At 38.2% G+C, this 72,089-nt stretch overlaps 3 protein-coding genes across 7 annotated transcripts; 1 reads left to right on the top strand and 2 right to left on the bottom strand.

Annotated features, from left to right (window-relative positions):
• Positions 1 to 38,973: 38,973 nt before the first annotated feature.
• On the bottom strand, positions 38,974 to 41,363 carry LOC104090764 (uncharacterized protein At2g39795, mitochondrial-like). Its single transcript, XM_009595939.4, has 3 exons — positions 40,886 to 41,363; positions 39,446 to 39,786; positions 38,974 to 39,313 (listed from the first exon to the last, which is right to left on the bottom strand). The coding sequence occupies exons 1-3, from the start codon at positions 41,150 to 41,152 to the stop codon at positions 39,154 to 39,156; spliced, it is 768 nt and encodes a 255-aa protein (XP_009594234.1). The 5' UTR covers positions 41,153 to 41,363; the 3' UTR covers positions 38,974 to 39,153.
• A 1,017-nt stretch (positions 41,364 to 42,380) lies between these two features.
• LOC104090763 (CASP-like protein 5B1) lies at positions 42,381 to 46,764 on the top strand. The gene is made up of 3 exons (XM_009595937.4): positions 42,381 to 43,131; positions 44,266 to 44,398; positions 46,416 to 46,764. Exons 1-3 carry the CDS (start codon positions 43,001 to 43,003, stop codon positions 46,614 to 46,616), a joined length of 465 nt encoding a protein of 154 aa, XP_009594232.1. The 5' UTR covers positions 42,381 to 43,000; the 3' UTR covers positions 46,617 to 46,764.
• Positions 46,765 to 53,173: 6,409 nt separating this feature from the next.
• LOC104090762 (mannose-1-phosphate guanylyltransferase 1) lies at positions 53,174 to 57,258 on the bottom strand. 5 transcript variants are annotated; one of them, XM_033654680.2, is made up of 5 exons: positions 57,141 to 57,258; positions 55,068 to 55,196; positions 54,524 to 54,586; positions 54,199 to 54,438; positions 53,174 to 54,092 (listed from the first exon to the last, which is right to left on the bottom strand). In XM_033654680.2, the coding sequence occupies exons 1-5, from the start codon at positions 57,198 to 57,200 to the stop codon at positions 53,421 to 53,423; spliced, it is 1,164 nt and encodes a 387-aa protein (XP_033510571.2). In that variant the 5' UTR covers positions 57,201 to 57,258; the 3' UTR covers positions 53,174 to 53,420. The 5 variants fall into 5 exon arrangements, with proteins under 5 accessions (XP_033510571.2, XP_009594231.1, XP_009594230.1 ...); XM_009595936.4 differs by lacking the exon at positions 57,141 to 57,258 and adding an exon at positions 56,894 to 57,079 and having other exon boundaries at positions 55,068 to 55,199; XM_009595935.4 differs by lacking the exon at positions 57,141 to 57,258 and adding an exon at positions 56,894 to 57,079.
• Between the last annotated feature and the right edge of the window lie 14,831 nt (positions 57,259 to 72,089).

Here is a 72,089-nt window from a genome sequence, read left to right as displayed (position 1 = left end):
AGCATAGAGATAACATAAAGGAAGCAATTAAAGAGAACCAAAATAGTCATACACGGGAAAAACTGATAAGACAAGGAAGAATAAAAGTAACAAGAAGAGTTCCGCCAATAACTCTCTATACAACATGAGATAAACAACAAGAATCACAAATGAGGTACCGCTTCGTATGCAACAAGAATCACAACCGAGGTACCGCCTTGTATTCACCTTTCATAATTTCAATCACATTCTTTCCTTATATCACCGTGGGAGCCTTACTTATTATTTTAAAAATTATTTTTTTCCGAAATGGCTACTCGTGTTTTAGCCCACCTTATCTAGTAGTTTCCCTACCAGCAACACGCATATCAAGACCACCTTATCTCACCGCATGCGTATCAACCCCAAACCTTATACCACTGCATGCGTATCAATATCACAACATAACCACAAATCACACCACAAGTGCCCATATGCCACAACTTGCCAAAAGAATCAACAATATCAATGTTCCCACAACAAATAGCACATGGCTTAACAACAATGTGTACAAGAATCTTAGCAATGTTACACCCCATGTTTTCATATGTAAAAGTACATCGTAAGTCAATTGATGTAAGCTCAGAAATGAGATCGTCTTTGAAAGTACATAAAGTAAGTTAACCATGTTACCTTTGAGGCTACAAATCCTTAAGATCATGGATAACAAGTACCAAGAGGTTTGGAAGGCCTAGAAGCTAAACAAATTGAGGAAAGTAAGTTTTGTCGAAAGTCGGCAAGTTAGGAATTTTATAACATGCACTTTTGCGGTGAGACTAGGGTACTTAAAATGATAAGAAGGTTATTCTATGAGTTATTTTAGTCGTATGATATTCATGTGTTATGTTTTGAAGTCAAACGAGTTGTGGAACAAATATTGGCAAAGGTCATCACAAGTTACATTCATAAATGTGCTGAACATTAGGTCAAAGGTAGCTGAGATTTTCTCCCAATATACTTAGAATTACGGGATGATCCACCTACTAAATTGAATATCTATGAGTCTAGTGTCTAACTCACTAAACCTTTTGTCGATACGACATCGGAGTAGAGAGATATACGCATTTTTGCGAGATCACGCTAGCAGCTCTTAATGGGACCCACTTAGGCGGTGGACGACCCTTGAACATTTTAAAGGGGTTGGACGGCTCATTTTGTCATTTTCGACCAAGGACAGTTCCCTAGCTCTCTCAAAACCTCTCTAATAGTTCTCCAAGGTTCCACATCAAATCCAAGGTGGTTTTACCTAAACCTAACCTCAAATGTTAGCCTTAGTGAAGAAGAGAGTCTCTATGGTGCTGTGATGTCGTTAAGGGTGCTTGTAAGCTAAGGGAAGCTTTAATTAGAGCTTTTTCTTCTTATTTAAGGTATGTATAAAACCTATTGCTTGTGCTTAATCTTATATATGTGTTGGTTAAGTTATTTGGATGAAGAATTACAAGATAGCATTTGAAATGGCATAAGAAGTTGTTGTCTCTTATTGGACTATTTTAGAGTTATATATATGACTTCATATAGCTAGAAATCATGGGGAATATATTTGTTATAATGTTTTTATACTTTTCAATATGTTTAGTATGTTACTGATGTTGTAATTAGGAGAAGAAGCGGCCACACAATACCTTGAAGTTGTTCATGTCGTTGTTATATCTTGTGGGGCTGTTTGATGTTACTTTTATAATGGATATAAGGTTCGAATGTCATGTAAATATATATATATATATATATATATATATATATGATGGTGCTGTAAGTACAGGGGAGATGGGAAAAAGAGTTGGGGTTTGGTTCCAATTCAAGCTTGTTGCTTTCGTTTGTGACGTTTGTGCACTTGTTGTTGTGTGATTGATTTTTTTTTTATGGGATGTTGGGTGTGTTGTGGTGCTAAAGGTATATAGTTGAAGGTTATATGTTCTTGTTGTTTTTATGGACTTGGAGAAAGCAAGGAAAATAGGGGAGATGCTGTCTGTTTTAATATAAAATAAGCTTGTCATTCATTGTACGAAAATTGCATCATTCGTAGGTTAATTATAGTATTATTATCATTGTTGTAGATTAAAGTGCGACGAGACGAGTTCAATGTGGTCATTGGACAGGTAGTGATAAGGTATGTTAAGGCATCCCTTATTTCCTTTTGGCATGATCCATATGATAAAAGTGAAACGAGCAAACGCGCAACTTTCATAAATGACTTTATTCATAGAAGTACTAGGGTGCCTATGTTCTTGATTCTCCATGTGTCCTATTATTATATCATTTGTTCATGGGTCTCAGAAAATACGTAAGTTGATAAAGTTTATCCGAAGGCATAATGATCTTTTGAAATTCCGAGAGATCTTATTGACTTACTTCATTATGCATTGCATTCATTCATACATGTACATTGACCTATGACCAGATGGAATTATATACGCGTATATTATATGTATATGGGGTATGGGAAAAGGTTACGACATTAGATATACACCACCACCTGATCAGCTGGTATACGTTGATGATTTCGCCCACAGAGGCCAAGATGATATGATGGGATGACCTCAGAGGTTTGATGATGTTATGTACGCATATACCTATGCATGATATGATATTTATATGCATATGCATGGCATTATAAATGTTTCATGATTCACGGAGCTATTCAAACTTGCAAGTTGAGTTCTTTACTCCATGTTTCTTTCATGTCTTTTATATGCTACTTTTCATGCCTTACATACTTGGTGCTTTATTCATATTCACGTCCTTTTTACCTGGGGATGCTGTATTTTATGCCCGCAGGTCCCGATAGACAGGTTGACAGTCCTCCTAGTAGGCTATCAGCTTAGCGGAAGGTGTTGGTGCACTCCACTTACTCCGGAGTTGCCTATTTGTTTAGTATGCTATGGGCATGTATTGATTGGTATGGCGGGGCCCTGTCCCGGCCTTTAGAAAGTTTATGTACTCTTAAAGGCTTGTAGACAGATGTCATATATATGGTTGATTGTATGGCCTTGTCACCCAATGTTTTGAGTGTATAAATTATAATTTCGGCCTTATAGGCTCGTATGTCACATGTATAACTTTGTATATCAAGTTGGGTCGTCCTATGTCGAGTATTCCCTTGTATTTTATTCTGGTTATCTCATAACGGTCTTTCTGGCTCATTTACCCATGACTTTATGATAAGAAAGATATGTTACGTTGGTACTCAGTTGAGTAAGGCACCGGGTGCCCATTGCGGCCCATCGGTTTCGGTCGTGACAAACAAAATAAAAGTGAATAGCTCAATAAAAAAGATATCTCAACAATTAACAACTTCGCCTCAGTAGGCTAACGACTTTCTCAACTTCAACACCAATAATTAAACAATAAGATATTTCACGAAATAACAACTTCAATTACAAGTAATTCAACAATTTAAAGATGTAACGAAACACAAGGAAGGCAATAACTTCAACTAAGCACATAAGAGCAATTAGCAAGTAGGACGTGAAACAAGTGTTAACAATGTCAATAAAGCATGTAAAGGTAGATTAGCACATGAAAGGGTGGATTAACAATGATGATATAACATATTAAGACAATTCAAATAAAGGTATGAAAAGAGTCTAAATAGCCTAAATTGGGAAACTACCAAATATAGCTAGTGTACCTACTCGTCACTTTGCGTACGCGAATTTCACATAACACAATTAGCACAAACAAATCAATTCCTAAGGGATAGTTTCACCACACAAATTTAGGCAAGATACTTACCTCAACTCGGCCAACTCAACCATCGAAAATAGCTTTTCCCCTAAAATTCGCCTCCTCACAACTCAAATCTAACCAAAATTGACTAAATATCATCAAACAGTGCAAGGAAAAACAATTACAATAGATAAAGCTATGATCTTTACACTTACCCAAAAGGTCATAAAAGTCAACCCGGGGCTCGCCCTGTTAAAACCCGGGTCCGGGGGTATATTCTGACTTCCCATAACCCCATCAGTCCATCTATATGGTTTGTTTCAAAATCGAAGTCCAAATCAACTCTCAAAACTCGATTTCTCATTTTTCAAAAATATGACAAAATTTCCCAATTTTTCCTCTTTGATTCACATGATATTGATGTTAAATCTAAAACATATTGATAAAATATAGTTGGAAATTGATTAGAATCACCCACCCAATGTTTGTAGATGAAAATCCCCTCTCCAAATCGCCTCTTACCGAGTCAGGGTTCTAAAATGTGTAAATGAGGTGAAATATCGACTTCCCAGCCCCTATGACCAGCTGCAAATGTCGTATTACCGACACAGGGTTCGAATTTGCGAACCTTCACAATTGCAAATCAGGGGTCGCATTTGCGAACCATGACAGCCTCAACAAAAGTCGCAATTTCTATAAAGGCTTCACAATTACGAAGCTCGCCACTATCGCAAATGCGACCAAAAGATCGCAATTGCGAACTAGTCCTCAGGCCTGCTGACTTCGTAAATGCAAAGGGGAAGTCGCATTTGCAACCTCTAACCAACTCTGCCACCTTCGCAATTGTGAGAATGGCGCTCGCAATTGCGATAACAGAGCACCAGCACACCAGCAAATTCCATTTTCAGTTCAAACCATTCTGAAACATGTCTGAAACTTATTTGATCTCTCAGGGCTCCAAACCAAACATCCGCACAAATCTAAAAATATCATACGAACTCTCACAAGTGATCAAAACACAAAAATAACATCTAGAACTACGAATCGAACACTAAAACGCATGAATTTCAAAGTAAATTTCAAGAACCTCTAGAATTGCAACTACACATTTGAATCCAAACGAAACCAAATTTAGCAAACAAGTTCTAAATAGCATAATGGACCCATTCCAAGTCCCAAAATCAAATTCCGGACCCAATAGCTACGGTCAAACTTTTCAACTTCAAATTGCCAAATTTTGGCAAAACCACACAAATCAACTTCGAACTTCCGAATTCGACTCCAGGAATATGCTCAAGTCCAAAATCGGAGTCATCAAAACACTGTTCTGGGGTCGTTTTTACAAAAGTCAAAGTTTGGTCAATATTTCTAACATATGCTTCTAAGCCAAGAATCAAAGGGTCCAAATCAACTCAAAATCTTCCTGAACGAAACTAATCAATCTTGTAAGTCATAAAATCATAAACATACTTGTGTGACATCAAAAGGGGGAAACAGGGTGCAATTACACAAAACGACTGGTCGGGTCATCATATTCTCCCTCTCTTAAAACAAATATCCATCGAACGTTCATAAGGACATACCTGAAGTGATGAATAGATGAGGATAATGACTTTGGATGTCGTGCTCGATTTCCTAGGTCGCCTCCTCAACTGAATGAACCCTCCGGTGAACCTTCACCAAAGCAATGTTCTTTGATCTCAATTTTTCGACCTGTCTGTCCAAGATAGCCACCGACTCCTCAATATATATAAGTCAAATCCTTGTCCAATTGGACTGAGTTAAAGTCTAAAACATGAGTCAGATCACCATAATACTTCCGTAACATACAAACATGGAACACCGTATGAACTGCCAATAATCTAGGTGGCAATGCAAGCTTGTAGGCCACCTCACCAATCCTTTCAAGGATCTCAAAAGGTCTGATATAACTAGGGCTCAACTTGACCTTCTTGTCGAACCTCATCACACACTTCATGGGTGAAACCCAGAGCAAAACTCGCTCTCCAACCATGAAGGCAACATCACGAATTCCCCGATCGGCATAACTCTTCTGTCTAGAGTGGGCTATAAGAAACCGATCCTGAATCAACTTGACCTTCTCCAAGGCATCTCGAACCAAATTCGTGCCTAATAACTTATCCTCTCCCGGCTCAAACCACCCAACTGGAGAACGACATTGTCTCCCATATAGGGCCTCATAAGGGGCCATCTGAATGCTTGGTTAGTAGTTGTTGTTGTAGGAAAACTCCGCAAGTGGCAAGACCTGATCCCAAGAACCCCACGAAATCCATAACACAGGCACGAAGAAAATTCTCTAATATCTTAATGGTATGCTCGGACTGTCTGTCCGTCTGGGGTGAAATGTTGTACTCAACTCAACCCGTGTGCCTAACTCTCACTGCACAGCTCTCTAGAAATGCGATATAAACTGCGTGCCTCGGTCAGACATGAAGGATACTGGAATGCCATGCTGTCGGACAATCTCACGGATATAGATCTGAGCCAGCTGCTCAGAAGAATAGATAGTCACCACCGGAATGAATCGAGCCGAATTAGTCAACATGTTTACAATCACCCACACCGCATCAAATTTCTTCTGAGTCTGTGGGAGTCCAACAAAGAAGTTCATAGTAACATGCTCCCACTTCCGCTCAGGAATCTCAAGTCCTTGAAGCAAGCCGCCTGGCCTCTGATGATCATACTTCACTTGTTGACAATTTAGGCATCGAGCTACATACTCCAATATGCCTTTCTTCATTCTCCTCCACTAATAGTGTTGCCTAAAATCCTGATACATATTAGCGGCACCCAAATAAATGGAGTACCGCGAACTATGGGCCTCCTCAAGGATCATCTCACGCAACCCATCCACATTGGGCACACATAATCGTCCATGCATCTACAACACATCGTCATCTACAATAGAAACCTCCTTGGCATCGCCGTGTTGTACCGTGTCCTTAAGGACAAGCAAATGGAGGTCGTCATACTGACGCTCTCTGATGCCATCATATAAATAAGAGCGGGAAACCATGCAAGCAAGAACTCGACCAGGCTCTAAAACATCTAATCTAACAAACTGGTTGGCCAAGGCCTGAACATCCATGGCTAGTGGCCTCTTTGCTGTCGGTAGATATGCTAAACTTCCCAAGCTCTCCACCTTTTAACTCAATGCATCGGCCACCACATTGGCCTTCCAGGGATGATATAAAATAGTGATATAGTAGTCTATAAGCAACTCTAACCATATCTGTTGCCGCAAGTTAAGATCCTTCTGTTTGAACAGATGCTGAAGGCTCCGGTGGTCAGTATAGGCCTCACAAGGGACACCATACAAATAGTGCCGGAAAATCTTCAATACATGAACAATAGCTGCTAATATTAAGTCGTGGACAGGATAAATCTTCTCATCGACCATCAACTGCCAAGACGCGTAGGGATCACCCTGCCATCTTACATCAACATCGCGCCAAGCCCAACACGTGATGCATCACAGTACATAGTGTAAGACCTCAAACCCGTAAGTAACACCAACACTGGGGCTGTAGTCAAAGAAGTCTTGAGCTTTTGAAAGCTCACCTCACACTCCTCGGATCATCTGAAAAGAGCACCCTTTTGGGTTAATCTATTCATAGGTGCAGCAATGGATGAGAAACCCTATACAAAATGGCGATAATACCCAGCCAAACCAAGGAAATCCTGAATCTCAGTAGCTGAAGACGGTATGGACCAATTCTGAACCGCTTCAATCTTTTTCGAATCTACCTTGATCCCCTCACTCAACACCACATGACTCAAAAATGCCACTGAATCAAGCCAGAATTCATACTTTGAGAATTTTGCATACAACTTCTTCTCTCTCAAGGTCTAGAGCATGATCCTCAGATGTTGCTCATGATCTTCCCGACTGCAAAAGTACACCAAGATGTCGTCAATAAACACAATGATGAATGAATCAAGATGTGGCTGGAATACACTGTTCATCGGGTGCATAAATGTTGTTGGGCCATTGGTTAGCCCAAATGACATCACAAGGAACTCGTAGTGACCATACCGAGTCCTAAAGGCAGTCTTTAGATTATACGGATCCTGAATCTTCAGATGATGATACCCTAATCGAAAATCAATCTAAAAAACACTCTAGCACCCTGTGGCTGATCAAATAAGTCATCAATGCGCGACAATGGATATCTGTTCTTCACTATAACCTTGTCCAACTGCCGATAATCAATACGTATGCGCATAGAACCATCCTTCTTCTTCACAAACAAAACTGGTGTACCCCAAGGCGATACACTAGGCCGAATTAAACCCTTATCAAGCAAATTTTTCAACTCCTCCTTCAACTCTGTTGGGGCCACACGATATGGTGGAATAGAAATGGGCTAAGTTCCCTACAACAAGTCAATACCAAAATCGATATCCCTATTGGGCGGCATGCTCGGAAGATCTACTGGAAAGTCTCTCACTACTGAAACTGACTCAACGGTAGGAGAATCAGCACTAACATCTCTCATGAAAATTAAATAAGCATTACACCTCTTCTCAACCATCCTCTGAGCCTTCAGAAATGACACAACCCTGCTAGAAACATAATTCAATGTACCCCTCCACTCCAACCGTGGTAAACCTGGCATAGCCAATGTCACGGTCTTGGCGTGAAAATCTAGAATAGCATGATAGGGCAACAACCAGTCCATGCCCAAGATCACATACAAGTCTACCATACTGAGCAATAATAGATCAACTCGGGTCTCAAAACCACCTATACAACTAAACACGACCGATACACACGGTCCACAATAATAGAATCTCTCATAGGCGTGGATACATAAATATGAGAACTCAAGGAATCATAAGATATATCCAAATACAGAGCAAAGTAAGATGATACATATGAATAAGTGTATCCCGAATCAAATAAGACTGATGCATCTCTATGACAAATCGGAACCATACCTGTGATGACTGCGTCTGAAGTGACTACCTCCGTCCTACATAGAAAACATAGAATCTGGCCTGCCATCCCCCTCTAGGGCGACCTCTACCCACCCGTCCCCTACCCCTAGCTGGTTGTATGGGTAGAGCGACAACTAGAGCAGCAACTATGGGATGTGAAGCCTGTGGACCTGGATGAATTCATGGAGCCTGAGTAATCTATGGAGGTACACCCCTCCTGAGTCTGGGGCAGTCCCTCACCATATGACAGGTATCACCAGACTCAAAGCAAGCTTTCGGTGGGAGTGGCTATTAAGACTGGCTCGGGCCTGGTCAGCTAGACTGACCGTCAAAGGCACCCCGTGCAGAAGGTGCACTAGAAAGTGGCTGAGCAAAGTGTGCAACCTGAGACCTCAGAATAAACAAAGCACCACTAAAAGCTGGAAGTTCTAAATGAACTAGACGACTCACATAGCTTCTACCATGACGGGCTACAACTGGGGTGCGGGCACCACTATATCTACCAGAATCTTGAGGCCTCTTAGCCTCCCTGTCTTCTCCCTTACAGCCCTGCATACCCTCCAATCTTTGTTCGATCTCTACCATCTGCTGATACGGAGTATCTATCTCCAACTCTTGAGCCATGCTGAATCTAATGACATAGTTAAACCCCTTGATGAATCAACGGACTCGCTCTCTGACTATGAAAACAAAGGCAAGTGCATGTCTGGACAAATCACTGAATCGGATAGCATACTCTAACACTGTCATAGTACCCTTGCGCAGCTGCTCAAACTCCCCGCGCCATGCATCCCGAAGGGTCTGGGAACAAACTCTCTCAAGAACATCTCTAAAAATTGAGTCCATGTAAGTGAAGCAACATCGGCTGGGCTACTGTAAGGCCCCATAAAATTTCACCTAAAATTCTGGGTTTCGTGGTGCCGAGGTAGAATAAAGTGTTGAACAGTGCGTAGGGGAGTTAAAGAAAAGTTTTGGTAGTGCAGGGCATTTTCTGCAGTACATTCTGCGATCACTGAACTGATCTGCGGACCGCAGATCTACCACAGAATGAAGCAGAAACATGAGTTAATATTAGGACCACTATGGCGAGCCGTACAATCCATCGCAGATCCAACATAAATATTTCTGGAGGGAAGTTTTGCGGCGCATTATGCGACCACAGAATTGGTTTGCGGACCGCAGACCTGTTGCAGAGTGATGCCAAAATGCCCAGTTCCTGAGGGCCATTATGCGGTCCATTCTGCGGGCCGCAGAAGCGTTATGCTGATGCGACTGCAGATCTGCATCGGGGCTTCATTTTTCTAATTTTTTTAACCCGACCCTATTTCGATATATAGTCATTGAAGACTATTTGTAAGGTAAAAACCTAATAGTTTTAGAGAGAGGAAGTGCCATAGAGTGTGAGGGAAAGTTCCTAAGATTACTGTCCATCAATATTTGCTCAAAGTTGGAGAATTCACAAGGAGAAACTCACAAGTTCTTCATCCAAGAGGTAAGGTTCCATGTCCTAGTCTCAATTTCGAATTTGGGGTAGAAGATGGTTAATGAGGGGTGTGATTCTTGGGTGTGAGAGTGTATCTATATATGCATGTACAATCATGAGTTGTGAGAGGGTGGTTGAGCTCAAATGGGTAGACCTTGGGTTGTGGGGTGAAAGAAATCCACCATAGGAGAAGGTAGAAATCATAATGTCCACCTAGTGTTTGATAAAATGCTCAAATGTTCTGAAAACATGAACTCCTCCCTAATTTGTGTTCAATCTTGTTATATCTCTAAATAGATCAAAGTTGCTAGGACTTCCCGAACTATGTAGTGAATTAAGGAAAGCTCAAAGCGAGGTATGTTGGCTAAATCCTCTTTTAGAATTGAATCCCACAATGGCCTTGTAAGTCCTGTGTTGCTCATTATAAATTGACTATTCTGAATAAGCCTTGTGTCAAAAGATATATGCGTTCAATATGTATTCCTAATGCTCTTGTTATGTTGAGTTACTATTTGAGAATGTGATTTAAGCATGTGATGTGTGTTAATATGTTATAACTTCAAGTCGTGATTCAAATGAAAGCTATTATGCCAAATTATGTAAGAAATCTCTATGTGCTTAACATTCTTATTTGCTCACATGTGGAATTAAAGTCTTGAATATAAATGCTTTGTTATTGATGATCCGTGATGATGTTTGAAAGTGAAAGAGATGAACGTGAAATATGAAATACGGCCAACGTTCCAAGAGTGACATTGTGTTATTGCCATTGGTGACAATGAAATGAATGATATATAAAAGATAATGAAATGAGTTTTCAATCCTTTAAATAAATAAACACCCTAGGAGTATCGTTAGTCATCGAGCAAGGGTAGGTTGAAATAACCTAACCCTAAAACTATACGTGCCGGTGTAGGGGTGAATTGTGATTGTACCCATTTATTGGGATGAGATTTATGTGATGAGAATATTCCACTTTATTGGTATGAGATGATTGCTAGAAAAGGGTGATATCGATCCACACGGCATTGTGTTGAGATGGCCTAGCCGGTCGGGTCGTGATCGGACGCCATGTCGCACACATGGTGGTGATTGTGCTTGCGATTATGATTGAAACAATGATTGATATTAAGGTAATGTTTGTGATTGTGGTTGATGTCTTTGGGTGAGACGGCCTAGCCGATCGGGCCGTGATCGGACTCTGTGCAAAAATCACGATGGTATATTGGTGATAAGATCTCCCAACCAAAAATATGGAAATTTACCTGAAAACTTGTCTTGCTCCTAACTTGATGTTTTTGTATTGTTTGAGGCTCTCATTGATTTTATGATTGTCCTTCCTTGTGTTATCATTCGTTCTATTGGGAGGGTGTTTAGTCGTTCATACTAGTACTATTCCAAATATACTAACGTCACCTTTGTCGGGGGGCTGTATCTTTAATGGATGCAAGTGGTTCCACGGTAGGTGGCTTTAATCAATGATAGCGGTACACCCTCTTTCCAGCTGACTTGGTGATCCCCACTTTATATCGGGGTCGTATATCTTTTGTTCCTTGTGTATTATGTTTTGAAGTATAGCCGAGGCCTTGTTTCCGGCACTATCATCGTACTCTTTTGTGTCTATTATAGGCTCCGTAGACATAGTGTGGGTGGTATGTTGGTGTTGGGGAAGTCAAACTAGCAATGTTTTATTTGTATCACACGTTCCATTTCAAACTATGAAAGTGTATGTATTTTGAACTTTATAAATGATATAACTAATGATAAGGAATCGGTGTTGTTCACATGATCCTCCCTATTGTCTAATTAATGAAATGGATCTTTCCTTTATTTGTGAGTGAGTTCGGGTAGGAGGTATTGTACTGGCTTGCTCGGCCAGGTTATCTCGGTTGAGCGTTGGTCGTGCTCCCCGAGGTCGGGGCATGATATCTACCCTCCTTGTAAGCCCGCCACCACTGATACGCTGCTCCTGGTAGCTGGAATATAGCAAAAGCAACTCCGCTCATCTCTATAATACCCATGGTGCGGAGAATACGGTGGCACTTCTCTAGAAAATCATGTGCATCCTCTAAAGCTAAGAAACTGAAAGTAGGAGGATGATACTTTTTGAACCTCTCAAGTCTAAGCTGCTCCTCCTCAGATGCCACTGCCCAAACCTCGGGCTCAACCGGAATAATAGTTTGTGCTAGCATAACCTCTGGGACCTAATCAACATGGACCCGTTGCTGTGGAGTACGGGCCACGGGAGTCTGAGCTCTTCCCTCAGCCTGGGATGTGGTTGGTGCAAGTGGAATTAACCCTACCTGAGATAGAGTACCGAACATGCCCAAGAATTGTGCGAGGGTCTCCTGAAGTGCACGGGTGCCAACATGCGCCTCAGGTGACTGTCCCCCAATCGAAGCTACTGGTGGCTCCGCTGTCGCAGCTCGGGCAGGTGCTCTAGCCGCACCATGTGCCCCTCCTCGGCCTTTGCCCCGGCCCCGGCCTCTCGCAGCTTTAGCAGGGGGTGCGGGTGTCTGATCGTTGGATCTAGCAATACGTGTCCTCACCAGCTGTGAGAGAATAAAAAGTCAAAATTTAGTTTTCGAAGTCAACTAATTTGCACGATAAGGAATAAATGAAGTGGAGTTTTCCTAACAGTTCCGTAGCCTCTCGAAGATAAGTACAGACGTCTCCGTACTGATCCGCAAGACTCTACTAAACCTTCTTAAGACTCGTAACACCAATGAATCTAGAGCTCTGATACCAACTTGTTACGATCCCAGTTTCCTACCTTAGGATGTCGTGATGGTACCTAGTCTATAAGACTAGGTAAACCAAACATTAATAATAACTTAACAAAAATAATCAAACAGAAATACTAAAGCAAGTCTGATAAACTCAAATAAACTCCCAAAATAAGATCTCAACAACATATTTTCCAAAACCGATGGAACCGAGTCATAAGCTCTACAGATCTAGAATGTCCACTACAACATTGTCTGAATGAGAAATACAATGAAAGATAAGGGAAGGTGACTCTGAGGCCTGTGGACGCCGAGCAGGTATACCTTGAAGTCTCATCATGACAGCTACAACCAAATACTAACGTCCAGGACGGACAAATGTACCTAGATCTGCACAAAAAAATGTGCAGAAGCATAGTATAAGTACACAACAACGATATTAGGTAAGTATCAATCCTAACCTTGGTAGAGTAGTGGCGTGACCAGGTCAAGACACCTACTAGGACATAATAATAAAATGAAAACATAATAACGTGCAGTAATAGAAGACGGAGGAATAAATGATATGAAACAAGTTAATAGCATAGACTACTGACAGAATTGTAAGCATAGAGTAACATAAAGGAAACAATTAAAGGGAACCAAAAAAGTCAAATGCGGACAAAACTGATAAGACCAGCCAGAATAAAAGCAACAAGAAGTGTTCCGCCAATAACTCTTTATACAACATGAGATAAACAACAAGAATTACAAATGAGGTACCGCCTCGTATACAACAAGAATCACAACCGCGGTACCGCCTCGTACACAACAAGAATCACAACTGAGGTACCGCCTCGTATTCAACTTCCACAATTTCAATTACAATCTTTCCTTATATCACGCCGCATATGCAAATAGCAATAATAACAATAGCACGGACAACTCACGTGCAATCACCCCGACAATCCTCTCAACAATCCCACATGTGCCAAGAACATAACAACACAATATATTAACTCGCACCACATGTGCCCATATACCACAATGTTTCCATAACAACAATTCCAATAACATAACCACACATAGCCCACGGCTCAACAACATCGAGTACAACAAGAACGACAATAACATGAGGGTGCGATAAGTAAATCAACACAAGAATTATGACAATACAATGAAACGGAAGAATAAGCTCAATAATGAAAGACATAACAAGTAATGACTTCAAGTAAGAGTAGTTCAACAATAAAAGAGATAACATGTAACAACGACTTCAAATAAGAATAAATCAACAATGGATGAGATAACATGTAACAACGACTTCAAATAAGAATAAATCAACAATGGACGAGATAACATATAACAACGACTTCAAATAAGAATAATCAACTATGGAAAAGATAACATGTAACAATGTCCTCAAATAAGAATAAATCAACTATGAAAGATATAACATGACAATAAAAGAGGAAATAACTCCAATTAAAGCATATATGAGTATATTTGGCAACAAAAGATAGAACATGAACCAACAACTTCAAATAAAGCATATAAGAGTAAATTTAACAATAGAAGATATAACATGATATGGCAACTTCAATTTAATGTATATAAGAAACCTAAGAATCTAAACCAGTCAAATTTTCACATATAAGTTTGTGTACACACTCGTCACCATGTGTACGCATCTTTCACGTAATTCAATTAGTGCAATCAAACCAATTCCTACGGGGTAGTTCCCTACACAAAGTTAGGCAAGATACTTACCTCAATTAGGCCAATTCAACACTCAAAAATAGCTTTTCTTTTAAAATTTTGCTCGGCTCAAATCTAGCCAAAAACGACTTAATAATATCAAACAATGCAAGAGAAACCAATTCCCATTAACAAAGCTATGATCTTTGTACAATTTCCCAAAAGTCAACAAAAGTCAACCTCAGGCCCACCCGGTCAAAACTCGAGTCCAAGGATAGATTCCGACTACCCATAATCCTACGAGTTCATATATATATTTTGTTTTCAAATTGGAGTCCAAATCGGCTCTTAAAACTCAAATTTTCATTTTTAAAAACTTTAATAAAAATCCCCAAATTTCCTCTTTGATTCTCATACATTTGATGTTCAATCTAGTATATAATCATGAAATATAGTTCGAAGTTGATTAGAATCACTTACTATCACGAACCCAGTTTCCTATCTTAGGATGTCGTGATGGCACCTAGTCTCTAAGACTAGGTAAGCCTAATATTAATAATAACTTAATAGAAATAATCAAACAGAAATACCAAAGCAAGACTAATAAACTCAAAAAACTCCCAAAATAAGATATCAACAACATCTCTCCCAAAATCGGTGGAACCGAGTCATAAGCTCTATAGAATAATCTAGAATGTCTACTATAACACAGTCTGAATGAGAAATATAACATAAATGGAAGATAAGGGAAGGTGACTCTGAGGTCTGCGGATGCCGAGCAGTATACCTTGAAGTCTCTGAATGACAACTACTACCAAACACTAACGTCCGGCACGGGAAGACGTACCTGGATCTGCACAAAACGATGTGGAGAAGCGTAGTATGGGTATACCACAATGGTACCGAGTAAGTATCAAGTCTAGCCTCGGTAGAGTAGTGACGAGGCCAGGTCAGGCACCTACTAGGACATAATAAACATAATGAAAATATAATAACGAGAAGTAATAGAAGGCGGAGGAATAAATAATATGAAACAAGTTAATAACATAGACTAATGACAGAATTGTAAGCATAGAGATAACATAAAGGAAGCAATTAAAGAGAACCAAAATAGTCATATGCGGGCAAAACTGATAAGACAAGGAAGAATAAAAGTAAAAAGAAGAGTTCCGCCAATAACTCTCTATACAACATGAGATAAACAACAAGAATCACAAACGATGTACCGCTTCGTATACAACAAGAATCACAACCAAGGTACCGCCTTGTATTCACCTTTCATAATTTCAATCACATTCTTTCCTTAAATCACCGCGGGAGCCTTACATATTGTTTTAAAAATCATTTTTCCCGAAATGGCTACCCGCGTTTTAGCCCACCTTATCACACCGCGTGGCTTCAAGTAGTTTCCCTACTAGCAACACGCATATCAACACCACCTTATCTCACCGCATGCGTATCAACCCCAAGCTTTATACCACTGCATGCGTATCAATATCACAACATAATCAAAACTCGCACCACAAGTGCCCATATGCCACAACTTGCCAAAAGAATCAACAATAACAATGTTCCCACAACAAATAGCTCATGGCTCAACCACAATCTGTACAAGAATCTCAACAATAACACAATAAATGTGAATAGCTCAATTAGAAAGATAAATCTCAATAATTAACAACTTCTCTTCAATGGGATAACGGCTTTCTCAACTTCAACACCAATAACTCAACAATAAGATATATCACGAAATAACAATTTCAATTACAAGTAATTCAAAAATTTTAAGATGAAACAAAACACAAGAAAGGCAATAACTTCAACTAAGCATATAAGAGCAATTAGCAAATAGGAGGTGAAACAAGTGTTAATGTCAATAAAGCATGTAAAGGTAGATTAGCACATGAAAGGGTGGATTTAAAATGAAGATATAACATGTTAAGACAATTCAATTAAAAGCATGAAAAGAGTCTAAATAGCCTAAACCGGACAATTACCAAATATAGCCCATATACCCACTCGTCACCTTGCATACACGGCTTTCATATAACACAATTAGCACAAACAAACCAATTCCTAAGGGGTAGTTCCTCCACACAAAGTTATGCAAGATACTTACCTCAACTAGGCCAACTCAACCCTCAGAAATAGCTTTTCCCCGAAAATTCGCCTCCTCACGGCTCAAATCTAACCAAAATTGTCTTAATATCATCAAACAATGCAAGGAAAAATAATTACAATAGATAAAGCTATGATCTTTACACTTTCCCAAAAAGACAACAAAAGTCAATTCGGGGCCCGCCCGATCAAAACCCGTGTCCAAAGGTAGATTCCAACTACCCATAGCTTCACGAGTCCATATATATGATTTGTTTCAATATCCGAGTCCAAATCGACTCTGAAAACTCGATTTCTCATTTTTTTCAAAAACTTGACAAAAGTTTCCAATCTTTCCTCTTTGATTCACATGATTTGATGTTAAATCTAAGATATACTGATGAAATATAGTGGGCAATTGATTAGAATCACTTATCCAATATTAGTAGATGAAAATCCCATCTCCTAATCGCCTCCTACCAAGTGAGAAATAAGGTGAAATCCCGGCTTCCCAGCCCTTATGACCAACTGCAGATGTCGCATTTGCGACACAGGGTTCGCAATTGTGAACCCTTACTCAAACCAATCAAAATCTGATTTCTAGTTCACTATTCTTATGATAAGAATTTATGTCTCATTCATGTGAAAGAAAGACCGTATAGACTCCGGAGGGGCTCCTTCAACCCAAGCGCTATATCAAGCCAATCATGGCATAAAATCAATGAAACTTGTTGCGGCGTATAGCCCGATCCCATAAATATCCTCACAATCAAGCCCTCGGCCTCACTCAGTCATCAACCTCTCCAGTCTTTCGGGCTCTCAATGTCATGAAATATCATCCCAAAATAATTATGTGATGTATCAATATGTAACAACAGAGACTGAGGTATAATATGAAATGAATGAACATGACTGAGTATGAAATTACAATGTAAGAAAATAACTCAACAGCAGTAACGACCTCAATGGGTCCCAACAGAGTAAGCATGTCGCCTAGGCATGGTTTCTAACATAAATCACACTCAATAGTTCTAGTACGTAGATTTATTGGTTACAGATATGACTAGGTAGCTACACAGTACCACAGAAATAACGGAATTACAACTTACACGGTGCACGCTCACACGCCCGTCACCTAGTATGTGCGTCACCTCAACACCAATCATACAACACGTAATGCGGGGTTTCATACCCTCGACACAAAGTTTAGAAGTGTTACTTACCTAGAACAAGCCAATTCTAATACCGAGCAAGCCAAGCGATGCTCCAAAAATGCCATCTACGCATAGCAACCTCCGAACGACTCAAAACTAGCCAAAAGCAACTCAAATACATCAATTAGTGCCCAAGGAAACAATTCCAAATGAAAAAGGTCGAATCTTTAATCAAAAGCCCAAAATCGGCCAAAACGTCCAACCCGGGCCCACACCTCGGAACCTGACAAAATTTATAAAATCCAACAACCCATTCAATTATGAGTCCAACCATAGTAGTTTCACTCAAATCCGACTCCAAATCGATGTTCAAAACTAAAAAAATCACATTATGTAACTTTAGGATAAAACCCCCAAATTTCTCTTTTGGAACCATCAATCAAATGCCGAAAACGCAGATAGATTCATGATATAAAATCAAAAATAGGTAGAGAAAACTTACCCCAGTCCACATGGTGAAAATTGCATCAAGAATCGCCTCAATCCGAGCTCCATAGCTCTAAAAATGCAAAAATGGTCGAAACCCCCGAAATAGAGTACTTTATAGTTCTGCCCAGGCATCCTCTTACGCGAACGCGGGAAGTCCATAACGTTCGCGATGAACAAAAATACACTGCCACCAAAAGCACTACGCGTTCGCGATGCACCCCATGCGAACGCGATGACCACTAATGCAAAGCTTCGCGAACGCGACTCACCTTTCGCGATCGCGTTGAAGAATTATCCAACTCCCAGCTGCCAAACCTCAACACTACGTGAACGCATAGCAATGGATGCGGACGAGAAGACAAAAATCTTCAACTCAGTGCGAACGCGACCGTACGAACGCGAAAAACAAATAGCACCATTGACCAAACACCTTTCGTGATCACGGCTACACCTTCGCGATCGCGAAGAACGCCAGAAGCAACATGTAACTGGAGAAAAACCAGCAATGCAAAGCCATTTGAAATGATCCGAACTACGTCCGAAATTCAACCGAGCCCCTCGGGACCCCGTCCGAACATACCAACAAGTTCCATAACACAATATGGACCTACTCGAGGGCTCAAAACGCACATAACAATATCAAAACGATGAATCACACCTGAAATCGAAATCTATGAACTTTGAACATTTCAACTTCAATAACTCGTGCCGAAACATAGCAAATCAACCCGGAATGAACCCAAATTTTGCACACAAGTCCCAAATGATAAAACGAAGCTATTCAAATTCCCGAAATCACAATCCAAATCCGAGAACAAAAAGTCCACTCCCGGTCAAACTTTCCAAAAATCCAACTTCCGCCATTTCAAGCCAAATTCCACTACGGACCTCCAAATCACAATCCGGACGCGCTCCTAAGTTCGAAATCACCCAACGGGCTTACTGGAATCATCAAAACTCCATTCCGGATTCAAATTCATAAGAAGTAAAACTTGGTCCACTCTCCCAATTTAAAGCTTCAGCAATGAAATCCACTCTTCCAATTCGATTCCGAATAACCTGAAAACCAAAACTGACGATTCACATAAGTCATAATATATCATACGGAGCTACTCGTGCCCATAAACTACCGAGCGAAGTGTAAATGGTCAAACTGACCAGTTGGGTCGTTACATTCTCCCCCACTTAAACATACGTTCGTCCTTGAATGTGTCCAGAGTTGTTCTCAAAGTCATCAAACCGCCGTGTAACCATACCGTGCACATACCCGGGGGTGATCTCACGTCACCCTATCCCATATAGGTCTGATAAAACAACATAACTGAGATTTCCTTAATTCAACTTAGCCCATAAGCCTTAGAATCCAATTTCCAACATCCGAAACTTTTTATAAGATCAGAATCTCGCATCAACACTCTGTATAAGTTTGAACAAGTTGTACCAAGCCATAACCACAACCCAAGATGTAATCACATGATATACCGCATAAGTCAAATACTCATAGCAATGATTTCTAATCACAGCAGCTGTCCAAAACGACTTTATTCCGGTAATAAACCTCATGTCAAACCAAACCTCGTCCTAAAACCTTCGTACACTGTCGATGATGAAAGAAACACGCGGAAACTCATAACCATTCATCAGACCAACAAATCAAGGAGCTCCCTCTACTTCAACAAGAACTATAGCCAATTCCTAAGCCGACTTCTGATATTATCCTTCCAAATATACCGCAATCAAATCCGAAAGCACCCATCCTAGATCTGACGACTTCATCTTATCAAATACCAACTACTCTACTGGCAAGCAACACCAATACTATCCAGATCCACAAATCGTGCAATCCATGCACCATGAAGTAACAATCCAAATGTACTCAATCACGAAAATGATTCAAACAAGAGAATCGTCCCGCAAGCTCAACGGGTACCACCAAAATGCAATGCTAAGAACCCATCACACACCGTAGAACCATAACACACGAATCTAACACAAAGGATCATATCTCAACATAACTCTGCCGCAATACGCGAGCCTATCCAAACATTGACCCATATGAGATACCTCGAGCCACCATGCTCAAAATTAATAACCACGCACAATTCGACATCAAGTACCGAAGGTGCATGACCATAACCACGGAGAAGCAAATGACACAATGTCACACAATCCCGAAAGAACATAACCAATGTGCAATCAATCATGCATCACCCAAGTACGCATCTCGCGTAAATTTCGCTATAAGACCCCAATAGAACTGCACCATGTGTGCATACAACCAACAAATCACAACCCCTCGTAGCATAGAAGAGTAACTCACAGAACGTATCAGAACACGAATAAGCTTAACACCAACCGAATGGCACATCCCTCAATAATGGCAGTACGGAGTCGACCAGTTTGACCCGGTGTAGAATACACATACCTATTGGGCTTACCAATGAACCCCAAAATAAACTCTGACCTCCCACAATAGATAAATAACCCTCCAAAGGTCCACAATAACTGAATCATAGCACTTACTATCATCTGGCTAGCTCTGGCCACAACTTCATAGCCCATAACCACGAAACAATCTGCTCCTGAAAACTCCCGATTTCCAAATCCATAGAACACACGAATCACCATTTCTGATTACATATCCACCTCCCGAATGTATAACACATCTCTCATACACGATCATCCCTCGAGGAATACTTCTAAAATTCTTCCGTGCCACCTACCAAAATTTGAATATCAGTAGTGGATCAACCAGGAGAGTGTCACAGTACCAGTGAAGTATCCATAATTCAAAACACATTGCCCCTTCTGAAATGTATACTCTCATCAAGCCATACCAAATAGTAATATCATTTACCTAGTCATCTAAAACCGTCCATGCTGCCTAATAATTTTACGACCTTCCTTTCAAAACTGAACTGTGATCTTGCTCAGGTAAATCTCAATCCCACACAACACATCGCATATACCATGCCATCATATGAAAAATACGAGAACTTCATAGTCCACTACGATTCATAAGCAACTACATACTCAATTAGCCAAGGACCTTCCATTTGTTTTCAGTGAGGAGAAAATCATTATACACCACATGCTCCTCACGCCAGTAAGAAATATACTCCTCGAACCGTGGTAGAAACCATTGAGAACTCTTCGAAGCCAATTTGCACATAATCAAGATATCATAACTAAATCTCTGTAACTCAACCCATCCACGCAGGTCGCCAAAACCCAAGAGCATTGCCACAAAACACATGTAGAGACTAGCCACATCATAAGTACCTAAATAACCGATTATATCCATTATTGTGCTGATCCAACCTATTACCAAGTTGTCCTAACTCTCCGAGTTCTTTCTGAATTACCTTTAAATTGATAGTTCTCCTCACCATAATACCACGATCCTCAACCAAAACTCACCACACGAGAGACCCTAGTATAAAACCACAATGCCCAATGGCCCATAAGCCGTTGACTTCCCTATTAAGCACCCTAAAGCACCACAAACAGGACACCTTCCTAAATGCTGAAATGTAGAATTCATAATGATATAGAAATGCCACAAGTCTCGACACCATCCAATGTAAATCTCAGTTTCTAGCCATATACAAATCCTGAAAATTCCCAATTGCTACATATAAATCTTGAATCCATTAGAACCATTATCGAGATTCATCTACTCTACTCCAATCTCAATTCAACCGACTAAATGGACCGAATGACTTGTTCCCCCTTAGCACACCAACACCCTAAGAAGTAACCCACACTCCTAAGCAATCGAGAAAATTCCTGCTCCATGCATACTACATCCTTCACAAATAACCACACGCTTATTTTATGATTCCCATATACCCATAGAGTGTATTACAACTTGTATCCAGAAATTCCTTTACACGAGTCATCCTCGATCTCAACATCTGCAAGTCATAACTGATTCACTAGTATACCTCAAACCGGAACCAATACAACACATAACCGTGCAATAAACTCATCGATACTAGACTTTCCCACTTAGCTCAAAGCCATAGAACAAAATAGTCGATAACATCACGATACCCATACTCTATTACTGCCAGAATCCCGCACTGAAGTTAAACTAAATCCTTCGTACGCTCATGTAACACAAACTATATAATACCGCAAATCGTCTGCAAATCTCGCATTCATCCTCGTAATAGTCAGGTCAACTGTTAAAACCGATCCAAACTCAAATCGCACAAATATACCCCACTGGTAGAAAACAAAGCCACCACACAAAGTTATAAAAACCACACATTCGTAGATTACCACACAGGTTATAACCCACCTGCTTAGCCTCAAACTGAAATCTCTTTATACCTTTTCACAGCCACAACTACTAAGCAATCACTTAATCTCCCTGAGTCTGATCTCCACAATAAGACATGAGAACCTATTTCAATCCAGCATTAAGCAACAGAAAGGATCCTTCAATGCACTCATACTCGAGATTATATGTCACATCAAAACGAAAATCAAGCACCCAATGTCCCTTCCTTTACATTTCAAGGAAACACTTCTCGTCACATACAAATCTTCTTAACACATCCCGCAGTCACATCATACTCATCACAAAGCCATTCTGCCGCTCGTTGAGCCACAAATTCAACTCGTAGGGACATTACCGGACATATGGGTCCAAATGTAAAAGTTACAACTGAAGCTACCGAGCTTAAGCTATGGTCTAACCATGGCCTCAAGTCTTCCAAACTGGCCCATCACCAACACAGAATACATATCTCGAACCTCATTCATAGAATCACAAGCTGACGATGCACAGCTGATATAGAGTGCTTATGTGCGCATGCGAATGCGCGAAAGGAATTCAAAGAGTTATGTCTCAAGGTGAATCAATTCCGCACGATAAAGAAAGAACGATTAGAAGAATATGTCCTAAATGCCATGTAGCCTCTCGAAGATAGGTATGGACATCATCATACCGATCTGCAAAATTTTACTAGACACTTGCTCATGACTTATAGAACCTATGAACCTAGAGCTCTGATACCAACTTGTCACGACCCGAAATCCACCTAGTCGCGATGGCACCTAACCCAACCCATCAGGTAAGCCAATTAACCACTAATCAATTCCAATGACAATTAATAAAGCAATTAAGTAAAGAAATATCTGAATCTTATACATTCCCCAAGGTTTGGTAGTACAAATCGTGAGCTTCTAAGAATAGAGTTTACAAAGATGGTATGAAATAAATACATTATCTATTCGAAAAGAACATAAATAGAATTTTATAGATCTAAGGCTACCATGAACAAGAGGCAGCTACAACCGAAACGCAGGTACATCTTCAATTACGGCTACCATCAATCACAGCAATGTCAGTAGTCAATATATGCACGCAACCGACCCCATGTACTCAATAAGTAACAAACCTAACCTTAGGTTAAAAGTAGTGACAAGCTAGAACAAAGGTAGGGTCCAATACCAATATCCCACAACAAATCATAACAGCATAGTATAAGTAATAAAAGGAGTATCTCAGAAATAACATGCTCAGCTCGTTTATAGTTCCAGAAAATAGGCATATTTTTCAAGTATCTCAGTGAAAACCCAAATGTTTTACCTAAATTGCAAAAAATATGAGTAAGTTTGAAAACTGTGATTTTCCCCAAAAATCCTTTCAACAATCAATAAGGTGTTTCATTTTTCCTTTCAGATAGCAAGTGTAAGATGTCTCTCTATGCCCATATGTCAAAATGTATGAGAAGTCATAAACAACATGATACTATACAGCATAAGGAAAAATGCATCTCTATGCCTGTATGTAAAATGTACATACCAAATGCGATGCAAATCAGTGATAAAGACCATATGCATACTCTCAGAGTATCAATTCACTCAGTCCTCTCATTCACTCAGTCCTCCCAATTACTCAGTCCTCATAGTCACTCAGTCCTCCCAATCAATCGGCACTTGGCACTCTCCCTCAGTAGGTATCTGCGCTAACTGGGGATGTGTACAGACTCCGAAGGGGCTCCTTCAGCCCAAGCACTATATTAAGCCAATCATGGCATAAAATCAATGAAACTTGTTGCGGCGTACAGCCCGATCCCATAAATATCCTCCCAATCAAGCCATCGGCCTCACTCAGTCATCAACCTCTCCAATCTCTCGGGCTCTCAATGTCATGAAATATCAGCCCAAAATAATGATGTGATGTATCAATATGTAACAACAGAGACTGAGGTATGATATGAAATGAATGAACATGACTGAGTATGAAATTGCAATGTAAGAAAATAACTTAACAGCAGTAACAACCTCAATGGGTCCCAACCGAGTAAGCATGTAGCCTAGGCATGGTTTCTAACATGAATCACAACTCAATAGCTCTAGTACATAGATTTCGTGGTTACAGATATGACTAGGTAGCTACACAGTACCACAGAAATAATGGAATTACAACTTACATGGTGCACACCCATACGCCCGTCACCTAGTATGTGCGTCACCTCAACACCAATCATATAACACGTAATTCGGGGTTTCATACCCTCAACACAAAGTTTAGAAGTGTTACTTACCTGGAATAAGCCAATTCCAATACCAAGCAAGCCAAGCGATGCTCCAAAAATGCCATCTATGCGTAGCGACCTCCGAAGGGCTCAAAACTAGCCAAAAGCAACTCAAATATATCAATTAAAGCCCGAGGAAACAATTCCAAATGAAAAAGGTCGAATCTTTAATCAAAAGTACAAAATCAGACAAAACGTCCAACCCGGGCCCGCACCTTGAAACCCGAAATAATTTACAAAATCTAACAACCCATTCAATTTCGAGTCCAACCATGCTAGTTTTACTCAAATCCGACTCCAAATCGATGTTCAAAACTCAAAAATTAACATTATGTAACATTAGGCTAAAACCACCCAAATTTCTCTATTGGAACCATCAATCAAATGCCGAAAACGCAGATAAATTCATGATATAAAATCAAAAATAGGTAGAGAACACTTACTCCAGTCCACATGGTGAAAATTGCCTCAAGAATCGCCTCAATCCGAGCTTCATAGCTCCAAAAATGCAAAAATGGCCGAAACCCCCAAAATATAGTACTTTATACTTCTGCCCAGGCATCCTCTCACGCGAACGCGGGAAGTTCATCGCGTTTGCGATGAACAAAAATGCACAGCCACCAAAAGCACTACGTGTTCGCGATACACCCCCACGCGAACGCGATGACCACTGATGCAAAGCTTCGCGAACGCACACTACTAGAAATTCGCCAAAAACCGACCAAGGTCGACCGACCAACTTTGGTCGGTCAAAAAACCAACCAAAAAACCGACCAAAGTTGGTCGGTTTTTCAAAATATTTTATTTTTTAATTTTTTTTTACGAGACCAACCAACTTTGGTCGGTTTTCTTTGGCTCAAAAATGCGGAAAACTATTTTTGAGTCCTGCGAAATTTATTTTTCAACAAACCGACCAACTTTGGTCGATTTTTTAATTAAAATAAATAAAAATTAATATTAAAAAAACCGACCAAAATTGGTCTATTAATTCGGCCGGTCATTTTAAAAAACCGACCAACTTTGGTCAGTAATTTTACTTTTTAATAAAACCGACCAACATTGGTTGGTTATTTTCGTGCGAAAATATAATTAAAGAGTATAAATCAAATAAAAGACAGTCTTAAAACAAAATGCACCAATGGTCTAATGGTAGAATAGTATCCTGCCACAGTACAGACCCCGGTTTGATTCCCAGATGTTGAATCTTTTGATTACATAATTAAAATACCGACCAACATTGGTCGGTTTTTTTTGCAATTTTTGTTTATTGAATTTAATTGACCGACCAACTTTGGTCGGTATGCCTTTCCGACCCCTAAAATATCGTCCACACGTAAATGGTCGCGTTTTGGTCGGTTATTGGCCATTACCGACCAACGTTGATCGGTTTTTACCGGATTTCTAGTAGTGGCAACTCACCTTTCACGATCGCGTTGAAGAATTATCCAACTCCCAGCTGCCAAACCTCAACACTACGCGAACGCCTAGCAATGGACGCGGACGCGATGCGACCTCAGAAGCACGAACGCGAAGAACAAATTGCACCATTGACCAAACACCTTTCGTGATCACGGCTACACCTTCGCGATCGCGAAGAACGCCAGAAGCAACATGTAACTGGAGAAAAACCAGCAATGCAAAGCCATTTGAAATGATCCGAACTACGTCCGAAATTCAACCGAGCCCCTCGGGACCCCGTCCGAACATACCAACAAGTTCCATAACACAATATGGACCTACTCGAGGGCTCAAAACGCACATAACAATATCAAAACGATGAATCACACCTGAAATCGAAATCTATGAACTTTGAACATTTCAACTTCAATAACTCGTGCCGAAACATAGCAAATCAACCCGGAATGAACCCAAATTTTGCACACAAGTCCCAAATGATAAAACGAAGCTATTCAAATTCCCGAAATCACAATCCAAATCCGAGAACAAAAAGTCCACTCCCGGTCAAACTTTCCAAAAATCCAACTTCCGCCATTTCAAGCCAAATTCCACTACGGACCTCCAAATCACAATCCGGACGCGCTCCTAAGTTCGAAATCACCCAACGGGCTTACTGGAATCATCAAAACTCCATTCCGGATTCAAATTCATAAGAAGTAAAACTTGGTCCACTCTCCCAATTTAAAGCTTCAACAATGAAATCCACTCTTCCAATTCGATTATAAATAACCTGAAAATCAAAACTGACGATTCACATAAGTCATAATACATCATACGGAGCTACTCATGCCCGTAAACTACCGAGAGAAGTGCAAATGCTCAAAACGACCGGTTGGGTCGTTACATACTCCCCCACTTAAACATACGTTCGTCCTCGAACGTGTTCAGAGTTGTTCTCAAAGTCATCAAACTGTCGTGTAACCTTACCATACACATAACCGGGGTGATCTCACGTCACCCTATCCCATATAGGTCTGATAACACAACATAACTGAGATTTCCTTAATTCAACTTAGCCCATAAGCCTTAGAATCCAATTTCCAACATCTGAAACTTTCTATAAGATCAGAATCTTGCATCAGCACTCTATATAAGTCTGAACAAGCTATATCAAACCATAATCATAACCTAAGATGTAATCACATGATATACCGTATAACTCAAATACTCATAGCAATGATTTCTAATTACAGCAGTTGTCCAAAATAACCCAATTCCGGTAATAAACCTCATGGCAAACCAAAAATCGTCCTAAAACCTTCGTACACTGCCGATGATGAAAGAAACACGCGGAAACTCATAACCATTCATCAGACCAACAAGTCATGGAGCTCCCTCTACTTCAACAAGAACTATAGCCAATTCCTAAGCCTACTTCTGATATTATCCTTTCAAATATACCGCAATCAAATCCGATAGCACCCATCCTAGATCTGACGACTTCATCTTATCAAATACCAACTACTCTACTGACACGCAACACGAATACTACCCAGAGCCACACACCATGTAATCCATGCACCAACAAGCAACAATCCAAATATACTCAATCACGAAAATGACTCAAACAAGAGAATCATCCCGCAAGCTCAACGGGTACCACCACAACGTAATGCTAAGAACCCATCACACACCGTAGAACCATAACACACGAATCTAACACAAAGGATCATATCTCAACATAACTCTGCCGCAATGCGCGAACCCATCCAAACACTGGCCCATTTGAGATACCTCGAGCCACCATGCTCAAAATTAATAACCACGCACAATTCGACATCAAGTACCAAAGGTGCATGACCATAACCATGGAGAAGCAAATGACACAATGTCACACAAACCCAAAAGAACATAACCAATGTTCAATCAATCATGCATCACCCAAATACCCATCTCGCGCAAATTTCGCTATAAAACCCCAATAGAACTGCACCATGTGTGCATACAACCAACGAATCACAACCCCGCATAGCATAGAAGAGTAACTCACAGAACGTATCAGAACACGAATAAGATTAACACCAACCGAATGGCACATCAAAAAGAAATATCTGAATCGGATACATTTCCCAAGGACTGGTAGTACAAATCGTGAACTTCTAAGAATAGAGTTTACAAAGCTGGTATGAAATAAATACATTATCTATTTGAAAAGTACATAAACAGAGTTTTATAGTTCTAAGGCTACACTGAACAAGAGGCAGCTACGACCGGAATGCATGTACATCTTTAATTCCGGCTCCCGTCGATCACAGCAACGTCAGCAGCCAATATCTACATGCAACTGACCCCATGTACTCAATAAGTATCTAACCTAACCTTAGGTTGAAAGTAGTGACGAGCTAGAATAAAGGTCGGGTCCAATACCAATATCCCACAATAATTCACAACATCATAGTATAAGTAATAAAAGGAGTATATCAGAAATAACATGCTCAACTCGTTTATAGTTCCAGAAAATAAGCATGTTTTTCAAGTATCTTAGTGAAAAACCAAATCTTTTACCGAAATTGTCAAAAATATGAGTAAGTTTGAAAACTGTGATTTTTCCCAAAAATCCTTTCAACAATCAATAAGGTGTTTCATTTTTCCTTTCATATAGCAAGTGTAATATGTCTCTCTATGCCCATATGTCAAAATGTATGAGAAGTCATAAATGACGTGATACTATACGGCATGAGAAAAAATGCATCTTTATGCATGTATGTCAAATGTGCATACCAAATGCGATGCAAATCAGTGATAAAGACCATATGCATACTCTCAGAGTATCAATTCACTCAGTCCTCCCAGTCACTCAGTCATCCCTATCACTCAGTCCACACAGTTACTCAGTCCTCCCAATCACTCGGCACTCGCACTCAGTAGGTACCTGCGCTCACTGGGGATGTGTACAGACTCCAGGGGGCTCCTTCAGCCCAAGCGCTATATCAAGCCAATAATGGCATAAAATCAATGAAACTTGCTGCGGCGTGCAGCCCGATCCCATAAATATCCTCACAATCAGGCCCTCGGCCTCACTCAGTCATCAACCTCTCCAATCGCTCGGGCTCTCAATGTCATGAAATATCAGCCCAAAATAATGATGTGATGTATCAATATGTAACAACAGAGACTGAGGTATGATATGAAATGAATGAATATGGCTGAGTATGAAATTGCAATATAAGCAAATAACTCAACAGCAGTATCGACCTCAATGGGTCCCAACAGAGTAAGCATGTAGCCTAGGCATGGTTTCTAACATGAATCACAACTCAATAGCTCTAGTACGTAGATTTCGTGGTTACAGATATGACCAGGTAGCTACACAGTACCACAGAAATAACGAAATTACAAATTACACGGTGCACGCCCACATGCATGTCACCTAGTATGTACGTCACCTCAACACTAATTATATAACATGTAATTCGGGGTTTCATACCCCCATCACAAAGTTTAGAAGTGTTACTTACCTCGAACAAGCCAAGTCCAATACCGAGCAAGTCAAGCGATGCTCCAAAAATGCCATCTACCACGTAGCGATCTCCGAACGGCTCAAAACTAGCCAAAAGCAACTCAAATACATCAATTAAAGCCCAAGGAAACAATTTCAAATGAAAAAGGTTGAATCTTTAATCAAAATCCCAAATTCGGCCAAAACATCCAACACGGGCCCGCACTTCGGTACCCGACAAAATTTACCAAATCCAATAATCCATTCAATTACGAGTCCAACCATACTAGTTTCACTCAAATCCGAATCCAAATCGATGTTCAAAACTCAAAAATTCACATTATGTAACTTTAGGCTAAAACCCCCAAATTTCTCTTTTGGAACCATCAATCAAATGCCGAAAATGTAGATTGATTCATGATATAAAATCGAAAATAGGTACAGAACACTTACCCCAGCCCACATGGTGAAAATTGCCTCAAGAATCGCCTCAATCCGAGCTCCATAGCTCCAAGAATACAAAAATGGCTGAAACCCCCGAAATAGAGTACTTTATACTTCTGCCCAGGCATCCTCTTACGCGAACGCGGGAAGTCCATCGCGAGTCTATCGCGTTCGCGATGAATAAAAATAAACTGCCACCAAAAGCACTATACGTTTATGATACACCCCTCGAAAACACGATGACCACTGATGCAAAGCTTCGCGAATGCGACTCACCTTTCGCGATCGCGTTGAAGAATGTTCCAACTCCCAGCAGCCAAACCTCAACACTACGCGAACGCATAGCAATGGACGCGGACGCGAAGACAAAAATCTTCAACCCAGTGCGAACGCGACCTCAAAAGCGCGAACGCGAAGAACAAATAGCTCCACTGACCAAACACCTTTCGCGATTGCGGCTACACCTTCGCGATCGCGAAGAACGCCAGAAGCAATAGGTAACAGCAAAAAAACCAACAATGCAAAGCCATTTGAAATGATCTAAACTACATCTGAAATTCAACTGAGCCCCTCGGTACCCCGTCCGAACATACCAACAAGTTCCATAACACAATACGAACCTACTCGAGGCCTCAAAACACACATAACAACATCAAAATGACGAATCACACCTCAAATCGAAATCTATGAACTTTGAACTTTTCAACTTCAATAACTTGTGCCGAAACATAGCAAATCAACTCGGAATGAACCCAAATTTTGCACACAAGTCCCAAATGACAAAATGAAGCTATTCCAATTCCCGGAATCACAATCCGAATCGGATATCAAAAAGTCCACTCCCGGTCAAACTTTTCAAAAATTCAACTTCCGTCATTTCAAGCCAAATTCCACTACGGACCTCCAAATTACAATCCGGACGCACTCCTAAGTCCAAAATCACCCAACGGACTTACCGAAACCATCAAAACTTTGTTCTGGACTCAAATTCACAAAAAGTCAAACTTGGTCCACTCTCGCAATTTAAAGCTTTAACAATGAAATCCATTCTTCCAATTCAATTCCGAATAACCTGAAAACCAAAACCGACGATTCACATAAGTCACAATACATCATACGGAGCTACTCATGCCCGTAAACTACCGAGCGAAGTGTAAATGCTCAAAACGACCGGTTGCGTCGTTACAAAAGTCAACCTACAGTTAAACTTATCAAAATTCTAAGCCTTTAAATTGCCAACCTTCGGTAAAACATGCCAAATCAACCTAGGGACTTCTGAATTCAATTTCGGGCATACGCCTAAGTCCAAAAATATGATACGAACCTACCAGTAATCAAAATACCATTCCGGGGTTGTTTTCACAAAAATCAAACCTTGATCAATATTTCCAACTTAAGCTTCTTAAAAGAGAATCACTCATCAAAATAAATCCCGAAACATCCGAAAATCGAGTCCTACCATGCACGAAAGTCATATTATACAATATGAAGCCACTCAAGACCTCTAACCACATAACGGAACGCTAAAGCTCAAAACGACTGGTCAGGTCATTACATTCACCATTTATTAAACAAATGTTAGTCCTTAAACGTGCCAAGAGTCTTTCTCAAGCCATCATATTACTGCATAAACTCATCATACACATACCCACGGGTGATCCTACATCACCCAAATCCACATAAGCCCGCCAACATCATCTCAACCGAAGATTATTCCTTCCACTCATATCGATAAGCCTTAGAACCAAATTTCAACACCCATTAAGGGCCCTATTATCACACAAACACACTATAAAATCCTCAACTAGCTGCAACAACTCATGCATACATCCACAAGGTATGACCATACGACAAAACACATCACCCATATGGAACCCAGGTACCTTAGAATAACGGTCATAGACATGTATTTGTAATTAGGTATAGTGATGACTAAATTTAGCACATCAATAGTTTCACAAAGAGTCTATCATATTTAATCAAGTTGTAATAGGCTGAGTCATGGTTTCTAGCAATGAAATTTGTGTCCATACTATTATAGAAGTCAAGTAAGACAATAGGTAAGAAACTCACGTAGTCTAATAAGGCACAAAGAATCATACATTCTACCACAAGCATGGATAACATTGTACATGCATATACGATCGTCACCTCACATATATATCACCCCCGAATGTAGCAAACAATATCATTTTATTAGGATAAATTCTCTCAATAAAGTTAGGCAAGTCACTTACCTCTTTTTGGAAACAAGTCAACAATAAACCACTGTTTTCCCTTTTAGAACAGGCCTCTGAACCAATCAAATCTAGCCAAATATCGTCCAAACAATTCAAAACAAGCTTAAAAAACTACCCACGAATAAAAAAAGATTTGATTTTGATCATAATTGAAAAAGTCAACAAAAAGTCAACCCAGACCCATGTGGCCAAAATCCGATACTCAGACCAAATGCCGATTACCCATTCACCCCCGAGCCAGGATATGTGATTTGTTTCGAAATTCAACCTCAAATTGAGGTCTAAATCTCAATTTTATAAAATTCCTAAATTCTACCCAAAATCCACAATTTCTACTTTGAAATTCATAGATTTGATGATACAATTCATGAAAAAGTAATTAAAATTGATTGAAAACAAGATAAAGTATGAATTTGGGAAGAAAATGCTCTTCAACAATCGCCTCTATAGGGTTTAGGGTTGAAAAATGGTGTAAAATGAGCTAAGTCCTGAAATTTCCCACATTTTACCCAGCTGCAGATGTTGAAATTGCGAACTCTTTTTCGCAATTGCGATGTTCGCAAAAGCGAACAACAGGTCACAATTGCGGACCAGTCTCTGAGCCTTTAGCTATCACAAAAGCGATAAGATTATCGCAAATGTGAACCCTGTGCAGCCGCAAATGCAAAGCTGCCCAAAATGCCCATTGTGTCACAAATGCAACAAGCTCTTCGCAAATGCGGAGACCCCCTATCCGCAAATGCAATACAAACTTCGCAAATGTGAAGCGTCCAGCCTAGCCCCCACATCGCAAATGTGAGCTTAGCATCACAAATGCGAAGCTTGCATTTGCGAACAGGTCTTCGCAAATGCGAGACCTGCAGGTCAGTTGCACCATCAATTCTTCTAAGCCAAAAACCAGTCCGTTAAGTATCCAAACCTCACCCGAGACCCTCGGTCGCTATCTCAAATCATCAAAATAACATCGAATGTCAAGAATTGAGCACCAAAACTCAAGCTTTTTCAACTCTGAAACTCAATTTTCTAATTTTTCACATAATGCGCCGAAATGCACTCGGGTCACCAGGGACCCCAATCAAACATACGTACAAATTCAAAATTATCATACGAACCTACCGGAATCGTCAAAATATTGATCCGATGTCGTTTACTAAAAATATTGATTGTGGTCAACTCTAGTCATTCTTAAAGTCAAAAAATCACATTTTCTTTAAAAATCCGCATTTAAGTTTTTTGAAAATCAACATGGACCTCGCATGCAAGTCATAAATCATCAAATAGAACTATGAAAAGTCTCGGATATAGAAAGGAAAGCTATTACTCAAAATGACCGGTCGGGTAGTTACAAAGGTTATTTGTAGTATTGGAAGTTTAAATACAAGTTTAGATACAGATTTCTTGGATACATGTTTATTGGAAGTTAAGCTACGTACAACCATTTTTTTAAATACAGGTTTCTTGGATAAACTGTTTTTATCAGAGGTCTGAAGCCTAAAATCTTTCACAACTTCTTCATCCTACTCTAAGATCTATAGCAAAGTGATTTGCATTCGGTTCAATATATGTAAGTTGTAACTTTACTCACTGCAACAAATGCCGACAACTTAGTTATACCTCTTTTGCTAATATCATTGCAGTCAGCCAGAAGCAGATAAACACTACCTTTCTCTGACCAAATTTCACATCAACAACAAGACTAAAGGTCGTCCCTTATGAATTCTGCTTTTTCTTTCGAACAAGCCTCCAAACCAATGGAATTTAGCCAACAAATATTCAAACAATTCAAAATAAGCTTTAGAAACTACCCACAAATAAAAATGGTTCCATCTTGACCATTATTGAAAAATTCAACAAAAGTCATCCTCGGACTCAGGTGGTCGAAATCCGAGATTCTGACCAAATCCCGATTACCCATTCATCCCCGATCCCGAATATGTAATTTGTTTCGAAATTTGACATCAATTCGAGGTCTATATCTCAATTTTATAAAATTCCTAAATTCTACCCAAAATCCCCAATTTCTACTTTGAAATCCATAGATTTGAAGATTACATTCATGAAAAGTAATTGAAATTGATTGAAAACTAGTTAAAGTTGCTTACCAATGAATTTGCAAAGAAAATCCTCTTCAAAAAGAGCCTATTTGGAGTTTAGGGTAAACAAATGGTGTAAAATGAGCTAAGTCCCAAAATTTCCCACATTTACCTAGTTGGAGGTATTGCATTTGTAATTCCGACGTCCGCAAATGCGAACCACTGATCGCAATTGCGATCAGTACCTGAGCCTAAGAAATATCGCAAATGCGAAAATAACTTGGCATTTGCGAAGGTCTCTTCCCTTGCAAATGCAAACTAAGAGCGAAGCTTTAGCTCTCCAAAGCTGCCCAGTGTCGCAAATGCGACACACCAGTCACAATTGCGATGACCTAGCCCTTTGCCAATGCAGCTCCAACTTTGCAAATGGAAGTGCCCCAATCCCAGCCCCCTTCTCAAATTTGATATATTGACCGCAAAAGCTATGCTCGAAAATATGAGCTGGACCTTGCAAATTCGAGATCTGCAAGCTCCCACCAACAACAACTGATACTCAAATATTCTAAAACATTCCGAAACTCACCCGCAACTCACCTGAGCCCCTCGGACTGCAATACAAATATTCACACAAGTGTATTAACGTCATGCAAACTCGCTCTCTAACTTAAATCATCAAAATAACATCATATATCAAGAATCTATCATCAAAACTCAAAATTTTCAACTTGAAACTCAACTTTTGCTAGTTTTCACAAAATGATCTGAAATTCTCTCGGGTCACCCCGGGACCCCAACGAAACATGCGTACAAGTCCAAAAATATTATACGACCTACCGAAATTGTCAAAATACCATTCTTATGTCGTTTACTAAAAATGTTGACCGTGGTCAACTCAAGACTCATTTTAAGTCAAAAATCACATTTTCTTTAAAATTTCACACATACTTTCCGAAAAACGACACGGATCATGCACACAAGTCATAAATCATCAAATAAAACTATGAGAGGTCTCAGAACACAAAAAAAGTTACTAGTACTCAAAACGACATATCGGGTCGTCATATCACTTGTCTCGAAAATGAACTTCTCTTTACTTGAATCTCTAAAACCCACTCAAACAATATCTGTTAGCCTCAATCTATCTAGGAGAACTATTCCCTTAATTTTAGGAAGTTTCGAAGTCAAAGTAAACTTTTAGTCAAATCCAAGACCGATCACGGATGAACTATGCAAATCTCAAATTTAAGTTCAAAAATTTGTTACCCATAAGTTAAGAAATTTAAATATATAGTTGAAATAGAATTTTAATATCAAACACTAGTCCAAATCCTCAATTTATCATTTTTAGTTATGTTTAAAATACCCAATTTTTAGCCTCATAGAACTCATGATTTAACTATTCAAATTGCGTAATAGTCACATGTAACATTGGGTCAAGTATAAGGAACTCATGCCTTAAATCTCAGGTCAAAACTCCATCATTTCAGATCTCATGCACAAGCTCAATATTTTCAAAGCTAGTGTAAATAGATGTTGAAATCGAACTTCAGCTATTTATACAACTACATGTCCTTCTATGCGATCGAGACCCTAGGTCATGCAATTGCGATGTAGTTGTAGCCTACTCTATGCGGTTGCGATCGAAGCCTCACCTTCGTGATGCATGTGGGGCTAACACCTTGCATTCGCTTCTCTAGCTCCATGTTTGCGATGAACAAATGCCCTGACTCTATCTGGCACCCTTAACCTTAAGCGCTCATGACCCTCTTCATCATAATCGCGATGAGCATTTCTCCCTATGCTTCGTGGTCATGTCTAGTGCTGCTCGATTTGCGATGAATGCACCAGTACTACAATATCTACAATTCCAAACATGCAACTTATGGTTCCAAAACAGTCCTAAGGCCCTCGGGTACCAAATCGAACGAACACACAAATTCAAACATATAATATGACCCTGTACGGAGTCTTAAATCATGCAACAGTACATAGATATTCAAAAGGAGGCATTGAGTCATTACATCAACCGAACAAGTTGATTCACAGTAGTTTAAATTTTGTGAATTGTTATAATGGGTAAAATTCAGTTACTTTCATGTGACATAAAAAAATTAATTTTAATGTGATAATGATAAAGTTCAATTACAATAATGAGAGATAAATAATTTTGGGATTTTATCGTTATAGCGGGTAAAGTTTAATAACCAAACATAAAATTAATCTGTCAGTTGTGATACCGAACCAGTGATAAACTTGATGACATTTTAAACTTAAAAATTTTCAATAGTTAGCTACGAAGGATTGAATGCACTAGTAAATTATTTGTAAGAACTCTTTAATTTTTATCAATATACTAAAGTTTTCAATTCTTTTTTCCTTTTCTTGGTTAATTATCGAATATTTATATACTATTAGGGAGGTTTATGGTATTTTGAAAAACTTCTAGTAAGTGGACAATCACCTTGTAAATGACCTCCTTTTCCAACATTTTCAATTTCTAAGTTAGAAATAGCGAAGTACCTACCATTTCTTTTCTCTGTGATCAATTGATCACAACACTATCCGAAATAAGTAAAAAGGATTCATTTAATTATATACAACATCACACACACACACACACACACACACACACATATATATATATATATATATATATATATATATATATATATATATATATATATATATATATATATATATATATATATATATATATATATATTCACACATTAAGGACGACTTTGTCCTAATTGAATAGGTCTATATTTATTTTTATATAGTATGGGGAAAGGCCAACTGCATAGCAATGATATAATAATGATTGTGTGATGCTAAAATTTGAACTATGGCATCTTGCTCACTACTCTGCACGAGTAATTGGTCCAGTAAGTAATATTAATGGTCATCTAATCAATTATTAAGGTGACATTGGACATTACTTTTCAAACTAGAGGAAAAAGCAAGAAAAGTCAAATTTAGTCAAAAGCATTATTCAATTACCAATATTTTTTAGTAACTGCACAAGGAATAAATGAAAAATGTCAAACAAATTCCAAAAAACAAAAGATAAAATATAACTATTTGGATATAAATATAGTATTTGATTCATACATCTATCTGGTTGATAATTTTATTTTCAATTTTATAGAATCTTAAAATAAATTACATGTGTCTGTTTATTATTTTTATAATTTGATTGAATCTCCTATGCTTCATGCTAATAATTGATGTAACTACTTACTAAAAAATCAACACTACTAACTTCAAAATCATGTCCTATCTCTATTATAAAAGGAGAAGCTATTAAACACTTATAAGCACTTCTATAGAGAAAAAAGTACTTACAAGCAAAATATATCATTGTTTAAGATGGCAAAATCAACTAATTCTATGGGCTACATCATTATTGTCTTTTTTGTTCTTTTTTCTCCATTAACTCTAGCAACACTATCATATGCACCAGAAGCAACATCACCGATAATGTCATTAAAGCTGTCTACCGCAAGTCGTAGCACTCGTGTGTCTGTTTCAGGTAACTTAGTTTTAAGGATTTTTTTACTTTTTTTCTTTTTTGATTATTATTGTCCTCATATTAATAGAAAATATATTTTCAACTCAAAATGTGCATATATAACTAAATGTATACATGATGTATTGATGTTGAATATATTTAACTATTCAAAATCACATTCACATTTCAGAATGTTTAAATTTGATATTTGGATGTCAGAATGTCCTGATAGTTTTTTAAAAAACAAATACGCTAAATGATTGAAAGTCTTCTAAGTATAATTATTTTATAATCAAAATTTTGGTTTCTAAATACATACTCTCTCGTTGATTTGGATCGGCTCATCATGTTTTCTTCTATTATATGAGGAGTCTTTATGATAAAAATTTTAATTTTTTGATATATTTGTTTGGACAATTTCAGGTTGCTTTGGATTATGTAAAAAATTCAAATGTTGCAATTGCCAGGCCGAGTTTCCCTATTTATGCATCTCATGTTGTTGAGAATGAAAATAAAATAAATCATGTTTTTGTTACCATGATGTGGTTAACAACTAATATATGATGAGTGGCCAATAAAATTATTATATGTATTTGAAGCGTTCATTTAATAAAAGCAATTGCAATGAATGATTATCATATTTATGCTAAAAGAGCTATGTTTGTACGTTTTCTTTTTCGTTTTTGCTCTTACTTTCACGAGAACAAAAAATTAAAAAGACAACAAAAAATTTCAAAAAAAATAGATAGATAGAATGACATAACATTTCGGGGGAAATAACATAACAAAGAGAGATTTCCGCTACAAATAACGAAAATAAAGAAATCACAATAGAACAAAATAAAGAAAGACAGAAAAGAACTAACTGAAATAATTTGTTGCAACATATTGTTCTCTTCAATTAAAATAAAAATATTCTATTAAATAGATGGGTATGTTTAACTCTTTTCCCTATATTTTTTTTAAATTTCGTATAAGGGGCCTCTCATATGTCCATCAACAACTCAAATAGAACAACTCTCTTGAGTAGAAAATTTTCTATACTCCATTTCATATAGGAACGCTATCATACGTTTATCACTAATTCAATAAGAATTTCTCTTATGGTTCACAAATTTGATCAATGACTGACATAGCTTGCCAAAAATAACATCAGCCAAACCAAATAAGAAGAATATCTAAGATAATTGCTGCATATGCACCTATGCTTCAATGAAATTCTTCACATTCTTGATCCACATCAAGTATTCTCTGCTGTCCTTTTTGATCATGTACTCGTGCAAGAAGTTTGTTGTGCTGGGCTTGATTCCCCTGATCTCCAAATACTTGTGAAATGCTTTCTGGAGGTTCTCATCCAAATCCCTGATGAAAAACAGTTTAAGTGTTTCAATTAGTACCAAAGGCCTAGGCGAAAAGAAAATTCATGTCTAGCCCAAATATAGATGAAGGAAAGTTGAATAAAATTTTGTGCTCGTTTACAGCACCAATACTTACGAGAATTCAGGTCCTTCATAAGCAATCTGTTCATCAGCTGCATCAGGGTCTTTAATAGCTAGATGGTCAATTACAACCTCATCAGGATACGCTGTGCAACCAAACTCCAAACATGGACCATTCCTCTTAGACACTCTAACAACAAGGGGAAGTTGAGATTGAGCGGGCCTTTCAGCATCATCATTGTCATTGCCATCCTCATCGTCGTCACCAGTAACAAGATCAGGCATATGAACTTCAACATTTATACTTTCACCGTGATACTCTTTAGTCAAGGATATAGTCTGCTGTCCGGGATGGTCTTCAAGCTTAAAGGGGAAACCCTCAGGCACCTCATCAGCCTAAAAATATCAAGCAAGATGATCATAATTCCCAAGTAGACTCAAACAGGAAACAGAATATAATCTAATGCTGGAACTTGAGACAGAGAACATTCCAAGATCAAATATAGCATCCAAAGCAGATCTAGAATTGTCACTACTGCAAATACAAATCGTTTGCCTTCTAGTGAAGGAAAATAAGATGAAATGATCCGAGATTTCACAGTGTCCCTCAAATTACAACAGCAGTTAACCTGAGATTTTAATCAAGCTTCTGAAATCGTTCTATCACACAATCCTTAGATGAAACTGAATATCAGGCGAAGAAACTTACAGTTCATGCTTTACGCCGTTGTCATTACGAACAAAACAAGGTACCATAAAACAAGTCAAGATTTTACCTTTATTATTAAGTTCCCCTTTCTCCTCAAACCCTACAGGACAGCCCAAAGCAAAAACTAAAGAACTAGGGGGGAAATATTACAAGATTCATGAAAGAGGTAGCAGCCTATCACAAACTAAATAGGGTAGTAGCAATAAACAGGAAGACTAATCTAAAAACTCACAATCTTAACATCTTCTCAGCCTAACAGTAAGTCGTTGGGTACTCACACTTTTGAGCATAGCAACCCTGCAATTAACTCATCTATATATACTGCAAAGAATGGAACATGAGAGACAGACTATGGAATCTGAAAATTATAATTTCGTCCATTATTTCTAGACTCCCTGCGTTCTTTCTCTCTTCTGTTTTTACTCTCTAAACTCTATTCCTTCTCCTTCTTAAATCTCTTCCTCTCTTTTTAGTTCTTCTTCTATTCCTCAGTTCCTCCTTAAACTGATCAGTTGCAGAGTTTGACTGTAATTACCATTTGAATGAGGTTATTAGTAGTAATGAAAGTTGCTGTTGGTTGACGAACGAATCAAAATTACAGTTAAGTTGGTCGCATTTCTGTTGTTATTTCCTTAAAAAGTAGGATCATAACGTAGTAATTCACAGAAACAGTAAACTAGAACTCAAAAAGCTTTGACGTCTTCTCACCCGCAGTAAATTAATAATTTTTAGGGTGGAAATTGATAAATGGGGGAAGTGAAAAAAAAAAATGAGGGAGAATGAAACCTTGTTTTGTTCATCGGACTCCTCGGCAAATTGGATTTCAGACTGAATCACTTTGAGGAGCGACTCATCAGAGCTTGATCGCTGGGTAGAATAGTGATGCAGAGTAGATGGAACTGAGCTTGGGAACAAGTTCCGATGCACGGCACGGCGGTTCATGACGGCGGAGAAGAGAGCAGAGTGGTGGTAACTCTGACTTCTTCGTATGGATCGAGCTGCAAGGGGTACAACCAGCGAAGCTGTCCTTCTGATAACGTTAGAGAGCGCCATTTCTGTAAGGGTTTTGGTAGAGAGATTTAGCGTTTTAGGGTTTTTTCTTTTTTATGAGGGTTTAAGACATTTTTCCAAGAGTCAAGAGAGCGAGGCGGTTCTTTTCGGTAAAATTGCTCAACTGGAAAGACAAGATTCACTCTTTACAGTTACTTATTAACTTTTTTTTGGGATTTCCCTAGACGAAAGAAAATATGGTTGTTTCAAAATAATTACAGGCAGTAATTTAAAACATCCTGGGTGTAGGATTTTGTTTTGTGACGCTTACTTTGCAAGTGTCTGATCGTGCGATCTAATCACACGTTCAGGTTCGCCCAGCGATTCCTGCACAAATTATGGGTTAAATTTTTTAATTAGCACTATTGACAGTCAAATTGTTTTAACGCATGACTGATACAAAGTTCTCTTTATCAATATGAAAATGAAAGATCGAGATTAACTCAAATAATGAGCCATGATATTTTATATTTTATAATTGAGAACATCTTGAGGGTAAATACTATTTAAATATTTTTTCTGAAAATTTATAGCCGATATTTATATTCACTTACTATTGGGTCTTCATGTTTAGTCTCTCAAAAGTATATAAAATGCGGTTAATTTTACCGTGGCTCAAGCTATTATTGCGAAAATTGACGAATTTACTAATTGAAAGTGATTTTATATTTATTCATGAAGGGGTAATTTTAAATTATAGCACTGATAATATTTATTGATTATTTAAGTTTAGGAAGGCAGAATATTTAGTTTGACAGTATTTTTTTTTTATTTTAGTTATTCGAAGGTTAAGATGTTATAGCTAATTTTTATCTCTTGATAACTTTAATATTACTACATTATTTATACGTTTATAAGCATGCAAGATTTTCTTTTTCTATGATCTTCTTTAATCCTTTTCAATTTCTTGAATTTAATTTAATGTATTTTTCATATTTTTGTGTTATTATGATATTTGCACAAGATTCCAGAAATAGACAAAAAAGAAATTGCAAAAATTATAACTCCGTATGCGAGTTCCCGTTAAATGTTTTCTTTTCATAGTTTCGATTAAATAACAATCCAATGTTTATTGTATAGTTGATCGAATAATGGACTAAAACTACTCGAGGGTATATTTAAGGGATTATTTTAGACCTAACTCAAAGATAAAGGACCATTTTTATAATATTCTCCGAGTCCTTATCATTATGGTAATTTTTTACTTTTTTTTTATCAGGTCTTTTGTTCGTCCTGTTTATCTCCGAGTCCTGTTTATGGGAATTTGTCTTGTTATAATCGTACTTTCCTAATTTTCTCCGTTTGTTAAAGTAGTTTATGTTCAACTTTTAGAAGAGATTGGGTTTCCAGTAGACGATAAGGGAGCTTTGGTATGATTTAAAGAAATGATTTCCCTATAAGTGGGTTCGTTGAAACTTTGATTAGCTTCACCAGACATCACATCTCACATCATTCTTGCTTTTCCAAATAACCTCCTCTTTTCCTATTCATTAACCAACTTAAAAATATATATTTCCTTTTCAATATGGGGTAAATTATTGTTTGATTACTCTGTTTTTGTTAGAAAATTGATTAGGTATAAAGATGGGAAAAGTCATTCTACAAGTGGAGATTGAGAAGAACAATCCCTCCTATCTTGACTTTACTATTGTCAGCATTCCAGTTTTCCTAATCAAACGCTAATAGAAAATTCAAACACCAATTTCATCTCTCTTTTTCCAAAAGAAAAATTGTTTTCTCTCTCTCTCTCTATCTATCTTGTTGTCAAATCTGCAGGAACAGCATCTTATGGGAATGTTTTTAAACATTCCCCATCTTCTCTCTGTAAAAATTCAGTGTTAGATTCTTTCGATGAAGGAGGTGTTTGGGAGTCCAGGGAAGGTGAGTGGGCTAATATTGAGGATGGGTCAATGTTTATTTGCTTCTGCTTCTATTGCAGTTATGGCCTCTGCTTCTGGTTTCTCCAGCTCCACTGCCTTTTGGTATTTCACTCTCTTCTTCTTGATCTTTTCTTTTTAATTATATCTTTTAATAATCTGGGCAAACGGTTTATATGTCAAATAGAGTATATGTGCTGTATATATGGAATACAAGTTCAAAAGAAAGCTTGTCTTACTAGTATCAGACTCATGTTTAGATATCTGAGCTAGGAGACATTATTTCTGTAGCACATTAGCTCTTCTATGTAATTCTGCTTGTTCATTCTCAGTCAGTAAAAAAGAACCTACTTTTATAGCCACAGTTCTTTTATTTAATTTCCTCTTTTGGTTGTTGAAAGTAAAGTTTTATCCTCCAGTACTTGTCCTCTCTAGAATTTGTAGTGCATAAGAATTCTACAAGTTTGCAGATAAGGTAGTAAATCACTAGAAAAAAGGACAGTGAAGCTTTAGTTTTGCTTTCCAAATCTTGGAAAAACACATGTTCTTCCCAGTTTTGGCAACTCTGATTGAATCTGGGATTGAGCAAATATGCTGTCATACTTCATGATAATATTTGCCTGTAGATCAATTTGGCCTTCTTAAATATGTATTTCCATCCGCTGGACCATATTTTGGCAATTAACTTATGCTTGGTTAATAAGTTAATTCTGCTTCCTTCTTTCTAATTCGTATTCCATTTAAAGGAAAGGAGTGGATACTTGCTATCTTGTTCTTAGAGACAAACATAGTGACCCAACATTAAGTAGTTTCCTTTGAAGTATCAGTGTTGAGTCCACTATCTTTTTAGTATTGCTTTTATTACCTTCTCCTAAGTCGAGGGTCTACCGGAAACAACCTCTGCCTTCTTGAAGGTAGGGGTAAGGTATGCGTACACAATACGCTCCCCAGACCCCACTTGTGGAATTACACTGGGTCTGTTGTTGTTGTTGTTGTTGTTGTTGTTGTTTTATTACCTTCCTATTGTTTCTCTCTACTTTGCACTAACTGTAGGTTCTGCTAAAACAAGGAGTTGATTCTCCAGCTCAAGACTGCTTTCTTTAGACTATAAAATGAAGCTTACCTTCAGAATTCTTGCTAACTTAAATGCATTGTTCTTCCTTTCGTAATACTATTCCTTGTAGTGTTCAATGACTCAATTATGGCTCATGCTCTAAATGCCTGATTTTCCTGGTTCAGTTATTTAATAGCATCAATGGGGTTGCAAGTATTGTGGAGCTTTGCTCTTGCCTGCTTGGATATCCATGCTTTAAGATTGAAGAGAGATCTGCGGAATCATGTCTTTGTGAGCTTGTTCGTGGTTGGTGATTGGGTAATCTTCTCCATTTTGTCTTCTTTGTCATGCATCAATGCTTACCTGTGAAGAGTTACTAATCCAACAAAAACATGATCAAATTAGACTACATTATTTGCTTCTCAAATGCATATTTTCAAGCATTCTCACTTAGGTAAGAAGGTTCTCCCTCACCCCCAAAAAGAATTTAAAAGAGTTTACCAGGATAGAATTTACAGGTCCTAACTCCGTCAAAACTTAGAACCCCTTTCTAAGTTAAGAAAATGGAAGAAACAGAGATTGGCTATTTATTTAGCTATGTTAACTTCAAGATCACTACTGTCGTTTTCCAAAGTCTAGAAACGTTCCAGGGTAACAGATAGCAAACTAACTAGTGAGGGGCTGCACCGTGTGTCATTTACAAAGAGTTTAATTTCTCTTTAAAAAGAAATATGCTATTCTGCTACTACATACTGAAAAGTAGCTATTTTACTTTCCGCCACATCCTAACTCATAGGACAGCACAGAAAATAAAAGGGTTAAGATTTACATGAAATACATTTTGTTGGGTAGCTAAATTTTGCAGCTTCTAATCTTTAAAATTTTACATGATACAAGTTGAGTGGAAAGATATCTAGAGTCTGCATATGGGACGAGAAAGACCAAGAGTCCAAGAGTATGCTTATTTATGTATTTCATATGTAATTTATAGAATGAGAAAGACCTAGTATATGTTTATTTAAAGGATTATTAGGTTCTGCTAAGATCATGTTATGTCCATTTCCATCAAGCATGCCGAAGCCAAGTGATCCATGTATTTCGCACTATCTTCTTTACTTGATATGGAACTGCATCAAGTGGTTTATATGACGACCACTTTCCATTGCACAACCTACAGATATTCTTTTGTTCTGAAGGTGTCTTATACCATGAATTTGTATGTAACTCAGTAATAAGATGCTAATGTTGATATGCACTTTTGGATGTTCTGACGTGCTTTGTGCACGAGTACATCCCTCCGCCCATACCAAAAAAAAGAAGATAAAGAAGAATAAAAAGCCATACATCAGGGTTTATGTTTGCTACCCCAAAGTCAAACGTTTTCAGGATGAGCTTGAGTTAGTACTGCCTACTCTGTCCCGAATGTAGAAGCTAGGAAGATTGGAAGTATTTTCAGGAAGCGATTGTCACACGATTGCGATATTTACACATGGTAGTTCGAATGCGTTTTATGTTTTGAAGTTAATATTCAACTAGGCATGCATGCTTAATATTAGAATGAATTGGAAAATAGGTGAAACTTTGAGATTATACTGGAGATAAAAGTATAATACATGATATTAGTATGGGGTCGGTGTATCCAAATATTCCATTCATTCAAGGAAAACTAGACCTCAAGCCAAAGATAGGCACCCTGACCTGTGCCAAATTTTGCTCATACACTCTTTTATTGTCCATATAGCGAGTGCCGAGTGCCATGGTTACCCTTTAGAAAAAGCTAATATAGTGTTGACTTGCTAATTAAGTATGTGCTCAAGTTTGTGGTGCAGCTCTAGTTTTATAATTTTAATCTTGTAAACAATGACTCTCCACGTAATATTTTAACTAATTCGTAACTATAACTGCTATTTTTATGACTAGTTCAGTAAATGTAGCGCCCCAACTGCTGAAAGTTCCCAAAACAAAGAGAAACGAAATCATGGCAAACAATGCAGAAAATTAACTTCTTTTCAAAGATTTCATTGTTTCTCTGGTGAATTGATCCTCCAATGTCTCACCTGCCTGTCGCTGAGTAATGTTGTAAAAATTAATTTCTGCTTAATAGTCAGGCTGTGAGCAGGCAAAATTCTCGTTGTCTTTCTCCTTTTGTGTAAGGTGACACTATCAAATTGTTCCTTTTTTATGTGTGTCAGTTCAAGACTGATTTAGCATTCATATTGTAGTTAGTGGCAAAGCCATGTTTACTGAAGGGGGTTCAATTGAATTCCCTTCGAGGAAAATTGTACTTTTGAATCTCCTTGATGAAATTTCTGATTGTGGTCGTGTCATAATGTAGGTGACAGCCACTCTATCCCTCGCGGCTGCCTGCTCATCAGCTGGCGTGGTGGTTTTGTTTGTGAAAGATACAAATATCTGCAAAGTTGAGAATAAACTATCCTGCGACTTGTTTCAAATTTCAGTGGCTTTGTCTTTTCTCTCATGGTTCCTTCTTGCTATCTCTTCCTGCGTCATGTTTTTGCTTGCAGCCTCTGACTAAAGGATATTATTTTTCTATTCATGTTGTGAATATTTCAGAAATTATGTACAGGAAATAGTTAAAATGTCCTCTCACTGGCTTTCTTCTAAAGTCATGTTATGACACTCAGTATATTCGGAAATGAAACGTTCATCATTTTTTGTTGCAATTACGGTGTAATGTTTGAAATTTGATTTCTGGCATCTTTTAATCAACTCCTTTCTTGTCCTTTCATCTTTCTATATAGGGTGGAATTTTATCTAGAATAGCTGGTGCAGATACTAGATCAGCTTGGAGCTGATTTGCATTAATATTACAATTCTGCAGTCTGATTGTGAGAGAGAGATATATTAACTTTTGGTGTTTCTTGGGTTATCAAATAAAATTATGAGTTGACTTGGTTGGTAGGCTTGCTACAAAACTACTTCACCTGATTAGGTACCATCCCCTTATCAATAGGTCCTGTCTCATAACATTTGCTTTCCATCTTTAAACTGGCAGTTAGTTTCTGGTAGTCAAAGCATTGGCTTATAAGTATCAAAAACAGTCAATGTATGCCAGATACTCCTCATTTACCCTTTCCACTGACCTGACACCTAACTAGCCTGGTCTTAAGTACGAAACCAACCAAGAAAAGTTGAATGTTTTTATAAGAAAAATTAAAATATGGTGGATGTCTACTGTTCTTCATTATCTCCATAATTCACACAACTCTAATACTTATGGAGTTATGATTGTAACTCCGTGATTTTCCTCTCAAATATTCAATGACATATTTTTTCACTTTTCATGCCTATATAAATGCCTTGTAATAGATAAGAAAATATACACAATTGAAAAAGAAAATCTCTTCTTTTTCTCTATCTCAATTTTTTGTTCATGTTTTACTAAATTATTTTTATTTCATAACACGTTATTAGCACGAACTGCCTATTTCATCTTTTTCATAAATTCAATATGGTAGGTACTCGTTAACATCTAAGGCTTCAGCCTTCTCATAACCTTTTGTCTATTAGGTAATTTTATTTTAATCTTTCTTCATAATGGTAGGAGTTTATCCATTTGTACAGGTCAAATTTTATATTCCTTACTCCTTAGAAGTCAGATTTAATTCTGTCACTTTGTTATTTTCAATGGTGTGCATATTTACGTATTTTTGGGTGTTGTATTCGGTTTAATATGATGAACTACATTTGAATATCTAAAATGTATTTATAACCACTTCCAGCGTTTTGATTATCGTCAATTTTTGGTAGTTGAATACTACACTAGTATAGAAACTTGATTAATTTGGAAATGATATGTTATCATTCATTATGATTGATATTATGATTGATATAAATCAGATAATTTTAATAGATGAATTTGTTGGAGTTATCATCATTTTAAATTATACAATTAAACTATTATATATTTCTTCAAGACCTGAATATTTCTTTAAGAAACGTAAGACTAGTTATCACTTTCCATTGAAATGTTAAAGTAATAGTTTCACTTTCTAGATACTCAAGAGTGTTCAAAACAAAATTTTATGTTTTCAAGAGTAAAATAGTTTTGTGAGATAAATTTTATATTACTTTTGCTATCATTACTGATATTGTGAAGTATTTTTTAAATTTTGCTTCTACCCAAATTTAAATTGCTAATGTTTATTATTTAATAACTTCTATTTCTCTAGATAATTTCACTAGATGCTATAAATAATTGATAAAGCTTTACGCAGATTTGAGGTTTATATATTTATTTAGGAAGGCAAATTTGATTTGCTAAGTTGCAAATTAGTTGTATACAACTTTCTTGGCATGTGATTAAAATTAAGGCTTGAGAGTGAATCTCAATATTGTTTAGCCTATTATGCCTTGATTGAGAGTAAAGAGGTAAATTCAAGTCCACTGCATTGTGAGAATAAAATATCGGGTGTGTGAGTTCCGATGCACCATGATAATAAGAGTTGAGCTCGAGTTCCAACTCATTATGGCCTAAGATGCCTTATATGGGTAAAACATTTGGTTTGAGTCCTAATGCACCATATTGATAATAATAATAATAATAACTAAAGAAAAATAATGTATTTTTCATAAAAAGCATGAAACTTGTCCCACTTGATTTGCTCCTTGAATCCCTTGATTTCTGGAGCAAATAAAATGTGATAAATATATGGGCTCAGTCACCTGTCATGTAGACCTTTTATTATTATTATATGATTTTAATAGATGCATTTATTCTATGGTCACATGTGCATTTGTTCAACTTGTAGTTTGAGTTTTGCAAAGTTACTTGCTCAAACTATTAGTGCAAAGTTTTAAAATATAAATTATGATGATTTATCTTGATAATACTGGTTTAAATCCAAGTTTATTTGGCAAAAATTGTTTACCTCCAATTATAGCTAAACCATTGATTATGAGAACAAAACTCCTAAAACGAAATTTGGTATGAGATATATTATTTAATATACAGCAGCATTTGTACGCATCTAGCCAAGTTATGAACAGTTCTCCCTATCACAATCGGTTTAGGGTCAGGAACCAAATAATTTCTATCTATAAATATGGATGTGCTATATGATTTAATTATGCCACCACAATGCATAAAAATGAGTTTCCAAAGAAGGTTGGTAAATGTGTTAGTGATCCCAACATTAGGGGGAGAAAATGGACAGCTGAGAAATTGATACGTGAAATGAATTATTATGAATACATATAGATCCTCGTACAATAGAATATGAACTTGAAGTTCAAGTGATAATTCATTTGCAAATTATTGCCAGACGCATTTGCTGACCCAAAGCTAAATGTTATATTTCAGCTCCTAATGCTCTAAATAGAATAACGTCCCCGGTGGACAGATTTTATGACACACATAAAGCATAATAGACTAATCGGTTCCAGAGATAAAACTCCTTGAAAAAGGAGAGTAGCAAATGTTCAAGATGGTCATAATAAGGAGGCAAGAGTTCTAGAAGAGCACCACGACATAACACTTCATAAGACCTTATGGGAGAGGCCCGGGTACCTGAAAATAATGAGATAAAGAGATCTCAATAAGTTATGTCTTTATTGGGTAATAATGGAACTGATATAAAATGATCGTCGACGATGTTGTTAATATAATATAGTGCTCAATATTATTAATATTGACGAGGATCTTGAACTCAAATCTGTCATGGAATATAGACAGATAAATGATTGGCCAGCAATCAAGATTGATTTTACCTAAAATATGTGAAGTTGGACGGATAGTCCTAACATCTGAAAGTATAAAGCCAGTGGTGGTATAAATGTATTCTTGTGCGAAAAAGGTCAAGTCGATAGACATAAAGACGACTTGTGACACAAGAAGATTTATAAATATTCTGGCATTGATTATATAGAGACACGTTCTCCTGTGGTGGATGTAGTTATTTCAGGTTTTAATTTGGTAATACATAAAAAAACTTGATATGCGTATAATGAAAATCATTGAAGGATTTAAATTGTTTTGAAGTATATTAAGGTCTCCAAGAAATTTATTAAATAAAGCTTCAAAAATTCTTATACTGATTGAAACAATCAGGGCGCATGTGGTATAATCGCCTGAGTGAGGACCTGTTGAAAGAATGGTACAAGAATAATTCAATTTATCTTTGTGTCTTTATAAAAATATCTGGATCTGAATTTGTTATAATCGCCGTGTATGTTGATGATTAAGATATCATTGGAACTCATGGGGAGCTTCCTAAAGCAGTAGACTGTTTAAAAAAGAATTTGAAATGAAAGATCTTGGAATGATAAAATTTTGTCTTGGTCTACAAATTGAGTATATGAAAGATATAATTTTTGTCCATCAATCATCATACACTGAAAAGATTTTAAAGCAATTCTACATGGATAAAGCACATCCATTGAGTATTCCCAATGGTTGTGAGATCACTCGATATAAATAAAGATCAATTCCGATCTCATGAAAATAATGAAAAGTTTCTTGGTCCTGAAGTACTATATCTTAGTGCAATTGGTGCACTAATGTATCTTGCTAACACTACGGGGCCTGGCATAACTTTTTCAGTTAATTTCTTAGCAAGATATAGCTCTGCTTCTACAAGGAGACATTGAAATGGAATCAAATACATATTGCGGTATCTAAAAGGGATTACCGATATGGGCTTATTTGATGGCAATGATTGAAATCTCGATCTTGTTAGTTATGCCGATACCAAGTATTTATCTGACCCACTCAAGGCTCGATCTCAAACAGGTTATGTGTTTATATGTGGAGGCACTGCCATATCTTGGTGATCGACTAAGCAATCAATCGTGACTACTTCATCTAATCATGCTGAGATAATTGCTATTCATGAAGCAAGTCAAGAATGTGTATGGTTGAGGTCTATAATACATCTTATTCGAGACAAATGTGGTTTGAAGTGTGATAAACTACCCATAATTTTGTATGAAGACAATGCAACATGCATAACCCAATTGAAGGGAGGATTCATAAAAGGAGATAGGACAAAACACATTTCACCAAAGTTATTTTTCACATATGATCTTCAAAAGAATGGTGATATCAATATGCAACAAATTCGTTCAAGTGATAATATGACTATTTGTTCACCAAATCTCTACCGACGTCACCCTTCAAGAAATTAGTGTACAAGATTGGGATGCGAAGGTTCAAGGATGTGAATTGATGCTCTCATCAGGGGGAGTTAATACGCGTTGTACTCTTTTTCTCTTACAAGGATTTGTCCCACTGGATTTTCCTTGCAAGGTTTTAAACGAGGCAACCAAAAAGCGTATTTCTAAACATGTGTACTCTTTTTCCTTCACTAGGATTTTTTTCCCATAGGGTTTTTTCCTAATAAGGTTTTAACGAGGCATATTATCTATGGACATCCAAGGGGGAGTGTTATAAGAAAAATTAAAATATGGTGGATGTCTACTCTTCTCCATTATCTTTGTAACTCACACTACTCTAATACTTATGGAGTTACGATTGTAACTCCATGATCTTTCTATATGATCTCCCTCTCAAATGGTTAATGACATATTCAATGACATATTTTTTCACTTTTCATGCATATATAAAGGCCTTGTAATAAATAAAAAAATATACAAAATTGAAGAAGAAATCTCTTACTTCTCTCTATCTCAATTTCTTATTCATGTTTTACTAAATTGCTTTTCATGTTTTACTAAATTATTTTTATTTCATAAGAAATGTAACAAATTTTTAAGGTTTAAGTATAAGTTTTAACCTAATTTTAATTGCATAAAGACAATGAATTCTGGTTGGACTCAACTTTCTCGAGCTCCTTAAAGTTGTAACAAGATTTGGGATCCTAGGTCCCGTTTGGGTATAAAAAAAGATTCCCTTTTTCTATTTTTTTATTTTTTTTTCGAAATTAATGTTTGGCCATGAAATTTTTGATTTTCACTTGAAGATGAATTTCAGATTTTTTTGAAAATTTTAAAAACTCCAAAAGGCTATTTTTCAAAATTTTCACTTCAGATCACTCACAAAAAATTAAAAACAACCCCAAATTATATTCATGTCCAAACGCAACTCTAATTTTCAAATATTATTTTCACTTGATTTTTTTCCGGAAATTTTACAATTTTTATGTCCAAACGCCCAATTAGTATATCTGATTCACAATTCCATCAGTACGTAAATTGATTGCCTTTTTGGTCAACAAGCTTCAATATTGTTAACAAATTGCTAGTTTTTAAACCTAATCTCCTTTTCAATCTCTGAAAAATTTGCTCACATACAACATGGTATTGGTAGGGTCAAGTTATTTTGTCGTTTGCCCAAAGCATTATAATTCTTTATAAAGGCTTTTCTATCACTTTACAGGAAAACTTGGTTATTGAAACAAGGTTCGCTTCAAGAAAAGGTCCACAATAGCTAATTAAAAAAACAAGAATTAACCTAAATAACTACACATCAAACCGTTTAAATTAAAAATAGTCGACAAATATATAATATATATGTATAACCGTATATAATTATTGTATAATTTATGCATATCAGCTAGAAAAAGTAAACAGACTGACACCTATTTGTGTAAAGATTCTTTTATTAGTGGTATTTAGTCTCTAATGACTTCAATATCTGGATCAGAGTATTATGGTTTAAGATTAATACAGACAACCATTATCTTCAAAAGAAAAAGGAAAAGAGGTCCAATCACGAAAAGTTCATATTTAATGAATCTTTGGAGTATCAATAGACGAAAGAGTACGAGCAAAGAGCAACCACATGACAAAAACTAATGTTTCTTAGTTGATGGAAATAAGTCCCACCAATATCTTGGGTCCCCATTGTTGTAGATTCTAAAATTGAAAGGGTATAATTTTTCAGTTTTTTTCTTTTGCAGTAGGTAAAACATCATGTATGAGCTGTCAATCACATGAACACTAGAGATAAAATAACATACATGAGTCTGTTCAACCAAGTAGACTGTTTACCATACAGATGCAATCATTCATCATTTAGTAAACCATTGCCTTCCTGAATACCCCATTTTAAGCTACAGAGAAACTAACCAGACAAATTGGCGCTACTAATTTGCACATGGTTAATCCAACGAATTAAACACAACCTCTAGTAGAGTTCTTTATTTGTATATACACCGAAAATTACACAAGAAACGGACCTTCCAACATCTCATACCTTTCACAACAGCAACCCTTCAGCACATCACCTTACATCACTCAACATTCCCCTACTTTTACAATTGAAGAGGAGGAAATAGAAAACCAAATAAAGGAAAAGGACAAATACATTTTGAACAAACTGAACATAGAACTTACTGCTTTCTAGCACTAGAAATTACTCTCACATCACTATTTCCGGTTTCAGGATGCTAGATTTGATCTCCTTGTGGGGTAAGACTACTCCACCATTGCTGTAAATTTCATCACAAACGTGGACGTCTTCACCGAGAATGGTCATGTTCTCGACACGAGCCCATTGTCCAACAGTTGAGTGCCAACCAATAATGCTACTTGAGATGCATGCGTGTTTCTTAACACGGACTCCACGCATCACAGTGCAACGTGAGAGTCTGACCCCAGACTCAATCACGCAACCAGGGCCTATCGCAACATCTGGTCCAATCAAGCATCCTTCTCCTATTGTTGCAGTTTCATCCACTAAGACATTTCCAACAATGTGAGAACCTGATGCCAGTTTCGGTGAAGATTTCTTCTTTAAAGAATCTAGGTAGAGTCTAAGGCCAGTGATGTAGTCCCTTGGCTGTCCAATGTCCATCCAAAACCCAGGTAGGACCATCGCATATAGCTTTTTCTCCGCTGCAATTTTTGGGAAAATCTCTTTCTCGATAGATGTTGGTCTTAATTGAATTCTGTCAAGAATGGAAGGGTCCAGCAGGTAAATTCCAGCGTTGATCTTGTTGCCAACAAATAACTTAGGCTTTTCCACAAATCTCTCAACTTGGCCAGTGGATTCTTCCGTGACAACAACACCATATTTCGAAGGCTCATCCACCTGTATCAACCAGTGAAATTTACCTTTTATACTCGACATCGCCCTCATAAATCTAGGAAGGCCCACACTATGTTAAATTCAAACAGAAATGTAACTGAGAACTTACCTTAGTCACCATTAAAGAAGCCTCACCTCCATGGGATTTGTGGAATTCAATCATCTCCTTGAAAGGATAGTCACTGATAACATCACTGTTAAGAACAAAAAACGGCTCACCAGAATCATCTACCAGCTTGTCTCTAGCCAAAGCAAGGGGACCTGCAGTCCCAAGTGGTTCAGTTTCTTGAGAACATGTGATCTTTATCCCAAGTTTTGTCTCAAATTCTTTCAAGAAGTTCAGCATCACCTGCATCAAAAGGAGTTTGTATATTCTATTAGTTGCTCATTAAAGATTTAGCCTTACTTAGATCTCTAAATGGAAAGATGCTGACCTCGGGCTGGTAGTTAATAGCCAAGACCACTTCAGTCACTCCAACAGCCTTGAGAGCCTCGATCTGACGTACAAAATGTTAAGTAAAATCGGTGTTTTGATATAATAGCAAAAATAGAAAGAAAAGGAGAACATACAGAAAGTGCAAGGCACAATTAAACTCCTATTGAGATTTCCCATTCTCTTTTACAAACATGACCTGGCAGAGGCAGGGTGATTAAGCCCTAGATATTCCAGAGCTTAGGACATTTGAAACTTTGTATGAGGGAAGAAAGGATTGGAGTCATATAGACAAATATAGTTTGAATTTATCGGGTGGAAAATAAGATATTCCGAATTCTTTTATATGATAAAGTATACACTGGAATAGTGAAATGACGTATCAAAATCCACACAACCAATTAAAAGGATGAAAAACAAGATTAGCAATCCGATTAAAAGGCATATTTCTTTGAGTAGGTGTGCAGTTAGAGTGATCTTTATGACAGAATCTACCATATGACTGAAAATACGCAAGGCTAACCAAGAGTTCTCATAAAGGTTACCTGATGCAAAATCATGGGCTTGTTGGCAAATTCAACCAGTGGCTTTGGGACACTAAGAGTCAATGGCCTCAGCCGAGTACCAAACCCTCCGACAAGAATAAGTGCCTTCATCCTGATTTTTCGACGCTCCTGCTAAGAATCAGGCAGAATTTCAGCACAGTTGATCAGAAGACGTAAGAGAAGAAAACATATACTGCATTTAAAAATGGGCTCTCTCTTCTCCAAATTTATCCAGCCAAAAGGAAGATACGTGCATAACTATGGAACCTTGTATTTACAACCGTACTGAAGAAGCAATGATGAAAGCTCACTATCACGTTCACCTATATGTTCGGTCGGTTGTCCATGACAGGTAGCGAATAAAGATTGTCATTCATATAGTGTTCAACTTGAAGTAAAGGGATTACTAGTCCATGAAAGCAGATTAAAAAAGAGACTACCAAAAGTTGCAGGAACGATTGTAGCAAACTGCCAAATTTATACGTGAATCTTGAGATTAACTGAAGTCATAAAGTGGTTCAGGAAAGCCAGTCCAAGCTATTTTGCTGGAAAGAAAACAAAATCCCAGCTACATCCCAGGCTGGATCATTTAATAGGGGTGGAAATTCCATTCAATTTTTCATTTCTTTTGGTAAAAAGTGTGGTATCAGTAGTTTGGATAAGGGCGGTTTAAACAGAGTTACATAAACGAATGCTTCTTGGTTTTCTCCGTAATTTTTCAGTCACAGTACATTAAAAGAGATTAAAAATGCTACTTCTCTCTATCTCCTTAAAAAAAAGGACAGGAAAGTTAGACTTTTCTCACACTTTTAGGCATGGTTACAGGTTAAAATAACAAAGGAAAGGTTGAAACATAACACGTTGTCATTCACATTTTATACATGTTAGTTTCCTTCAATGTCACTTTATCTCTTCAATTATCTTACAGAAATAAGGAATTCAAATTTATCCTAGCTTTGCGGTGAAGCATAAAAGAGACATTTCCCTGTCACATATTCTTTTGCTGATCCTTGAGCAGCATCTAGGCTTTTAACAAGTCAAAATATGTAACAGGTAAAAAAAGGTTACAGGACCAAATGAAAATCGCAGTAGCTTTATTTCAGCTGCATACAAGGGCGGATGTAGAGGATTACTTATGGGAACTCAGTAGCTTTGACTCAAACTCAGCATATGTATTAAAAAGTTCACTAAATAAGAACAAATAATTGATTTTGACTTGAACACAAAGTTCAAATCCTGGATGTGCTTCTGGCAGCATAGGTAAGCAGAGACATTTGGAAACGGAAAGGAAACTAGAACAAGTAGCCAAAAACCTCATTCCAGCTGTATTCCTAAAGAAAGAAACAAAGATTTAACCCGGAAACTCGGGCGTAAAAGCAAATTCATAGCTGCAGAAGATGACACTGAATTCCTAGAGGTGTCTAAACGACAAAATGGATTACATAAACACCCTAGCTTCTAGCACTAGTTAAATAGAACTTAAAATACGAAATCCTACGCAAAATTGTAACTCAAAAGCACCGTAAGAAAGGGGAAAAAAGCAAAGACGACAGCATCAATCAGATCCAGAGCACATTATGTACATAATTCTACACATAGCCTAAACTTAAGTCATCGATTAGGCATACAAATTCTCCCAAATAAACAAAATTGAACACAGAAATAAAAATGAACAGCGAAATTGCGAGCGCATTATCAAATTTTACATAAGGAAAAAATAAAAAGGGATCCAAACAAAGATAACGAAGAAAACACAGAAAAATGGAATCAAGATCCCTGTGAAGACAAAAAACAATGAGGAAATTAAGAAAGAGCGCGAAATTCACCTTTTGAATCAGAGATCTAAGGAAGGTGAAAAGAGTGAGTAGAAGAACGAGTTTGACTCAAGTTAAGGAGAATTCGTGGTTTGACCGTAGGTAGCGAGTGTCGTCAGGGTGTTTTCAAAGGGGTGGTTGGGTTAGATTTAGAAGAGCGTTGGCAAAAACACAAAGCAATTCTTAACAGAAGGATTATCCCCAAATATATATACACACACAAGGTTTCCATATTGACGGATTTCCAAACAAGGTTTACCTTTTTTACCGGTTCAAGCAATCGGTTCACGTCCGATTGGGTATATTGCTGAGTTGGCATTATGGGGAATTGGGATTGGGTAGCTTCTAATCACACCATAATCATGAATCTTACGTACACTTCCCTTTGTTGCCCAAACAGCCAATCCATAATTATAATATTCCCTTTATCCCAGTTTAGCTGATAGTCTAGGAATGACAAACGGGTGGGTCGGGTCGAAAACGGGTAATAAAAAAACGGATAAATTATTCGATCCGACTCATATTTTATACGGATAAAAAACAGGTTAACCGACGGATATGATCACTTTTGTGTGAATTCTTTGTCTCTCAAACTTGAGGAACTCCCAATTTAAGGCTTTACAAATCTAAAAGTTAAATTTATTAGTTATTCATTTTCTAAATGGATAATATATAGTTTTATCTATATTTGACCCGTTTTTAAAAAATTCATTATCCAACCCATTTTTAATGAATAATTTGAGTAGATAACTGCTTTATTTTAACCAATTTGCCACCACTAGCTGATACCCTCTTCGGTACTTATATTACTACTATTTTATTTTTAGTATGGCACCCGTAGTAGTAATATTCTTTTATTTTTAATCTGTTCCAAGAATAATGACATCTTCTTATATTTAGAAAAAAATTTAATTTTAAATTTATTTTTAATAAGATAATATATAATCACACAAATATATTTGGACTTATTTTAGATCATAAATTTAAAATTATTTTTTTCTGTTTAAACTATATCTCTAATCAAACATCATCAGACAAATTAGGATAAAGAAAGTACCAGTAGATACCTTTAATTTTACCTATTCACAGTATAAATTCTTTTTCTGATATATATTACATTTAGTGGTTTATGAAAATAAAAATGCATTACATAATTTTAACCTTGTACAAGAAACGGTGCCGATGCAATCTTGTGTACTTCTAACAGCCAGTAGTGCTTAGCTTTCTTCGCTCCTGATTAGCGAAGTGCGAGATCTAAATCTGAGCAGTAATTATAATTGATACTTCTATGAAAGGTCAGAACACACAGTTTAAGGGAATATAATACTTATAGATCATCAATATTCAATATTCAATCATATATGTGGGAAAACTTGGCTTTGAGATTCTATCTCAACAACCCAACATCAGTATGGTAGGTGTAATATAACTTAAACGCATTAATTTTCCAAGAGATACTTTTAAGAAGAATCCATAAATAAATAATTACAATAAGATATGGATATTCCATCTTTCTTTTGAATTAAAAAGTTTCTACAAGTTGGTGATATGGATTGTCATTGAGTAAATAGACGCCATGAACTACGGATTCATGAGATTTTACCAAAAAATAACAACACATTAGGCGTTCATTTAATTAATTTTTACCTTTCTACAGTCATACCCCTTAATTCTAAGCTCTAACTTGTACTGTTTTCTTCAGATTTGGTTCAGATACAGTTGTCCTCTCCAAAATCTGGCTGTGTCATGATCAATGCTTTATAATCTCCAGTATTTTAGTATTACATTATCAACTTTTGAATTTCTTAAGTTGAGTTGTAAACTGATGTATCACAAACCTCTCTCACAAAGATTGGCTTTTCCCTTCTTCAATTTTTTTTTTTTTTTTTTTTTTGGCATTCCTACTATGAGTAGACTTTTGATTTCTTTTCCCCAAAGTTAGTTTGACTAGTGCATGCTAAGATAAGCTTTAGTATAAAAAGAATTTTGGCTCAATTGGAACTTGATATAAATGTGCTTTACCTCATATAAATAAAAATGGAGGGAGTAATGGTTTTTCATTATAAAAAGAAGAAAAAATGTATAGAAGTAGCAGTAGTAGAGAAGGGATAATAAAAGGAAAAATTTTAGTTAGAACATAGAAGAATGTCATACTATAAATTTGAAAATGTCCAAGTTTAGATCATTATAATTTTCCTATTATTCCCTCTTAGTTATGAAGAAGAAAACAAAACAAAAATGAAAGGTCATTTGGTTGGAGGGATTAAGTGGATTATTTCGGTGTAAAACTTGGAATTAAATTTATTTTATGTTTGATTGAAGATATTAGTTAAATTTGCGGTAGGAAAATAAAAAAGAAAGGTCGTTTGGCGGGAGGGATTAAGTGAATAATTTCCGGCATAAACTTTAATAAATTTATTCTATATTTAGGTGAAGGTATTAGTTAAATTTGTGGTAAGTTAGTAGTACTTATTCCACATAAAAGGTGGGATAAATAATTTCAAAATTAATTATTCCGAGATAAAATCTAAGATTGGCTATATTACCCCTCAAGCCAATTCTTTTTCATTGTTAAAGTGATACCACAATGTAAGCTTTCATAATTCCACTTCATGATAAGTTAGTTGTTCCAATAAGAATAAACTGCAGATGATTTTATTATTTATTGAGCTGTTTATAGTTGATTTTATCATTATTTATATAATTTGCTAATGAGAGAATTTTTTTAATTCTATCAGGGTGTTCACTGTTGCAACTTTTGCCTATGGGAGTAAACTGAAGCTGCAGTTTGTTTTCTACGGCTAAAATCTTTTAAAATTGTTTATCCGAAAAACGGATAGAGTTGAATTTATACGTAGTTCTAAGGATACGTGGTATAAATTGATACAAATTGGGAAAGATATGTAAATGAATATCGAAATTAGTTATAAAAGAAATGAATGCAAACCAAATGAACTAGTTGGCCTAAATCTTCAAATTTTGTCACCTTCAAATTGAGTGAAGAACGGCAGGTAGAAGTTACAATATGACTAAATATCAAAAGCCCAAAAAAGGATAGTGTTTGCTTTCTTTGCTATGTATCTTAGAATGAATCAGGTAAAAAATCTCCCCATTGTATAGATAATAACCACTCTTAATATAGTGGGGGAATCCTACTTTGGATACAATAAAAAATACATAGTGGGGATCCCATGATACTCTTAATATAGTGGGAGAATCCCGAGATTCTCTCCAAATACGGCTATAACGGCTTTTTTGTTTCTTGGCTCGATCTCGATCTAGGCCGATCTCAATCTTGGTCGGTCTCGGTCTCTGGGTCTCGAGCTTGATCTTGACTCGTCCTCGATCTTGACTCGGTCTAGATGTTGATCGGTCTCTGAAGCTCGAGCTCGACAATACAAATGGCAGACTCGGTTTTGACCGTATACAGATAGTCCCCTTGTTTCTCGGAAAGAAGATGGCGAGAAATGATATGAATTTCTAAACTTTGACTTGTTGGATGATGATGTCAGCGTCGAGCCCGATTGTGACGTATGCGACAAACGTCTCGTCGGTCCAGTTACCAAGGCATTAAATGCGCGTCAGTCGATGGTCGATCACTTCCAGTTTTAAACCGTCGTTGTGAAACCAATAAATAGCCTCTATCTTTATCATTCCAAACTTTTAGTTTCAAATTTTTTTCATTCCAATCTTCATAGTTCTATGCCTTCTCCAAAGCTCCCTATTTCCAGGTCTTCAAATTTCTTTGCATGTTCTTCCTAAACTACCAAATACTTCCATCTTCATTCTTCTTTGTTCATAAAAACTAAATGGCCAAAACATCTAAAACCGTTCCGCAGAAAAAGGCTGCTTCCTTATCTCGGCCGGCCGGTGAAAAAACAGTGGTAGAGCCACGCCTTGAAGAACTTGTTTCGGGGGTGTGTGTTATTGATTCCGACTTTAAGGTCGAAAGACCCTCATCAGTTGTTAGTTGATGCGAGCCTGCATCGAGATATATATGCTCGATATCCAAAAACCTTCTTGATATGGTGAAGAAAGATTGCAATTGGGAAAATAAAGAGATTATGATACCGGCACCGGAGGAAGTGATCACTACCCACATGGAAGGGTACCTGAGTGTTTACACTTATCCTTTCATGTTGGGTCCCCTCGATCCGGTCATCGTCGATTTTTACAAGAAATACCAGGTAACCCTCGGGCAAATTCACCCTTCTTTCTGGAGGATCGTGATACTGCTCCGTTTCTTTGTGAGAAAAATCGACGGGTTTCCCTTTACCCTCGACACCTCGTAAGATTATATAGCCCTCGACTCTACCGAGGAGGGATGATAAAGCTTCAACATCGGGCCACCAAGGCGTTCACCTCGAGTATAGATGAAGATAAAGATCGGGGTTGGATGGGCCGGTCCGTTCGGGTGAAGACCTCAGACCTGATCCCGGCTGAGAGCATGCCATTTTCTAAGAAATGGAATATGAAGCGTAAGTATGATTCCGTTTTAAATTTCTGTTTGTTGTTTTACTTCTTCACCCTTTCTTATCAGTGTTTTTCTCGATGCAGCCGTTGCTTAGATGCTGGGTGCGGTTCCTCACCTCGAGAACTAGGTCAGGAGCCTGGTTTCGACGTCAACATACACCGAGCACGCGTGACGCGATTTGTCAAAGGGTCGGTGGGAGGCTCCTAAGCCATTTTTTCCCAAGCATGAGTTTACTTATTTTCTCCTTTTGCAGGCCTCGGAAAGGATGCGGCTATGAGACTTCCGTCCGGTGATGAAGAAGCTTTACCACCTATCTCGAAACTGGCGTAAGTGATTAAAAGAAAAAGGGTCTCAAACTCCGAGGGCCAAAAACTCAAAAAGAAAGCAGCTCGTAAACCCAAGGGGAACACAACTCCACTTACTATGGAGTCAGTCCAAAGTCTAAGGGATGAAGAAGAAGAAGAAGAAGGTGATTCTGGGTTGGTGGCGCGTGCACGAGATAGCACCGATATTCAGAAAACTTCGGAACCAGTGGGAATTGATAATGCTCCGTTTATGCTCGATGAGGTCGAGGAGGAGACTCCGACCCAAGTTCCGGAGTTGAAGGGAACTTAAGATGCTTCACCTTGTGGTGGAGATACCGTTGAAGAGGCGGCGGATGCCGATGCAGAAACCATTCTTGAGGCTCGTCAAAACGGAGGCGGTGCCCCAAAAAACCTACTTGTAGCAATAGAGATCGGGGATTCCCCCTCGTTTCTTTCATTTTCCCAGTCGATGATACGTAATGCTCAGGCTGTAGAGACTTGTCACGGGGAGGGAGCCCATAGAGAGAAAGATCCTTTTCGTGGTTATTTTGTTGGGGTAGAAGATGCCACCGGTCTGAGTGATCTGGAGGCTCTGAAGAAGAGCTCGAGCGAGGCGGGAGTTTCTTCTCTTTTCAACGAAGCTCAATAGGCCCTGAATCGGGTAAGTTCATTTTCTCTTTGTCAATTTTCATACTTGTACTTTTATTTCCTTGCATAATTCCTTCTTTCTATTTTTGTAGGCCTTCATCACGAGGTGTTTCTCCGATCCCGAGAGGAGTTGAGCCGGTACGAAGCCAAAATCCAAGGGCTTACTGAGGAGAGAGATGCCTTCAAGCTTTCAGTAAGCAGAGGGAAGGAGAAGCAAAAGGACTTCGGGGTGAGCTAGAAGTAGCTCGGAAAGAACAAGCCGATTTGTCCGAGCAGGTAAAAAGAATCTTTGAAGTTAATGACACTGACTCGGGTGTGATGGCTAACAGTTTGGTCCCACAGGTCCAGCAAAAGTTCGATGTGATCAGGCAGCTTCGTGTTGAAGTAGACGCAGTGAAAACGGAGGCCGAGGAGTGGAAAAAGAACATGGATCGCCTTACCTCAGAAAAGGAGGCTGCCCGAGCTCAACTGGCCTCGGCTGAGACCTAACTCTGAAGCTTGAAAGAGAAGGCCTTGGTGCAAGCCAAGGAAATCGAGGAGTTTAAGTCTCAGTTGGGCTCAACAACTTCTGATCGAGAGAGATTGGCCACAGAACTTGCAGTGGCCAAATCGGAGGTCGAAACAACAACAGCTGATGCTAATGCAATGGTGGTCGTTTACCAATCCGATGCTGAAGCTGCTCAGGTTCGAGAAAAGGAGGTTATCGAGGCTGTTCAGGCTCGAGCAAACTGGGTTGCCGAGCATGCTAAATATCAGTGTCGAAGGGAGACTCTCGAAGAGATCCATGCTCGTGGCTTCGATCTTACAACCAAGATCGAGAATGCTAAGGAGCTTGAAGCCTAATCCAGAGTGTTAGTCTTTCCTGATGATGATGATACCGCGAGTATGAGCGGATTTGAAAGCGAATGAGGCCTTAAGGGCGAAGATGCTGCTCCCGGAGATGACTTAATCCTTTAGTATTTTTTTGTGTTTCATTTAAGACCGTTTCGGTCTTTTGTTGAGAAACTCGATCGAGCCATGCTGCCCTTGTAAATGATTTTATATATATATATATATATATAAACCTTCTTCCTTTCCTCTTTATAAAATTATGAAATTGTATTCTAAGATCCGAGGTTTAAACAATTTGATCAGAACTAAATTAGTATAGCCCTTAGACTTTATGGTCGAGTGAGTGCTTACTCGAACTTGAAGTGAGGTAACCCTTAGGTTTTTTATTTGAGCGAGGACGATCTCTCGAACTCATGACAAAAATCAGCCCTTAGGCTTTTGTAAAAAGATTGTTTATGGCTTTATCCCCTTTTTGGCTTTTATTTGCAAAACTTGTAATGCCTTAGCATTAAATAGGGAATTGTTCGAGAGTTCGAACAATTTTGTACTTATTAGAGTTTTCGAGACTTGATATTATCGAAGCCTTTTTATGATTTTGCCGGGGGTAGCCTTTTTAACTAGTTTATGAAGGATTTCGAAGGCCTATTTTGTTACGAAATTCGGACGTCTCCGACCCGTGCTGATTCGGTCGTAGCCTCTTTAGTTCGGGATTTGCCTCTTGGGCTTATTCTCCCGTTTATTTCGAGATTTCCTGAAGTGTCAGTCCCCGAGTGGGGTGGCCGTGGCCTATAAAAAAATTTCTTTAGTTCGGGATTTGCCTCTTGGGCTTATTTTCCCGTTTTACTTCGAGCTTGCCCGAAATGTCAATCCCCGAGTAAGGTGGCCATAGACTATAAAATCGAGGGTTGCCTAAGAGGTCTTATGATCTTCGGAGTTTATATAAATCGATCTCGTTGATTTTTCGGACGGCAGTCCCAGATTTGTGGGGGTAATCATCCGAACTCCGGTCATGGTTAGCCCTTAGGCTTGTTTACATAATCGATCAATAATCTGAAGTAGAAAAGCTTTTCTAATGTACGAGATATCAGTGAAGAAGAATACTTTTCTTTATAAATCATTATACATGCGTACATGTTTTGTGCCAAGGCTCGAGCAAACTATGTGGGCATGGTTCAGTTGATCGTTTGGCCCTTACAAATCTTTCCTATCGAGGCCATATTGCCATGAAGTAACTTCCTCGCATCAAACTTAAGATTCGAGGGTAATTCCCCCCAGTATTCGAGGTTATTTGTAAAGAGGCCTTGGATACTGTTGAATTGTTCTAAGTTAGCACGATCAATGGTTGCCTCAATAAAAAGCTCGCCGGAAAACCCATTTTGGACAAAACCGGTCTAAGGAAAAAATAGTGCAACGCGTGCTTTCAGACCTAAAGGCTTTGTGTTGAAGAATCCATCGCTGCTTCTGGTCGAACACATGCAAGGGTTAGTTTTGAAATATAAATGAAAATGGAAGGGGTCGTACCTTAGCAGTAGTATCGTTTTAGGTGCGATATATTCCAATTGCTCGGTAGTTGTTTGCCGTTTATCATGCCGAGCTTGTAGGATCCTTTTCGGATGATTTTGAGAACCTGATACAGTCCTTCCTAGTTCAGACCCAGTTTTCCTTCATTCGGATTTCGGGTGTTGAGGGTGACTTTTCTTAGCACCAAGTCCCCGATGTTAAAATGTCGAAGATTGGTTCTTCGATTGTAGTACCTTTCGATCCACTATTTTTGGGCAGCCAATCGGACGAGAGCGGCTTCTCGTCTTTCGTCTAACAATTCTAGGCTCGTATTCATGGTCTCGTTATTCGACTCCTCTGTTGCATATCGAAATCTGATGCTAGGTTCTCCGACCTCGACCGGGACCAGAGCTTCGACACCATAGACCAACGAGAACGGTGTTGCTCCGGTACTGGATTTTGATGTTGTGCGGTATGCCCATAGGACCTCGGGTAGTATTTCTCTCCATTTTCCTTTGGCGTCGGTCAATCTTTTCTTAAGATTTTGGATGATGGTTTTGTTGGTCGATTCGGCTTGTCCGTTCCCGCTGGGATGATAAGGTGTTGATAGGATCCTTTTGATGTTGTGATCCTCGAGAAATTTAGTTACTTTGCTGCCGATGAATTATTTTCCACTATCACATACAATCTCAGATGGCATCCCGAATCGACATATGATGTAGTCCCAAATGAAGTCTATGATTTCCTTTAATCTAACTTTCTCGAAAGCATGTGTTTCAACCCATTTAGAGAAATAATCAGTCATAAACAAAATAAACTGAGCCTTACCTGAGGCCGATGGGAGGGGGCCAACGATGTCCATTCCCCATTTCATGAAGGGCCATGGGGATAAGACCAAGTTGAGTAGTTCCCGGGGTTGATGAATCATGGGCGCATGCCTTTGGCATTTGTCGCATTTTCGAACGAACCCCCTTGCATCCTTGCCCTTATCGATCCAATAATACCCTGCGCTGATTACTTTGTGGATCAGCGGATCGACACCAGAAAGATTTTCACAAGTTCCCTCGTGAATTTCCCGTAGGATGTAATCTGTATCTCCATGTCCCAAACATATTGCTAATAGTCCATCGAACGTCCTTCTAAACAGTGTTCCGTCTTCGGATAGGGTGAACCGTACTTCCTTTGTGTGCAGAGTTCTCGATTCCTTTGGATATGATGGAAGCTTCTCGTTCTTTAAGTACTCTACGTATTTGTTTCTCCAATCCCTGGTTACACTACTAGAAAATGGCAAATTTTCGACCGTCAAATCAGTCGGAAATCGAGCTTTTCTGACGAATTACCGACTGAAAAAGGTCGGTTGGAAAACACATGATCGCAAATAATTTGCGGCTGAATCGGTCAAAAATTTCCGAAGGATTTGGTCGCAAATTGAAAAATAAGGACGCGCTTAAATATAAGAGAATTGCGACTGAGTTAGTTGGTAAATTTCTGACCGATTCGGTCACAAATTTAAATAATAAAATAAATACATAATTTAAATTTCCGAATAAATCGGTTGTAAAATTTGAGAATAAATAAATTTAAAAAAATCAAAAAATCATAATCTCAGATGGCATCCCGAATCGACATATGATGTGGTCCCAAATGAAGTCTATGATTTCCTTTTCTCTAACTTTCTCGAAAGCATGTGTTTCAACCCATTTAGAGAAATAATCAGTCATAAATAAAATAAACTGAGCCTTACCTGAGGCCGATGGGAGGGGGCCAACGATGTCCATTCCCCATTTCATGAAGGGCCATAGGGATAAGACCAAGTGGAGTAGTTCCCCGGGTTGATGAATCATGGGCGCATGCCTTTGGCATTTGTCGCATTTTCGAACGAACCCCCTTACATCCTTGCCCTTATTGGTCCAATAATACCCTGCTCTGATTACTTTGTGGACCAGCGGATCGACACCAGAATGATTTTTACAAGTTCCCTCGTGAATTTCCCGTAGGATGTAATCGGTATCTCCATGTCCCAAACACATTGCTAATGGTCCATCGAACGTCCTTCTAAACAGTGTTCCGTCTTCGAATAGGGTGAACCGTGCTTCCTTTGTGCGCAGAGTTCTCGATTCCTTTGGATCTGATGGAAGCTTCCCGTTCTTTAAGTACTCTACGTATTTGTTTCTCCAATCCCTGGTTACACTACTAGAAAATGGCAAATCTTCGACCGTCAAATCAGAGATTTACGATTGAATTGGTCGGTAAATTTCAGACCGATTCAGTCACAAATTTAAATAATAAAATAAATACATAATTTAAATTTCCATCTGAATCGGTTGTAAAATTTGAGAATAAATAAATTTAAAAAAAATCAAAAAATCATAATTTGCGACCGAATCGGTCGCAAATTTGGGAAATATTTGTGAATGATTCAGTCGCAAATTCGCTCCATATCTGGAAAAACAATTTAGCAGAATTATGATATATTTTTAACTATACCATATGCCAAATTATGCTGTATTTTTAACTATACCGTATTCTAAATAAAATAGCCAACAATCTCAAACCTAGATTCAATCAAATTCTTGGACAACAATCTAAAACCTAGATTCAACTACTAAATTAATATGAAAAGTGTAATAAAAGCATAATAAGAATAACAATTAGTTGCACAAAAAAATCAAAAAGTGCGTACTAATTTACTCTCTTCTTCCTTAGTAAATTATTCCAAACTTGTTCCACTATTAATTTTTTGTGGATTTTCGAGTTTTGATAATAAAGATACTGTGAAAAAACGAAAATTACAAACACCAATTTCAGCAAACAATGTGTTTTTCTCTATGAGGCTTAGCAAAAAATGGAAACAAAGAAGAAAAAATCGAGGGAGATGGGAAAACTGACCGCTAGAGGGGGAGAGAGAGAGAGGTGTCGCCGGAGAAAGAGGGCTATCGCTGGAGCACCTTGATGCATGGGGGAACGGGTTTCTAGCGAGGAAATAAAGAAAAGAGAGAAGGAAGAAAAGATATATAAAAAAAAAAAAAAGGAGTCGGGGGGTTTTAAAAACTATTTCCGACTGAATCGGTCGGAAATTTAAAAAAATAAAATAATTTCAACTAATTTGGTCGCAAATGAGGTCAACGAAATCAGACCTCGTTTTAATAAATTTTTGCAACCGAATCGATCGCAACTTTATTATTTTTTTATTTTTTCGACCGAACCGGTCACAACTTTTTAATTTTTTAAATTTTTTAAATTTTTTCGACTGAATCGGTCGCAAATAAGGCCAACGAAGTCAGACCTCATTTTAGTAAATTTTTGCGACCAAATCGGTTGCAAATGCCTTCGCAGTATTTTTCGCCAAAATTTGCGACGGATGTAGACAGAATATCCGCCGTAAACATTAATAAAAATGGAAAAATATATTTTTATGCCATTTCCGATCGATTCCGTCGTAAATTTTTGACTATCTTTTTCGGCCGGAATATTTCGGTCAGAAATGGGCCGTTTTTTTTAGTGTTAAACTTGTGGAGTTTATCTCTGCATGACCTTCTTCGATTACCGATCTCATAAGTTGTACGACAGTCCCCGATTCGAGTTCGTCGTCTTCGACCGATGAACCCAGGTTTGCAAGAGCATCGGCCTCGCTGTTCTGTTCTCGAGGTATATGCTGCAAGGTCCATTCCTTAAATTGATGTAGAGTCACCTGTAGTTTATCCAAGTATCTCTGTATTCGATCTTCTCGAACTTCAAAAGTCCCGTTAACTTGGTTTACCATGAGGAGGGAATCATACTTAGCCTCCACGACCTCTGCTCCTAAGTTTCTAGCTAGTTTGAGACCTGCAATCATGGCTTCATACTCGACCTCATTGTTAGTTAATTTTGTAGTTCTGACTGTCTAACTACACTACCCGTGGGTGATTTTAGTACGATGCCTAGTCCGGACCCTTTCGCATTCGAAGCACCATCCATAAAGAAGGTCCAGACTCCCGAAGATATACCCAATTTTATCAATAGTTCTTTCTCAATCTCGGGTACGAAGGCCGACATAAAGTCAGCCCCGAAGTCCGCCAAGATTTGAGATTTGATGGAGGTTCGGGGTCGATACTCAATATCGTACCCACTGATTTCTATAGCCCATTTGGCCAATCGACCCGAAAGTTCGGGTTTGTGTAAAATACTTCGAAGAGGATAAGTTGTTACAACACATATCAGATGACATTGGAAATATGGTTTTAGTTTCCTAAAGGCGCTTATTAGAGCAAGCGCTAGTTTTTCTAAGTGTGGATATCTAGTTTCGGCCTCACCTAAGGTCCGACTGACATAATAAATAGGGAATTGCGTACCTTGTTCTTCTCGGACCAGGACTCCACTTACCTCTATCTATGAGACAGCTAAGTACAGGTAAAGTTGTTCATCCACTTTCGGGGTATGAAGAAGCGACGGGCTCGATAAATACCGCTTTAGTTCCTCCAAGGCCTGCTGGCATTCCGGAGTCCATGCAAAGTTGCTCTTCTTCTTAAGCAGTGAGAAAAATTGGTGACTCCTATCTGAGGATCTCGAAATGAATCGTCCTAGGGCGTCTATCCGTCCCGTTAGCCTCTGCACGACCTTTACATTATCCACTACCGTGATATCCTCGATAGTTTTGATTTTATCGGGGTTGATCTCGATTCCCCGATTAGACATCATGAAACCAAGAAACTTGCCCGACCCAACCCCGAATGCATGCTTTTCGGGGTTGAGGTTCATATTATACACCATTAATATATCGAAAGTATCCTGTAAATGCTTTAAATGGTCATGTGCTCGGATGGACTTAACTAACATGTCGTCAATATAAACTTTCATTGATTTTCCTATTTGTTCTTCGAACATTCGGTTTACTAGGCGTTGATAAGTTGCACCAACATGTTTTAGACCGAATGGCATTATGTTATAACAATAGGTACCATACTTAGTGATAAACGAGGTCTTTTCCTAATCCTCTGGGTTCATCTGTATCTGGTTGTACCCGGTGTAGGCGTCGAGAAAACTGAGAGTCTCGTGGCTGGCTGTGGCATCGATCATACGATCGATATTAGGCAAAGAAAAAGAATCTTTGGATCACGCTTTATTCAGGTCTTTATAATCTACACATATTCTAAGTTTATTTCCCTTCTTAGGGACTACCACCACGTTTGCTAGCCATTCGGGGTACTTTACTTCTCGAATTGATCCTATTTTGAGAAGTTTGGTTACCTCGTCCTTGATGAAGGCATGTTTGACTTCGGACTGGGGCCTTTTTTTTTTTTGCTTCACCAGATTGAATTTCGGATCCAAACTTAGTCTATGAGTGGTGATTTCCGGTGGTATCTCTGTCATGTCAAGATGGGACCAAGCGAAACAGTCCATGTTAGCTATAAGAAATTGAATAAGCTTTTTCCTGAGCTTGGGACTTAACCCCGTGCCCAGGTATACCTTTCGTTCGGGCAGATCTTCGATTAATGCTATTTGCTCCAGTTCTTCGACCGTTGATTTGATAGCGTCGGAATCATAGGGGACCACGAAGAATCGAGGGATCCCATAATCATCATCTTCGTTAGTCTTCTGATTCTCTAGTTGGGTCGAGACTGACGTTTGTGATTGCTATTTGGTATCCTGTTTTTCCCTCGAATTTGATCCCCTTGTCGATGAGAGTGATGATATCAGAATCACTTCATCGATGACACACATTTCCTTTGTGCCTGGTCTCTCCCCATAGACTGTTTTGATTCCCTCTGGTGTTGGGAATTTTAGAACCTGGTGAAGTGTCGAGGGTACTGCTCTCATGTTGTGGATCCACGGCCTCCCGAATAGGGCGTTATACCTCATGTCCCCCTCGATCACGTGGAACTTCATTTCTTAGATGGTCCCGACCATGTTTACTGGAAGAATTATCTCGCCCTTAGTAGTTTCACATGCCATATTGAATCCGTTTAGTACTAGGGTTGCGAGTACGACCTGGTCCTGTAGACCGAGTTGCTCTACGACCCTCGATCAAATGATGTTGGCCGAACTACCTGGATCAATTAACACACGTTTAACTTGAGTTTTATTCATAAGTACAGATATTACCAGTGCATCATTATAGGGCTGCATGATTCCTTCTGCGTCTTCGTCATTAAAGGACAATGTTTCTTTAGGTATGTAATCTTGAGCTCGAGATCGCTTCTTTCTTACAATCGACATCTTAGTGCATTTTAGCACTGGCCCCTGGGGGACATCAATCCCTCCGATGATCATGTGGATAATGTTTTGTGGCTCTTCTTGTTCGTTTTGCCTATTGAACTCTCTGTTTTTGAAATGATTCTTGGCCCGGTCACTTAAAAACTCGCGAAGGTGCCCTTCATTAAATAACCGAGCTATCTCTTCTCTCCATTGCCTGCAATCTTCCATTATGTGGACATGGGTGCTATGATAATTGCACATTTGATTAGGATTTCTCTGGGCCGGATCGGTCTGCAGAGGTTGAGGCCATCTTTGATGCTTTCGATAGCCGATACAATGGCGGATGCATCAATGTTGAAGTTATACTCTGACAATCGCAGTGCTTCCTTAGGTCCGGTATGTCTGTCGAAACCATTCTTTTTCATCAACCCTCGAGACCCTTGGCCTTGATCACTTCTCCATTCATCTCATACGGAGTTGCGCCCTGGTTCGCTGCCCCTACTATCTCCATTATACGTCCGGTGTCTGTCCCTGTTCGACCTCGGTTCTTGGTCGATGTCCTTTTTAATAATGGACCCAGAAGGGATCCCCAACTGGTCGTCTTCGACTCTAATCTTCAATTGATATCGATTATATACATCGGCCCAGGTAACAGCCGGCTACTCAATCAAATTATGCTACAACTGTTGTGAAGCCATTAAGCTTCGTTCGTTTAGCCCTGGGTGAAAGCTTGAATGACCCAATCGTCTGTGACCAGTGGTAGATCCATTCGTTCCATTTGGAAACGAAATACAAACTCTCTTAGCATCTCGTTATCTTTTTGTCTTACCTTGAAAAGGTCAGACTTTCTGGTCTCGACCTTTATGGCTCCGACGTGTGCTTTTATAAAATAATCTACAAGCATGGCAAAAGAATCGATAGAGTTAGGTGGTAAATTATGATACCATATCATTGCTCCCTTTGATAGGGTTTTCCCGAATTTTTTTAATAATACGGATTCAATCTCGTCATCCTCTAGATCGTTCCCTTTAATGGCACACGTGTAAGAGGTGACATATTTATTGGGGTCGGTCGTCCCATTATATTTAGGAATTTCAGGCATGCGGAACTTCTTGGGGATTGGTTTGGGAGCTGCGCTTGGGGGGAAATGCTTTTGTACGAACTTTTTGGAATCCAAACCCTTTAATATTGGTGGTGCCCCCGGGATCTGATCAACCTTGGAGTTATAAGTTTTTACTTTTTTATCGTTTGCTTCAATCCTCTTTTCTCCTGACTC

Source organism: Nicotiana tomentosiformis, chromosome 3 (assembly GCF_000390325.3).
Source record: "Nicotiana tomentosiformis chromosome 3, ASM39032v3, whole genome shotgun sequence".
NCBI classification, from domain to species: Eukaryota; Viridiplantae; Streptophyta; class Magnoliopsida; order Solanales; family Solanaceae; genus Nicotiana; species Nicotiana tomentosiformis.
Note: the sequence above shows the minus strand (reverse complement) of the source record. Positions and strands in the feature narration are given on the sequence as shown.

Excerpts from the sequence above, each read along its gene's own strand:
- LOC104090764 (XM_009595939.4), bottom strand. The coding sequence starts at position 41,152 with ATGGCGCTCTCTAACGTTATCAGAAGGACAGCTTCGCTGGTTGTACCC. Across the intron at positions 39,787-40,885 it reads AGTCCGATGAACAAAACAAG|GCTGATGAGGTGCCTGAGGG; the intron begins GTTTCATTCTCC and ends TGATATTTTTAG. Across the intron at positions 39,314-39,445 it reads TATGAAGGACCTGAATTCTC|GGATTTGGATGAGAACCTCC; the intron begins GTAAGTATTGGT and ends GTTTTTCATCAG.
- LOC104090763 (XM_009595937.4), top strand. The coding sequence starts at position 43,001 with ATGAAGGAGGTGTTTGGGAGTCCAGGGAAGGTGAGTGGGCTAATATTG. Across the intron at positions 43,132-44,265 it reads TCCAGCTCCACTGCCTTTTG|TTATTTAATAGCATCAATGG; the intron begins GTATTTCACTCT and ends TTCCTGGTTCAG. Across the intron at positions 44,399-46,415 it reads TGTTCGTGGTTGGTGATTGG|GTGACAGCCACTCTATCCCT; the intron begins GTAATCTTCTCC and ends GTCATAATGTAG.
- LOC104090762 (XM_033654680.2), bottom strand. The coding sequence starts at position 57,200 with ATGCCAACTCAGCAATATACCCAATCGGACGTGAACCGATTGCTTGAA. Across the intron at positions 54,439-54,523 it reads CTATTAACTACCAGCCCGAG|GTGATGCTGAACTTCTTGAA; the intron begins GTCAGCATCTTT and ends CTTTTGATGCAG. Across the intron at positions 54,093-54,198 it reads CTTCTTTAATGGTGACTAAG|GTGGATGAGCCTTCGAAATA; the intron begins GTAAGTTCTCAG and ends TGGTTGATACAG.